The following is a 72089-nucleotide window of genomic DNA, read 5'->3' as shown; positions in this document are numbered from 1 at the left end:
TAAACCATTCAAGTTTACTCCATATCTCAACATCTAGAAATGGGTGAGGCAACAACGAGGTCACCATGGTGAAGACACAGCAGTGGGAGCACTGGGTTGATTCCGCTAGTGGATATGAACCAACCTCATTGCCACATTGCAGCTCCACCTCCCAGTAAACAGCATCATGACTGACTAGAGCAGTGCCAGATTTACGTATAAGCTAAATCAGCTATAGCTTAGGGCCCCACTCTCTTGGGGCCCCCCAAAATAATTAAAGTAAAAAAAACCTGGATGTACATTTCCAAAATATATGATAAACAAACAAATAAAATAAAACCAGTGTGATAAAATACATATTTTGTTATCTGCAAATGGCTTTAGATACCTATTAGGTCTATAAATTACCATATAGTATATATTCAACAAAGACAGGAGTGCCTGGCGTGCTCTGGTCCATGGGGTCACGAAGAGTCGGACACGACTAAATGACTAAACAACAACAACAACAATATATTCAACACAAAAAACAGCAGCAATTTGTTGTTGACAATGGACAGCTGGACATATAAAGGGCCCCATTATCTTCAGTACCTCAGGGCCTCATCAAACCTAAATCCGGCCCTGGACTAGAGTAGTGGTGGCCCACCGTGTCATCTGCTACTGGCTGTTTTGCTGTTAGTGTGCTGCCAAAGTTTTCTGTTGCTGTTATGGGGAGCTGATTTGCATATTTTTAATGAATTGCATGTGATTACATGTGAATGCATCTATTATAATCCATTTTTGTTTGTGTTTTTAAATATGCAGTAAGGCACTTGCATAACTTTTTTTGTGAAACAAGCAACTAAAAATTTGTATCATCAACATCACACAGACCTTCCCACTCCGTGCTAGCTGGTCAAGAGTGGAGTTGGTAGTGACAGGGAAGTTGGAGGAAGGTTTGATGTGTGTTCGCCTGCACCCTCTAGTCACTGTATGTGTTCTTTGAACAGTTGACTAGGTCTTAGGTCTGAACAAAAAAGAATCTGTTTCACACTGATAATTATATGCAGCCTCTCAAACCAAGGACCTCTTTATTTTATTCTGTCATCATACTTCTTTTTGCTGTAAAATATGGCGGCTGTATCCAGTAGTTGAGCTTTTAGTATGATAAATTGCTAGGTTCTTAATAATACCTTTTCTTTCAACACAGAGAAATACAGTATTATTATTATTATCATCATCAGAGTATCTGCACTTCTGTTTGGTTTGGCACACAAGTATCTCTCACAAATGCAGGCGTATGAAAAACAACATTTTCATACAGCTCTAATCCAATTATTTTTCCACCACAGATGTATAACTGGTGAGTTTTATTCTGACAGCTCTTTGAAACGCATGTCAAATATTTCATTTCTCAACCAACACTATATGTGAGATACTATATCATATCCTTTTCAATGTGAGGTTACACAAATAGAATTATGGATGGCATATCTGCATACTTTAGCAATATTGAAAGGGAGAAAACAGGTTTTGTTATATTTGCCAAAAGCAAAGTTTTAAGTTTGGTGGCCATGGCACTGCTGAGTGAACAGGACATTAATCGACAATGGGCATGCAGTTTGCCCAAAATGTAATGGCCACAGAGTCTTATTTTATGCTGGATCACTTCAGATAACTACATTCCATTTGTCGCCACCTCTAAGTGATTGCAAAAACCAAATGCCTGCAGGGATCAAAATGATTGTCTGAGTTCATCCATATTAAAGTTGCTAGAAAAGATGCATCTTTCAGTCAGATAATTGTTGGAATCAGAAGTTAGAGTTCATACTTGATTTCATTGATGAGAACAAGAAGCTTAATTTTTCTAGTCATTGCCTTGACACAATTAGTTCAGCCATTGGGGCAATACTGGGGCAATTCTAAGCAAATTATTCCCCATGTGAAACTGATGTAGTAAAAGTCAAGATGTGTCAATGAGCATAGCCAGGATTTATTTTAGGGAGAGCAGGCTTTATGTTTTTTTTTGGGGGGGGGGGGCAGGCAGAACCGATTTATCTGTGACACAATTGGTCAGTTAGTTCAGTATTTTTATTTATTTACTTGATTGGGGGGAACTTAGAAGTAAGTCTTATTGTGTTCCTTGGTGATTACTCTCATGTAAGAATGAATGAATGTAAGAAAAGGATGGTTTTCTAGACACATGCTAATTAGCTGAGCAGGGCAGGGATGTTTGTCTTATCACCTACACCAGTGGTTCTCAAACTTTTTCCTGTGGGTCACACTTTCAGTTTGAAAAGTTTGCTTCTGTCACGATTTTTTAATTGATAAGTAATGCATTGGAAAACAAAAAGAAAGAACTTCTAGCCATGCTTGATTTATAACATATAACACAACTACTTTATTATATGATCATGGGACACCCAGTAAGTATAAAACAATTATTTTGATACTATACTACACTGAAATGTTTCTTTCTTTCATTATCCTTGAATCTTCCTGCCACACCTGCCATCCTGCTACACCCATGGAGAACCACTGACCTACACGTTCTTTGTGAATGTCCACTGTTAAACAACTCATCGTCACTGTCTGTACTTTCTGAATATTCTTTCCCTCTGACCTGTTTACAATCTCCCCACCCCTTTGCACGTGTGAAGAAGTGGACTCTAGTCCACGAAAGCTTATTGTTGTTGCTAATCTTTAAGGTGCCACAGTACTTTTTGTTGCTTTAGCTGCAACACAGGCTGACACAGCTATCCCTGACCTTCTCGGGAACTGGAAAAACAGTGCTACAGAAAGAGGCATAGTGTGGGCCCCTCCCATGTGATCCTGGGCCTGTAACATTACTATACATTACTATACAAGCCTATTGCAGAAGCTGCAATGCTGTTGAGGCAAGGAACCTGTGCCCCCCCCCCCAGCTCTTGTTGGATTACACCTACAACCTCCATCATTCCTGGCCATTGCTCATGCCAACAGGCTGATGGGAGATGGAGTCCAACAGCCACAAGTTCCCCAGCCCTTACTTGCATGAACTATACAAGCTTTGTTCAAGTACGTCCTGGATCAATGCCTCAATGTCACCCATTCTTTACTTAAGTCACAGAGTTAATGGTGGGGTAGATCCAGGCTTGTCCAGACAATAGTCATGCTTACAGCAGACTCATTGTTTATACTGGCTCTATTTTAAACCTGACTAAGTCTGGATCCAACCTATATTGCAAGGTGAGTGGTCTGTGGCCCTCCAGTTGTTGCTGGACTCCAGCTCCCATCAGCACAGTCACCATGGCTAATGGCTGGGGATGGAGGGATGGCTTCCTCATCTGTGTATTAAGGGAATGCACAGCCTCCTATTACCTGCTTTCAGTTGTGAGCTGTTAATTGAAGACCCCCACCAGACCTACTTTAGACTCCCCCCCTCTTTAAACTGTCTTTTGCTTCCCTTTATACTACCTATGTTGTTGAGCCCAGTTCTGTAAAGGGGAATATGGATTATCAGTTCCCTCCTTTATCAAGTCCCCTCCATTTCTCTTATCTTAAGGATAACTGCTTCTTATTCTAAATGCCTTGACATGAAAATGTGCTGCTATTTCATGATAGCTTTCCATATTATAGGCTCCCAAGGTGTATAAATATCTCGGGGCGAGTAGGGAAGTACGTAATATAGACATTAATTAAATCAGTACAGACAGCAGAAACAATCTCTCTGTTATCATGCTGTAGTTGTGTGTGTGTGCGCGCGTGTGTGTGCTCGTGTGCGCGATATATATATATATATATATAGGCACCAGCCTGAAGATGATATATATATATATATATAGGCACCAGCCTGAAGATGACGAGTGAGACCTCGTCGAAACGTCGCCTAGACACCCCAACTTTTACACGGGAAGACACCCGAGGACACCAAAACCTGCATTCCTGTACCCGTGAAAATCTACGAAAGCAAATATATATATATATATATATATATAATCACATCACACAACACTGCACCTTCCATCTCCAGGCTAAAAGTTGCATTTCTCTGTAATGACAGGTTGAAAAGTACTCAGCTATTCTTTGAATCATTTGTAGAAACCAGCAGGATAAGACATTAACAAGCTTAAAAGGTGTTACCTGTCTAGCCCTACCAGGAGGTTTATGCTGACTGTAGGGGTTTCACATATCTCTTGTGCTTTCATGAGGGAATTAGTTAAAATTGCCATAGTGGAAAGTATTTGATTTAGATTAATCTCGCTTTCCCAAGCAGTGGAGACTCATTACTCTGATTGGCTGTTCTACCCAATACTGTCCTTAATGCTCCAACTATACACTCAAGGAAAAAGCCTTCAGTTCAAAGCTCTCACTGGATAAGTAAAATGGATCATCATTACCTTTGCAAGAAAGCCCCTTAAAAGCCTAGACAAATAAACTGAAGATAGATGGATAGATAGATGATAAATAGATGATAGATAGATAGATAGATAGATAGATAGATAGATAGATAGATAGATAGATAGAGATAGATGATAGATAGATAGATAGATAGATAGATAGATAGATAGATAGATAGATAGATAGATAGATAGATGATAGATAGAGATAGATAGATAGATAGATAGATGATAGATAGATGATAGATAGATAGATAGATAGATAGATGATAGATAGATGATAGATAGATTAGATAGATAGATAGATAGATAGATAGATAGATGATAGATAGATAGACAGTTAGATGATAGATAGATGATAGATATAGATAGATTAGATAGATGATAGATGATAGATAGATAGATAGATGATAGATAGATGATAGATAGATAGATGATAGATGATAGATGATAGATAGATAGATGATAGATAGATGATAGATAATATGGAACATTCAGAATTAAGTCAAAGCTCACTCCTTTCTCATCACGCATTTGTCCAGCGGGACAGTTGTTAATTGACCTTTTCTAATCTAAAAAGCGGGATGCGGGTGGCGCTGTGGGTAAAAGCCTCAGCGCCTAGGGCTTGCCGATCGAAAGGTCGGCGGTTCGAATCCCCGCGGCGGGGTGCGCTCCCGTTGCTCGGTCCCAGCGCCTGCCAACCTAGCAGTTCGAAAGCACCCCCGGGTGCAAGTAGATAAATAGGGACCGCTTACTAGCGGGAAGGTAAACGGCGTTTCCGTGTGCAGCTCTGGCTCACCAGAGCAGCAATGTCACGCTGGCCACGTGACCCGGAAGTGTCTCCGGACAGCGCTGGCCCCTGGCCTCTTGAGTGAGATGGGCGCACAACCCCAGAGTCGGACACGACTGGCCTGTACGAGCAGGGGTACCTTTACCTTTATCTTAATCTAAAAAGCAGCTTGTCCAACAGTCATTATCATGTGGAGTGCTTGTTTGGTATCACTGTTTGTACTGGGCAAACGGGAGAGGCGTGACCAGCAAATACTGGGGGTTTTAAGACAGCGATCTGTTTATGTATTTTTCTGCCTCAAAACATTCATATTTAGTACCACCAGATCAGGGCAGAACTACCCCAAATCAGCAGACCTCTCTGTAATGTATGCATTACTAATTAAACAGCTGGCACGTGGCCCCTCAAAGAGAAACAGCTATGACCCAGGAGGCCAGCTCCTGGAGAACAGCTGACTCAGAGGTGTGGCCTGCTGTTAGTTTCCATTCAGTGCAGACTCCCAAGCCTCCTCAAGAGTAAAGCTTAATTCACCTCAGCTCATAATGTGTTCATACATAAACAGCAGAAGAGAAGACACCCTCCACAGAGATTGGACCACTTAACCGTAATGTCATCACATGATGCTTTCATACCCTCCAAGTGCCACAATTTGGCTGGGACAATCACGGAAAAACATGAGCTATCACGGATTTGTCTCTAATGTTCTGAATTGTGTTTGACTCTACACTTTTCTAACTCCATGGTCACTTTTCGATCTCCATGAGCTTCATAGACCATAGAGACAAGTGAAACCGGCCTAGCATCTGTGGGGAGAATGGAGTCCCTGGCGCCTTCTCCCCAGTACCTCCTCCCTGTCTCAGGATACCTGCGCTTTGAGCCTAGTGGCTGCAAAACAACCCTCTTCCACCTCCAGCTGCTCAACAGCAAAGCACGCTCCATGTCCTTCCTTGCCTTGGGGAGTTCCTCTCCAAAAGCCACTGCAGCAGCAGCTGCTTACAGGTTGTGTTGGTGGCTTGGATGAATTGAGGGAAGTCCCCCCCCCCCACTGCTCTCTCCATCTACCATGTGTGGGGTACCTAGAAACAAACTCCTTCCCAACGGACAAAACCCTGCTTTCAATTGTCACAGAGCACAAAGCTCTGGGACAAGCCGCTGTTATGGACTGTTTACCTTCTTTGTCCATTTATTTGCACTCAATTTCAATTAGCTGCTCACGTGAGCGCCTGGTTTCCCTGCCGCCCACTTGCTACAGCTCGGCTTCCCTGTGCACCCACAGGCTTAGGAGGGAGCAGCAGTAGGGCTTACTCAGGGCTTCTGCACTCAGGGCTTCTGTGGGGGGCAAGCAGTGTCATTATGATGGTGATTGTGTATGTGTGTGGGGGGGGGGGACCTGGCAAGAAATGTCCCCATTTCTTCTTGGGAAATGTTGGAGAGTACGGTATGTGCTTTTCCTTGCTTCTTGTATCAGATGGTTGCTACTGATGGGAGCAGAAAAAGCACAATTCGAACCACCCTGAGACCTGTGGATATGGGGCGGTATATAAATATAATAATAATAATAATAATAATAATAATAATAATACTTGGTAATGGTGTCCTAACATTGATATGTGGGCCTAGCCATTAAAGGAAAAGAGGGAGATTGGAAGACACAAGAACTACCCACCCGGGAAGAATGGCAGATGAAGGTGATGGACTATATGGAACTGGCGGAAATGACTGGCAGAATCCGAGACCAGGGAGAAGAGTCAGTAGAAGAAGATTGGAAGAAATTTAAAGACAGTCTACAGAAACACTGTAAAATTAAGGAATGCTAAAAGGATGTTGGAATGATGTAATGTGGCTTTTGCAGTAATGCTATATAGGGTTAAGGAAGAATGGATTGTTAACAGGTTAGAATGTAAAGTTACAATATATTAAGATAAATTAGTAAGATAAAAACAAGAATGGAAGGGATTTGCTGAAATAATCAACTGAACTAGAATACAAAAAAGGGAGGGGTGAGGAGGTCAAGGAAACAAGTAAATGAAAGACAAGACATGGAAAGATGGGTTTCTTTTTAATTGTTTTTATTTTTTCTGTATTTTGTATTTTCTGATTTTCTTTTTTTCTTTTTGTAATTCTTTTGAAACTTTAATAAATATTATTTTTTAAAAAAAGGAAAAGAGGGAGAGAACTTGCTGCCTTTTTTGTGGCAATTCTGTTTTGATGAGAACATCTTGTTCTTCCAGCACTCAGGTGTCCCAAGGCAATGTCCCAGGCTTGCTTGAAAGTCCAACATACACAACAGGTTATCATGCTGGTTTTAATAAACCCCAACCCATGCATCCCTCCCCCCTTTTTGCAGGCATAGCATTTTCCTAGGATGGGACAGTCAGGCACTAACTCTTGCTATCCCACTTAATCTTGCTATCAGAGCAAATCAGTTCTTAAGACATCAGCACAATGTGATGATGATGATGATGATGATGATTGACTTTAGGCTGATGTCTACATGTACAGTACTATTGGAACATAAGAAGCTTCTTATGAGTCAGACGATATAGCCTGACAAAGCAGTAAAAATATTTGGGAATAAGGAGTATCCTCAGGTCCATGTCCATTGCCTTATATCAGCCATGTTCAAAGAAGAAGGAGCAATATGTAATCTCAGATACAGAAATTTCCTACATGCATAATGGCAAAATTATGCAGTAAACAAATTAATTTCAGCTGCTAAATGTACAAGAATTGGTGCTAAATTTAAACATGCTTGTGGCTTACAAATATTAATTATTTAATTAATCCCTACACTGGGAGCACATGGCTAATTCAAGAGAGAAAATTACATTTTCAATGCTGCTATATATGGAGTCTTGACGGCAATCAATTAGCACTCCGCTTGCAGGTTACACAGGGCATATTATTCAGCAGGTATGGATTTCCTAAACTGGATTGACTGATTGATTAATTAATTAATTGATATTTATTAAGTGTCAGCTGCAACTTTGCTCTTTACATAAAAGTAGTAGGTAAAAAATGTCTCCCACTTGTGCCAGGATAAACCAAAGGCCTTGATGAGAGGTACTACTTTCACCAGGGGTGACACAACCCCTTTTGCCAATTGTGGTGTAACAGGAAGTGTCACATTGTCCTGCTGATACAACCTCCTCTGTCAGCACCATATACTCTGCCCCATCAGCCACTGATGAGTAGCACCACCATCGGTGCCGATTTTGGCCAAGGTTACGCCAAGTTTGGGTGGCATCTTACCCAAAATCACGTTGAGATCAAAATCACTTGATTTTGGATGAGAACTTTCCCAAAATGGCTGCCATCTTGCCCAGAATGGGCACTGATGGCATGTCGCTGGCGTAGAAGGCCAAGGCCATGCTGCCACCTGAAGCGGTGTCCTCACTTACATCATAGCTGGTCTGGCTTAGACTCTCACTTATAACTCAGTGTAGCCCAGATTATGCACATTGTTTGGTAAGTTTTGTGCATTGTCTTTGCACTTTGGTGTAATTTTAGCTCATTGGCACAGCCTGTCTTGAGTTATTTGCCCTGTAAATAAGTGGCATTCTATGCTGTGCTTCTTCTCTGTGTTACACCATGTTTTAGGGTGATTCAGAACCCCCCAAGTGAAATTTATGCAGTCTCATCTTTTTTTCAACGGACCTTGGAATTACGTTTCACCCCAGAAGGAACTTCTGAACAAATGTAGTGTATTCATTTTGCTTTTCGTATTTGTACTCTACCCTACTCTCTAACACCAGTTTACAAAATCTGAAAGTCAAAATACAATATTTAAAAAATGCACTGAAAGCAATTCAACAGCAGTAAAAAAAAAAACAGATTAAAAACAGTTGGCGATTTAAGAACAAACTAAGCCAGCTAAATTAGCCACTTAAAAATGGATCAGCTGTCACATCTGAGAAGAGATGGTGTGGCCGAGGGAGAGTAAGAAGGGCAGGGCAGAGAGGCCCAGAGGCCTGTCCTCACCTCTACCTTTCAGCAACTGTGCAAAGTAACTCAGTAATATTCGTATGTTATATATATGGAGCAGTGGCGTAGCATGGGGGGGGCAGGGGGGGCCAGCCGCACCGGGCACAACATCTGGGGGTTAGGGTTAGGAGGCGCAAATCCATGGGTTAGGGGGCGCAAATCCACAGGTTAGGGGGTGCAAATTACTTGCCTTGCCCCGGGTGCTGACAACCCACGCTACGCCACTGATATGGAGAAGCAAGGGCTCCCTCTCCTAGGGGCCAAGCCCTTTTGTGCTCCCTGAATATTTATTGGGAGGAGGCCACCCCCCAGTGTCCAAAAGTGGTAGAGGAAGCCAAGCAAGGAGCAGAGTACAGCCTCAGGCTGTCTCCATCTCTCCCCCCCCCCCCCACAGAGGGGAAGGAGGCAGGATGCAGCCCCAGACTGGTGGTGGCAGCAGCAGCAGCAGCAGCGGGAGAAAGCGCTGCCCCCCCAGCTCCTCCAACGTCCTGACACCACATGTACAACATTCGGACGTCTCGTGCCGTCAGCCCCCCATTCTTCTTCGGAAGCTGGTGCCTCTGTGGGAAGTGAGGCAAAGAGAGCGTGGATTGCCTAAGGCCACCTAGTGATTTCACGACAGAAGATATGCATTACGTGGGATGGTTTCTGTGTAGTTAGTAAGTGGCAAGTTTTGCCTTGGACAGGGTGCTGGACTAGGGGACCAGCTGATCAACTTTGATCTACCTGTCTGGAAAACACAAGTCACACGCACCATGCAACAACTACTAGTGGATGAATTGCCATTGATGCTTTAAAATTTAAGCCAAAGAAACTGCTGTGGATGCTTTTGAAATCATGTGCAACAAATTAGACCATATTCAGTTGTTTACACACACATAATTAGCAGTTTAATTTCCTCAGTGACTAAAGTAGCCCTATGCTTTTAAGCAGGCGTTCAGAGGGAGCTGTTTGGTTTGAGCGTCAGTTTTAGCTCTGCACTGCCCTCTGCTGTTATGGGAAGCGTTTAGTTGGTCCAGTTCAACATCAAAGCACCAACATTGCAAACGGGGAAGTAGCTGATGGATGGCTGACCAGAGTAGTGTGTGTGTGTGTGTGTGCGCACGCACGCGCAAACCCAACAGCATTAATTCATTCAATACCATATTTAAGAAGATTCCAATTCACCTGTCCTCAAAGCCAGCAAACAATTGAATATGCACCTCATGATACCAGCCTTTTCCCCTTCTCTCCTTCAACTACCAGCTATGTGTCATTAGCATATCACCCTTGGAACATGTTTCCCTTTCACACCATTTAGTGCAATTATAGATTATGTTGTGTGCCTGTATATGAACCGTGGAGCTGAGGGAAATAATGTTGCACAAAGCAGCATCTATCACGCCTGAAGCAATATGATTACTCATGGCGTGCCTCACTCTTGTGAAATCCAATTTCAGCTTTTTATCATATGTTACCCTTAAAAACATCCTTTAGCTGCGGGGAACAAGGCTGTCAGCTGCAAGTGAGTCGCACCTCTTCCGAGGACACCACACACTAATAATCAAATCTCAAGGTTTTGTCCAGAAGATTCTCGCTAATTAACCGAGAAGGTGACTGACCTCTTTAACAGGCTCCTTATCCTGCATCTCTCACTGCTGTCATTTGTGAAATGCCCTTTGTATTGTATGTTGATCAGGAAGCATCTTTCCACTAGTATAGTAAAGGGTCATGAGAAGAGATTTTTGCCTCAGAATTACTCATAAGAGATGGAGACCTGTCTGGCTTAGACTGAGATGCATCCGTTGCTGTGAGGGAAAACAGCAAAAACATTGTTGAGCAAGGACTGGGAAGATTTTTTTAAAAATTCAACTGAAAATGCATAGGGAGGGATTTTAAATGGTCAGAAAAGAGATTAATTGCAATATCAACCTCCTGTGCAGCACTTAATATCCTATCACTCATTCGAGGCCAAGCTAGACATGGCATTTGCCCTGGCTAGCGTGCAAGATTTTTCTTTTAAAAAATATTGATGCTAATAGGGAGCTTTTCTCTCATTGCAAATAGCAGAGTGCAGGGACAATTATGATCAGGATCATAATACCTCTCCTCCCCACACCAGCTAATTCTTAAATGATAAATACATACCAGACATCATGTCTAGTTTAGTTCTTGGCCATGTTGTAATGTGGGTTGATACGATGCAATGGTATTAAGGATCAGTCTCTGCTGCTTGATCTCTTGGTGGCCATCTCATACTTTCAAGTTATCATTTGATGCTGAAGTTATGCAAAACATTTCTCAATTTGTTCTGAGCCCTTATACCTGGCACTAGAACATTCTGTAAGCATACATGTAAAGCACAAAACTCAAAGATCTAAATTCCTCTGTGACTGGAAACATATGGCTAGATGCTGCTTCTTATTAGTGCACACTATAAATCATGCCTCATAAATGTGGGTGCACATGCGCCCACAGAGGTCTTCCCTGGTGCTCCCTGGGTCTCCTCCCCCCACCTCAATGATACATTCTATGGTACCCAATAGAATAGCTTGTGATAGGTACATGGTGCGCACACCATTTATTTCCTGGTTTACAGATGTGTCCATGAACCCCAAACAGGTTGCTAACACCTGGTACAGGTGCCATGCTAAGACAAAGCAGCAGATACCACAGGACAAAAGCCCTGCAGATCAGGCATTGATTTCCCTACCACCTCATACCCTCCAAGTGTCCCTATTTTCCAGTGACAATCCCAGAATTATGAAAGCCATCGCAGATTCTTATTTCATTCTGGAATGTCCCTATTCCCCGCCAGTGTTGCTGCCACTGAGCTCAGGGAGGAGGCACTTGTTCTGAGCAACCGCGGAAGCAGTGGTGGCTGCGAAGAAACATCCCGCTGCCTCTCCCTGGCCTCTCCACGGCTGTCCTTACTGACTTCGTTCCTTGTAGCAGCTGCTGGAGAGCAGGCAAGGAGCGCCACCCGCCACCCACAGCGCCACCCGCGTCCCTTCTTGTTGAATAAGACGTCCCTATTTTCATTGGAGAAATGTTGGAGAGTATGCATTCTCTGCCATCACTGTGTCCACAAGAGCTTCGCTCTGACACCTGCAGCAGCCTGCTCTATCAGATTAGTGATGCACTTTAGCGCCAATCAGCTGATCTGCTCCTATAGCAAGCCCTGTGGTTGCACTACGGTGTACCTGATTAGGAACAGCAAAATGCAGCCAATCTGAGCAGGGCTTGCCGTCAGCAGGCTGGTGCTCACAGCTAGCCTTGCCTGGACATGGTTTGTGGAAAACCTCCTCCCAGGCCAAATGAGGTCTGCTGCTGAGCTCAGTTTGACCAACAGACCATTTTTATTTTTATTTGACAAAATTTGTATTCTGGTTAACTATAATAAAACCTCCAAGCAGTTTACAAAGAATATAGAATATACATTTTGAAAGCCGTGTCAAAATGTCAGCTACACTGCTCAGGTGACATTAGGAGTCAGCCTGCTGCATTTTGGACCCACCGTCTATTACACCACGGTCTGTGGACCTCACTGCCTTGACTACATTCAAACTTATTTCATACAGGCATCAATGCTGGAGGTCTGAAGGACTTATTTTACCTTTTTGTTTTCAGATTTGTGTACTGAGGGTTACTTTATCTTCAGTATGAGCTGACAATGACAATGACAATGACAATGACGATGATGATCACTCATCTTTCTTCTTCAATTTTCTTTTATCTTTTTTATTTATTTCATCTTTTTGCTTATTTCAAATAAATAATAATTATTTTTAAAATGTGCCAACCCTCAGAAGGTGCACTGATGCTCATGGCATTTGTTAGCATGGCACGATGCTGTTGGGAGAATTTGATTGCAAAACTTAGGTACAATTTGTACCTTGAGCAGAAGCACGGTTCTCTAATTTGTGAGAGTTTTTGGTAAAGCAGGGGGTTCTGAGTTTTTGAGAGCATGCCTCCAGTTAAAGCCAACAGGAGACGCACATATGAAACCTGGATAAAATGCCACTTTGAAGGCTGTTAAGGGAAATTAGCACAGCAGCTATTTCTCTTTACTGTAATCATGGTTATATCTGAATATTGCGCCTAGTATGCACTTGTGTTTCAATTTAGGGAGCAATACCCTGACATTTGGCAGCAGGACAAGTAGAATGATCAAATCAAAATGGAATGCAAAACAGGTAAATGGAAAAAGTTGGTTTTATTATGCCTAAGCTAGCTACTTATCTACTATCTTTATTCACTCGTCCTGTTTTATTGTTTAAATGTGTAGGTAATTCTAGAGAAAGTAAGGCACGTATCATGAATCTTGCAGTCTTACAGGTTAACTTCAGATGGTCCCTCCTAGGCTCCAGCCTACCTGAAAAACTGTGTTAAATGAATTCAGAAGAGCTGCATGAAAGGCTGGTCTTTCAAAACTGAAAGCAACGTCACACATCACTTTCACCTGGTAAAAATCAGTTGTAATGATTCCTGTAAATTAAAAAAAAACAAAAAGTATTGTGGTGCAAACAAATCTGTTATGGACTCATCTTTCATGGTCTGCAGTCCACTTAATCAGATTCATGATATGTTATCCTGAATAACAGGTATATATCGGGATGTGGGTGGCACTGTGGGTTAAACCACAGAGCCTAGGACTTGCCGATCAGAAGGTCGGCGGTTCGAATCCCCATGACGGGGTGAGCTCCTGTTGCTCGGTCCCTGCTCTTGCCATCCTGGCAGTTTGGAAGCACGTCAAAGTGCAAGTAGATAAATAGGTACCGCTCCAGCGGGAAGGTAAACGGCGTTTCCGTGCGCTGCTCTGGTTCGCCAGAAGTGACTTAGTCATGCTGGCCACATGACCCGGAAGCTGTACGCCGGCTCCCTCAGCCAATAAAGCGAGATGAGCGCCACAACCCCAGAGTCGGTCACGACTGGACCTAATGGTTAGGGGTGCCTTTACCTTTTTTATTCAACAACAACAACAATTTTATTATTTATACCCTGTCCATCTGACTGGGTTGCTCCAGCCACTCTGGGTGGCTTCCAACATATATAAAAATATAATAAAAAATTAAACATTAAAAAAAAAACCTTCTGTATACAGGGCTACCTTCAGTTGTCTTCTAAAGCTTGGCTTGGGAGTTGTATAACTCCATAGCCTCCAACATTTCTCTGATGAAAATAGGGACGTTGTAAGGAAAAGCGGGACATTCCAGGATCAAATCAGAAACCAGTATAGCTTCTGTAAATTCAGGACTGTCCCTGGAAAATAGGGACACTTGGAGAGTCTGGAGAATGTACACTTTCTTTGCTGCTGTCACTGCCAAATGGGTGGGTGAAATAATGTACCCTCATCTATGTTCATCAGGTTCAGACAAATATTTATGTCGTCGGCAATCTAGAGTTTTAAGGCAACTTAAGCAATAGCAAGGGCACTCAGGAGCCATCATGTAGGTGATTCTGTACAGCTCAACACTGAGTCTTTGTCCAACTAGCACACCAGTAAAATCAACAGAAGATGCTTCATGCCATGGAGGCGGTGAGCACCCCCAGACTGGCCTTGGTCAAAGTTTATCCAGTCCAAGTTCTGCTATAGAATAAGGGCATGTCCAGATGGCAGGATTCAAAAGTCTTGACTGAGGTCAATTATTCACATTACACCACACAGAAATGGTACTGATTTCCATGGAAGATGAGGGAATTGCATGGTTCCGTATGAATGATTGAGCAGTCTGCATGAAATAAACCTTCTCTCCTTTTTTGCATGTATTATTTCTTCAACATTTGGGTTAGTGAAAAAGAGCTTAAGCCACTTCAAGACTGTTTTAAGAGTGCAATTTAGGGAGATGAGTGTGCTCCCATGAACCGCTACTCTGTCAGGAAATATCATGTCAGAATGTTTTATACAAAGTAACTAACCTGGATAAAATTGTATGCAATTAGAGGAGCTGAAATATGAAGTCATCATTTTACTAGATCATATTGTATACTGCAACCCTTCCCACCCCTTTTCCTTCATGAGCACTGAAAGAAATAATGGTTTCTTAGCTAGCCCCATGCATAAGAACTTTTCTGGATCAGAGAAAAGTTCCATCTAGCCCAGCCTCTGGTTCTCAAAGTGGCCAGCCAGATGCTTATGAGAAGCCCAAAAGCAGCTTCCTAAATCCTCTCATTTCTGGATCCCTCTCGCTTCTTATTATTCCTTCTTCTACTAGCCATCTTTGACTTGCCGTGATTGTTTCTAATCTAGTTTGCTGGCATGCTGTGCGTTGGTTTCTCAGAGCCCTATGCTATTGAGTAGGAATGTAAATGGGCCCCAACATTAATCTTATATCCATGTTATTTTAAATTTTTTGAGCTATTTCTGAATTGCTCTGTGATTTCTGCACTCCAAATTGTGTTCCACGTTTTGTATAAAAGAAGACCTGTATTTCTGGGTAATCTAAAAATGGCCATAACATTTCTCCTTTTGGCCAAAGTGGATGAAATGGACAGGCACGGGACCCTGCAGAGTGCATCAAGCCTACCAGTTGTGAGCATCCAGGGTCTGCAGGGCACCATTAATGTTCGATTCACGTTTTCTGCAGTGGTGGAGAGCGGGCAAAGTCCTCTTGTGTGAGTGGACTCCATTCCCTGTGCACATATCCCACTTAGCACTCCCTTGAATTCCACACACAATACTTATGAAATCTCAGCTATGATTCTATGAAATACATAGAAATATAGATATACTGTTTCTTTATTTAATAAAATTTAGACACCGCTTGATTGTTAAAAAACTGAAAACTGTTTACAAAAAGATAGAACAAGAAAATCAAGAAAAATTCACAACCATACTTTAAAAAATACAAAAGTTAAAATACTAAAACATATTAAAATTACCTCGACTTTCTACACATCTGGGTAGACTTGTCAAAACAAAAATGTTTTTAGCAGGTGCCGAAAAGGGTACAGTCAAGGCACCTCCTTGATCTCAATAGGCAGTGAATTCCAAAGTGCAGGTGCTGCCACACTAAATTATGGAGTTCTTACAAATGCAGAACAGGTATTATGTGGCACCAGTAATAGTGCTGATTCAGCCGATCAATGCGGTCAAGTGGGCCCATGTGGGGTAAAGTGATCTTATAGGTAAAATGGTCCTATAATGTAGTTGCCAGGGGGCTGAAAGGCACTTTCCCACTGCTATGCTCTGGACTTGGTCCTGAACGTAGGACAGGGGACAGTGCCCCCAAGTCCCATATTCCAGAGCTGTTCCAGGAGGATACCATGCTCAATGGTATCAAATGCCAATGAGATACCAACAAGCAGAAGCAGGGTCACACTTTCCCTGTCCCGCTCTCTGCAGAGGTCATCTATCAAGGTAACCAATGGTGACTCAGTTTCATGGCCAGGCCTGAACCCAGATTGGAATGGGACTAAATAATCTGTGTTCTCCAAGAATGCCTACAGCTGCCCCACCATGGCCCTCTTCTTCCCAAAGGGTGTATTGACATCTAGCCAATAGCTGTTCTAATCCAAAAGGTCCAGAGCTGGTTTCTGTAGGAATGGTCACACCACTACCACTTTCAATGCAAGAAGAACCATCTCTTCACACAGCAAAGCCTTAACCACACTCTGGACCAACCAGCCAGCCCTCCTCTCATAGAATCATAGGTTCACAGAGTTGGATGGGACCCTGAGGATCATCTAATCCAACCCCCTGAAATGCAGGAACATGCAGCTGTCCCTGACTACTGCAATGCGCTCTACATGGGGCTACCTTTGAAGGTGACTTGGAATCCAGATTGCAGCAGCTAGACTGGTGACTGGGAGGGGCTGCCAGGACCATATAACACCAGTCCTAAAGGATCTTCACTGGCTCCCAGTACGTTTCCAAGCACAATTCAAAGTGTTGGTGCTGACCTTGAAAGCTCTAAAAGGTCTTGGCCCAGTATACCCGAAAGAGCGTCTCCACCCCCATCGCTCAGTTTGGACGTTGAGGTCCTCCTCCAATGGTCTTCTGCTAGTTCCCTCACTGCGAGATGTGGAGTTACAGGGAAGCAGATGTCAAGGAGATAAAGAACACCTTGAACTTTTAGAAGACATCTGAAGGCAGCCCTGTATCGGGAATTTTTTAATGTTTGATGTTTTAATATGTTTTTATATATGCTGTAAGCCGTCCAGAATGGCTGGGGAAACCCAGCCAAATGGGCTGGGTATAAATAAAATAATAATAATAATAATAATAATAATAATAATTACTAGTATTAAACCTGTGACCTTGGTGTTGCCACCAGCACACTGTCCACATCAGCTGATTGCATAAGGTGATTTAAAATCATTTGTATATTATTTTTATTCATCAAATACCATCAAATACTATTTTTTATTCATCACAACAATCAAAATACAGTAATCATAGCAAACTGTAGGCACTGGAATACTGGTGTTAGTACATTTGGGCCAAAAGGTAAGTCTTGAATTGATTGTGAAAGCATGCAACTATTAGTCCCTGCCTAATCTCTAAAAGGAGGCTGTTCCATAGGGTAGGCCTTTATCATGAAGAAGGCCAGTTGATGCCAAGCCATTAGACTATAATGTAGTCCTTGAAGAAGAAACTTTGCTTTCAAAGATTTTAGAAGAAATTGCCCACTTGTGATGCAGCAACTCTTGGGTTTTACCAGCCTGTGAAAGCTAACAGACAAATTTACAATCGCTGAGTACCAGTTACGTAAAATCAGCAGGACTATATTAGCCAGCAAGATCCTGATTAGGTCTCATGTACTGTTTTGGGTGATTTATGATCAGATCAGTTAGAACTGTCAGAGGAGATTTGAAAACGACCTTCAGTGGTGAGGGAGGAAGAAGGTGAGATTTCCATAAAGCAACCTCTATGGCCTCACTAGGCAAGACGGCAAGGAGCAGGGAGGAAAGAAGCCTACATCTGCCCAAAGTCTCTCTATGATACATACACATGGTATGCACACATTCATGAGCAGGGGTCAGAGTTCATCTTGCAATGAGTGGTTTTGCTATACCAGGATTTCTAGCCAGCCACCACTGGATTAGCTTGACAATCAGATATCCCTTTTTAAAAGGAGCACCATTTATGCTCACGAGGGCTGAAAGACTGTGAGAGCACTGCAAAGTGGAGGCCTCTATTTATCCAAAGGTCAAGGATGATTGTAAGCAGGTGGTCCAATTACGCTATCTCTCGCCATATAGATGCAGGGGGAAGAGAATGGAGGGAAACAGACATTTTTCTCAGAGGCTGCTAAAAGTAGAATTTCAGCCTTTCTTTCTGAAGGGAGCAGGAGAACCATTTTGAATCACATAGTGAGGAGCATTTCTGAAGCAAGGTTTTTGCAGCTTCACCCAATGCAAAGTGCTATCTTCAAAGCGACTGGTGAATGTGGGTGTGTCTGCTCAACCACATTTCCCTTTCCAACCACACTGCAAGTTAAAATCCATTTTCAATTGATAATTACAATCTTCCAAAGATTTGTAGCTTTTTGAGAGTGCTGATCATTATTTATTAGAAATCCCAATCTTCTTCACAGAAGTCTGGAGGACACTGATTGATTTAATCAGAAAGAAACAAAGGCCACATTCATATTTATTTTGATTTTTTAAAATATTAATTAAAATAATTCTTAATTAACCTATTTCTAATTATAAAAATAATTCTTTCGTATTTCTTGTCTGCAGTTATTTTTGTTCAGATTTATTCTGCTTTTATCTATCTATCTATCTATCTATCTATCTATCTATCTATCTATCATCTATCATCTATCTTTGTATTTCATTGCATCTTGAAATTTGGAAGAAGCTGATACAATGTGTCAAAAGTTTGGTAGGAAGTGGAAGACACTCAAGGCCAAATTGCACATCATGTTCATAGATAATTTGCCTTTGAGGCCCAAATCTAGATTGAGACCCAGCTGCAAGGGGTGGGAGGGCATTAAGTTTGTTCTTTCCAGTATTAAAGACAAACCTTACATCTGAAGGTATCTGAAGAAGTGTGCATGAAGAAGTGTGCATGAAGTGTATCTGAAGAAGTGTGCATGAAGAAGTGTGCATGAAGTGTATCTGAAGAAGTGTGCATGCACACGAAAGCTCATACCAAGAACTGACTTAGTTGGTCTTTAAGGTGCTACTGGAAGGAATTTTTTTTGTTTAAACCTTACACTAATCCAGCATGTATCTGTCTCAATCTCCGCATTGCTTTAAATGCAACTTGTCTTAATCACACATTAAATAATCAAACATTAAATAATAATAACTCCCCCTCCAACATTTTTATTTGTTTTTAGCATTTTATAATCTACATGTTTCAAAACTGGAATTAATAAATGTTTTTGTTGTTCAAAAGGTAACCACTAGATTTAAAAAAAAACCATAAAAAACGTATGATCTAGTTGAGATTCCAACTCTACAATTCTGTTTCCATGAGGTTATGATTCAAGCCACTTGTGACTATAGCCATATTCTCTGTACACAAGTTAAATTTTACAGCATCTTTTCTATTTCTAAAAATTAACTGTTTCATGGCAGTTTGAAACCATTTGCATCCATGTTTCATTCAAACAGTGAAATAACTGACAGTATTTAGAGATTATTGACCACTATAACTTTTAACCTATAAAAGCTGGTATTGTCTGCATTTCCCAGATTTTGAATACTTGTGGATTGATGCTGTGTGTGTTCTTTTGTCTGCCGTTGGCACGTTATCAGTAAAATTCTTGTACGTGACATTTTCTGCCCTGCTCAGTGAAAAGTTGGAAAGAGTACAGCTGTATAAAGCAATGGCTAGCAGATTTTTTTATGGGCAAAATTTATGGAGTAATGTATCTACTTTTAGCATGACTATTGTTAAACCTGGAGATCAAGCAAAGTGACACCGAGTATATTGCTTTATCAATTGGATTCGTTCAAGTGAAAAATGCTGATTATGCCATGTCTATCCCCTGGGCGCAGAAACACTGCTTTGCTACTTGAACGGTCGATACATAAAAGTCAAATTCATTATAATTTGTAGCTTTTTTTTCTTGAAGAAGAACACAGTTCTCGGTACATCAATATCAACTCTTAAATCCACATAGGATAGAGAAGGTACAGCACCGTAATTCAATCTCTTTACACTTAATACGGTCAGGAAGGAAGAATGAAAACAGTCTCTTGTAAAATGATGGGGAAACCAGGATGCAATCATTCTGATGGAGCTGTGCAAAGGAGTCATTTTACACCATTTGTTACCAGGGCAACAAATATAGTGAGTCCCATACATCTAACAGGTGACATTTTAGCTTAGAAATTGCTTCTTTGGTACTCCCCCCCCCCCCGCCCCGTCTATGAAAAACAATATTACCAGCATTTTCACTTGTCATATGCTATAGGGCAACACATTCCTGCTGACAGGCCTATAATGGAAAAATAGAGTAGTTAAACAGTATTGCAGTCTAACTTTTAAGATACATGCTAATCTGGTTTTTAAAGAAAGTCTTCAGACGTTTTCAAACACCTTGGAGACTCAAGTGACTGGGAATTCTTAGGTGGGTGTGTTTGGATGAGCCGACAGATGCATTTAGTTACAACTTAACCTTCTCTGTTCTCTTTGATTTAGCTCCAGCCTTCTAGATTCCTTTGTAGATAAACACGTCACAGTACCCATGTTCCACTGATTGACACATGCAAATAGACAGGTACTAGGAAAGTTAGGCACACATCTTGGTTCAATTGATAAAGGTCAAATAAATGTCTGCTCTCTATGCAATAATTTTGTCCATGCTTTGTCTGTTGATAGAGGTGACTCATTTCATTGATACATTTCCTATAAATTTTGTAGAAAAACCTAAAATAATCTGTCTGTGGGAGAGATGTGCTTGGTCTGAATGGGTAAGCTCCATACCTGTATAAGATATAGCTATAGCTTTAAGCACTGTTGCTTTTCCTACTTCACCCTTCTGGTTTGATGGATTTCAGATTTCATACTGAATTCCACAGGTGTAAGATGAGCACTTTAGTATGAACAGGGGTGCAGCTAGCTGCTCTGGCACCTGGAGTGGCAGGGGTGTCGCATGGGGGTGTCGCGGCAATCCACCCAGGGGGCGGCATGGCAAGTTGCTCACAGAGTCCGCCTGGTGGTTTCGGGCAGCACAGGGCCCCGAGCCACCGTGTCACTCTCAGGCCCTGCAGTAAGTGCCGCCCCCCGCAATGTGCCATTTTGTCACCACCCTCAAGGATGACATCCGGGGTGGGCTGCACCCCCCACCCCTTCCTGTGCCCCTGAGTATGAACAACCCAGTCTTCCTAAATGGACTGTCTTGCCTGTAGGAAAAAATAAAGGAATTCTGCCCTAAGCATCAGTGTACTGAATGTTATGTGCTTCAGACATGCCTCTGAATGTTTTTGATTACAAGCATGTGGGGCAGGGATATACATAAAATGATTTCACTGATGTTCAAAGATCACAGATAGATGACACTTGATGTGGTCCTATACACACACAGTTTAAGATGATGGATGGGGAGGCAGGTAGATACAACTACAAGAACATCTTTTGCCTCTGTGCCAAAACATGCTCAAAAATCCATGATTGAATTTGTGGTATGTTTGGTGTTTTGTTTTTACTTTAAAACAACCATGGGATAACTCCATTTTTGACCAGGTCAATACTATAGGTGGCTGTTTAGTCTTTTCACCCCATAGCATTTCCCCATGTCAAATCACCTGCTAAGCTGCTATTAGGTCAAACTTTATAATGGGATGGTGGCGACAGGACCATGTAGCATAATTGCACTGGGAAAACCTCACCTTCAGTTCTGCTATCAAAATTCAAGTATCCCACCCACAGCAACAAAAAACACATAATTCACCAAAGGGTTTTGAAGACCATGCATGAGAAGTGCACTATAAAATGTTGCATGGGAGATGACCAAATGTTCCATGCATTCAGCATGGAAAATTACCACCAGGTCTTTGGCAGCTTTTACTGTTGCCCTTAAATGCCTCCTTATGCTAAAACAGGCATGAGGACATTGTGGCCCACCTGCCCTCTTCTTTAGGTCTCCATACTCTCTTGAAGCCACACCCCTCCCTGGAATAGCTCAATTTTCATCCTTATGCACCAGTCAGGGAAGTTTACCCTCCATAACCAGCACATCTTGATGGGGATGAAAACTCCCCTCAGCTGATCAGCCATGGAGTGGGGAAGGCCTATCCTTCACACCTATTGTGCCATGTTGGGGATTAAAACTCCCACAACTCTTCAGCTGATCTGCCCCAACCAGATAAGGGATGCAGCCTTCATTCCTGCTGTAGCATTCAGGGTGGGTTTGTCCCCCTCCCCAGGTCCCCTCCCCTCATGCCACATTGGAGCTGAAAACTGGTTAGTATTAATGATATCCACTGGAGTATATAGGCTGAGTTGCCTGCTTGCCCTATTCCTAGTGGAGCTGACTGTGAAAAGGCAACTAGTAAATCAGATAGAGTGTCCAGGCTAACAGCAGGCAAACATCATGGCTTCCAGGCACCAGTTTAGGAGAAAGTAAAGACCAGGAAGGGGCTCACTGCAGCTCCAATAGCTTGAGGGAGCTTGAGGCAGCTACCTCTTACTACCCAATGATAGGGTCTGTAAGAGAGAGAGAGAGAGAGAGAGAGAGAGAGAGAGAGAGAGAGAGGATTACAAAGGAGGAAAAAATCTACAGAGGGTAGTTCTGAAAGTAAATTGCATGATAGGCAGGAAATCAAAGAATGTTTTGCTACAACTATAGGAACAAAAGAAACAGCACATATAACAGACCCTCCAAGTGTGCCTATTTTCCAGGGGTGCCCCTGATTTAGTGACGTTGTCCTGGTTTCTGATTTGATCCTAGTATGTCACACTTTTTCTTAGGATGTCCCTATTTTCATTGGAGAAATGTTGAAGGGTATGGAGTAATCTGAGTCCCCGAGACATCTGAAGGCAATCCTGCATAGGGAAGTTTTCTAAATTGTTAATCTTTTATTATGTTTTTATGCTGTATATGTTGGAAGCTGCCCAGAGTGGCGGGGGCAACCCAGTAAGATGTTTGGGGTATAAATAGTAAAATTATCATTGTGGAATGGAATGTCCCTATTTTCATTGGAAAAATGTTGGAGGGTATGCATATAATATGCATATGATTAGAGTCTTCTGCCTTTAGGCAATATTGAAAGCCATCAGTATTAGTTACTGAACATGATGTGTCTGGCAATGCCATGGTCATGATATGGAGTATTAGAGAAAGGATGGCACAATACATTTCAGAGACAAAAGGAGCTACCTATTTCAGTGGCAAAGTAAACAGGTAGAATTAATCTGAAGTACAAAAAGGAACAAGGTTCAAGGTGAAATTAGTACACAGACTGAAGATGAAGGTGCTAAGTGACACATCAGAGACCACCAATTGTGAATAATGGATGGCATTTGAAGTGTGCTTTGGTGGAGCTCCATCCAGTGTGCGCTCTCTCTTTTTGAAGTGGAATCATATCGAAAGAAATTATTTGTTTGAAATTACACCTATCCTCAGTTTTAACAGATTATTCAGTGGTCGCTCCCCCTCCCCCCTTCAGAGTTTTCTTAAGGCAATTAGTGAGAACTAAAGGTGTATTGGAGCAGGGATGGGCAGAGATGAAGAGCCACTGCTTATTTCACAGCAGACACGATGATGTTAGAGTCACCACTGAAGGGGACAACAACAAAGGGGCTTATCCCTTTGGGGGTGGCACTTTGGGGTGAAATGAGGGTGTGGGCCAACCCCCTTGTGGGAAAAGTATTGCTTTAATGTGGAGGGTGTTTTTGTATTTGAAAAACGTGCCTGGAAGAAGGGGAGCCGAGGAGAATAGAGGGGCCCCAATTGCAGTTGTTCAGGGCAGGGAGAGGTTTGATGTGGGAGGTAGGGCGGGCTCAGTAAGGAGCACACGACATAAGCAGTTGGTGACTGTGCTGTGTGCCAGCCCTTCCTCTGGAATTGTGGTTGTCCTATCAGCCAGACCTTGGGTTTGTGGGTGCTGTTGCTAAATGCCAGATCAGCTGTGAATAAGGATCCTCTCATCCATGACCTGATGGTGGATGAGGATGCCTGCATCACTGAGACCTGAGTGTTGGTCTCACCCAGCTGTGCCCACCTGGGTACCTGGTGCAGCATCACACCATACTTGAGGGTTGGGGAGGCGGAGTTGCTGTGGTCTATAGAGATATTCTCTCTCTCTCCAGGCTCTCTGTCCAGTTTTTTGGGGGATCTGGAGTGTGTCATCTCCTGGAGTCTGTTTCAGATTTGGGATTCTGCTGATTTACCACCTGCCTCACTGCCCAGCAGTCTCCATGCCTGAGCTGACTGAACTGGTCTCAGAGGCGGCGTTGGAGACTCCCAGACTATTGCGACTGGCTGTGGGGTGGCTCAGGACTTCATGGTTGCCATGACAACCATGGGGCTGTCCCAACATGTCAACAGCCCAACACATGTGGCAGGTCACACCCACACTCTGGACCTTGTTTTCTTGACTGGGCAGGAAGAGGGCGACCTGAAAGTGGGGGATATTGACATAAATCCATTGCCATGGTCAGATTACTTCCTGTTGAGATTTAGGCTTTCAGCATCTTTTCCCCATTAGGATGGCCCACCCTCAGAGACTGATGGAGCCAATGGCTTCCAGACAGCTCTGGGAGATTTCTCGGCTGATTTGACCAGTGTTCCTGTCAAAGCCCTGGTCGACCTCTGGAACCTCCGCCTCGATAATGGACTGGATGAGAGCCAACAAACTGAAGTTCAATCCAGATAAGACTGAGACACTGTAAGTGAGTAGTTCCCTAGACCAGATGGGTGGGATTTTGCCTGCTCTTGATGGGGTTACACTCCCTCTGAAGGAGCAGGTACGTAGCATGGGAGTACTCCTGGATACTCTGGGGGTACTCTGCTGTCGCTTGAGGCTCAGGTGGCCTCAATGGCTCAGACTGCCTTCTAACAGCTTTGACTAGTGGTCTACCTATCTGGACAGGCATAGCCTAACTTCTGTTGTCTATGCCCTGGTAACCTCTAGGTTGGATTACTGCAATGTGTTATGTGTAGGACTGCCTCTGAAGATGGTTCAGAAGCTTCAGCTGGTGCAGAATTCAGTGGCCTGGTTGCTCACAAGATGGTTTGAGCATATTACTCTGATCCTGGCTTGACTGCACTGGCTGCCAATTAGTTTCCGGGCCCCATTCAAAGTGCTGATTTTGACCTATAAAGCCTTAAATGGTTCAGGACTGCAACACCTGAAGTACCGCCTCTCCCTTTATAAACTATCCTGGACTCTGCGTTCATCATCTGAGGCTCTTCTTTGTGTGCCTCCTCCACATGAGGTCTGGATGGTGGTAGCACAAGAAAGGACCTTCTTTGTAGTGGCTCCCTGTTTGTTGAATGCTCTTCCCAGGTAGGTTTGCCTGGCATTCCTCTTCAACAAAGCCTTGGGCTGATTAATATTCTACAGCCTTTTAAATGTGTGTGTGGAAGGGGGGGGTCTATTGTTTTGCTGTTTGGTTTTACTTATTTACTTGTTTTTATCCTGTATTTTATTCTGTGAATCATCCTGGGATCTTATGATGGTGGTATAGAAGTCTAATAAATAAAATAATCACAACAATAAATTTGATAACAGACAACTTAAACAAAAACAAAAACCACAGGAGCAACCAGAAAACAAACCACAAGAACAGGATAATTATGTTCCAATTTAAGCACACATTCTTAATTGGTTTTCCTTGCAATATTCCAATTTTCACAGGCCTGTTGTGTTCTACTGTAGTCACACCTAACTCTTCTCTTTCCTAGCAATCTAGCTCCCAGAAGAAAAGTCATTCCCTCCCCACCACTGTCCTCAGCATAATAGAATATGATTCAACAGTATTTTAGGAAGAATGATAAATCCTACAAGCCAAACCTCTTGCATTCTCTCTGAGAGTCTATTATTCTGGATTGTCTGTGAGTTACAGTAGAGTCTCTAATGGTTGCCCTATTTGCCTACACAGGGACCACACTATTATTACTTAACTCTGCATGTTGAAAAGTGGCTCAGGATACATCACCAACAGTACAAAGGATGCTAGATAAAACTATAATCTATTGTACAATGGAAGGACTTGCACAATAAGGCACTTTTCTTAGGAATTACACTTTTTATCTCCAGATGCACAATAACCAAGGCTGGCGTTACAATAATATGATTTCAATTGCATTCACACTGAACCCAAAGAAAGACTTTCACCATTTTGTCCTGCATCTGCTGATGTACAAATGCTGAAGGAGAAAAAGTAGTTATAATGGACAATTTAAAAGGAGTAAGTTATTACTCTGAGCAGGAAGATCCAATGTTATTCAAACCTTTGTTTCACACAAATGAAGAAACTGATTCACCTTCATGTGCGTTTACTGAAATGAATGAAAACCATAAATCAGCATTGAGGTGCACTAGCCCTGAAGTCAGCTTTTTCTATTCATCCCATATTGCTTGTTTGAGGAGGGTTCAACAAGATCTTTCACTGTTATGAAGGAGTGGTTTACAAGGCACATGGTAGCTCTTCCTAGTGAGATATGGGCATTTGCTAGAAGAGGCAGTGCATCTATGGTTCTAGTTGTTTTGTATACCTCCAATTAGACCAAGAAACGGAAGGGGCATTTCACCCTCACATTAATCACTGAGAGGGATTCTATGCACCATTCAAATTGTGTTGGGAGCAGGGATGGGTGAATTTGTTAGGTTTGGTTTCCCTCCATTTCTCATTTTTCCACTCCAGTTCTCCACATTTCTGCCATGATTTGCAATATATATATATTTTTAATCCTCTTGAAAATTCACCAGTATTTTAGTGAGAATTTCACACAAATGATTTTGTTAGCAGTTTTTACTAATATACTCCACACGTTTCTGCAAGCAGGTTTCCATAATATAACACGTTTTTATGTTATTTTCAAGAATGCACACATTTTTATGCACACATTTTTATGCACACTTTCCCCCAATATATGGATTTTTGTACACATTGGTCCCTTGAAGAACCACATCACAAAATTCAGAGATTTGTGAATTCCAAAGGACAGCAATGTTTCAGTTCAAATATTGGTTCAAAATAAGTGAATTGGGTAGTTTCCCCCTGAATGCAACCAAAATGCACAGGAGAGAGAAGAGCCCCATTGAGTTAGTGTGGGCTTGCACTAGTGGAACTAGTTACTTGAACTAGAGGACCTTAACCAAGGATTCCTAAGAAGTGGGGTTTATTGAAGAAGTACCGATGAGATAATTCTGTGCCCCATTTCCATTGGGAAGAAGGGTCTTGTGCATCTGAATCATCCTAAATTCTGCTATCTTAGTGAGAGATCTTAATCAAAGAGAGAAATGGCACTAAGCAATATTTATTTTCTGACGAAAGGTTTTTGGTCATTTTTTATTATTATACCCTGAAATTCACCAATGGCCTCTCATTTTCTTTTCTTAACAGAGTCAGCAATTATGCCTCATTTGAGCTCCAATTCTGAGAGAACTTCTGTGTATGGATTTGGGAGGATAAGATATAGCAAGTTTATAAGTATTGTTTAGAAAGAATAGTGTGAAGCTACTATTCACATGAGAGAAAATGTATTGATCCTCTTCCCCTGAATAACGCTTTGTCTTATTTATACTCTGATGTGCACTGTCAGTTCCACTAGTTTAGGCAATTATTTGGGTCTTTGATTCTGAGCAAACAGCTGTGTGTGTGCATGAACTATGAATTAGAAGTTACAGAACAGTTTCTCAAGCAGAAGAAATAATGACCATTGTGTGGAGACCTCCTGACATAAAGACACTGTCCAGATTTGGTCCAATGTTTGTGGAATTAAGCAGAATCTTTTGACAGACATCTTTGATAGAGCACCATCCACTAAGAAGTGTATGATTCTGAATACTTTTAAGTAACTTGAATGCAAGGGTGACCAACATGATGACTGTGGGTGCAACAATTCCCTTGAGGTCTTCACTTGGCACCCTCAAGGCCTCTGACCCTTCTCCTCACCTCATTGGTCATTAGGTGGTGATGATGGTTACCTTGTTCTCCCTTGAAAAGCTGAAGGAGCAAGTTGGAAAAGTGACACCCACCCACCCACTTCTTTTAGCTCTATGTTTTTCAAGGCTCAAATTATTTCTATTGGATCTGACTTCTACCCAGGGTCCCCTAAAAACTGAAGTACATGTATGATCACTTTTTCTCTTCTTCAGAGCTTTTTCCCTAAAAAAAATGTTTAGAGGTACTCTCATTTTCCTACTCATATTGAAATAGGTAAAGGTAAAGGGACCCCTGACCATTAGGTCCAGTCGCGAACGACTCTGGGGTTGCGGCGCTCATCTCGCTTTATTGGCCAATGCATCTGGCAAACAGCTTCCGGGTCATGTGGCCAGCATGACTAAGCCGCTTCTGGCAAACCAGAGCAGCGCACAGAAACGTCGTTTACCTTCCCGCCAGAGCAGTACCTATTTATCTACTTGCCCTTTGATGTGCTTTCGAACTGCTAGGTTGGCAGGAGCAGGGCATATTGAAATACTGCCCCTCAATGAGGCCAAACTTGTCACAAAATGTTTACGAGTATGCGTACCCCTGCACCCCCCCCCCCCAGAAAAAAGCACTGCTCTTCTTATCTCTCTGCAGGGGAGAACCGATCTTAGAGATGGGCTAAAAAGTGAGTAGAGAGGGTGGTGCCACTCAACTCACTCAAAAACCTCACTCAAATGCACCCACAGAAAGCAGAGCTATTCTATTCTGGCCCTGCTTTGCCAAACCAAGGCAGGTTCAACACAGGTCATTTACAACAAATCACAATCACAGACACCATATAAAACTAAAAAAATCTCAGTAGTTTCACCATCATGGCAGATACCTGTCAGTAGTCTGGCTCTCCATAGCCAAACCAGATGGCTCAGAGAGCTCTGGAATTCTTCTGTCTTAAGTATATCTACAATCCTAGGAAACCTAGACTGTACAATCTAGGTATGCTCTTAGACCAGGAATAATGAACCTGTTTTTAATTTACTGTTTTTTATGAATGCTTTACCACCCACAGCTCCCGACTGGGAGGTACCATGACATAAAGTAATAGTGATAATAATGATAATGATGATGAAGATGATAAATTCACACACCAGTGTACCATATTTTAGTTATCCTGTACCACCCCCAGTCCTTGACTGCGAAGTGCAGTGGTATTTATTTATTTATTTATTTTATTTATTTATTTTCATCATCATCATCATCATTATACTGACACACTTGCCTATTGTTTCTGGGATTCAGCCTTAGCAGTGAATACATACCCATACTTTTGACTATCTGCACCCCAGCACTGGAGCCATTCTTCAAAGCGACAGGTGAGCAAATGGTGGGGGCTTCTATTGCCATCTGTCTCTGTTTTATGGGCCTGGCCCATTTTGACGTTGCAGCTCCACAACAGGAGCACACATATTTAATTTTAATGTTCAGAGAGTGACCTGTAGATTCAATCTTACCTGTTTTAGCATTTTCAGAGGAAGAGATAAAGCAGATTTGCCAGTAACGATATTGGAAACACTTTGTGCATCAGTTATTTAAATACTGGTACTACAGTATTTAAAACAATAGAAAAACACCCCCCACGTTCTAATAAAGGACAGCTTTCTCTTACCTTTATTCTTTCTACTTGGATACCACTAAACAATCAGTTCTAGAAAAGAGAAAATATTCTAAAATATAAATGCTTAATGCACAATTTTAGATTTCACTTTCTTGTCACATGCATGCCATGTCCTCACTTGTCTTGACAGGCTATTTTCATCACTAAGCTGCCTTTTTCTGTGTTTGGGGGATAACACCTATTCCAGTCTGGATTATATTATCTGAACCATTTCCTTCCTATAGTTAAGAAGCATATCATAAAGTTGTGAATAAAATAAAATGCTCATTGCACATTCTCAAGGGAAAACCCCACATCTGTACTCTCTCCAAAAAATTGTGGAGAGATTGCATTCCCCACAAATATATAATCAATGCTCCTACAGGCTATGTTACCATATAATATGTTGTATAATAATTTGTATAATTAGTTACAATCCTCCCCCCATTTTTATACTAAGAAGTGGTTTCAGAGCTGCTAACATAGTACGCAAAAGCATAAATGCATATTAAAACAATAAATTCTCTCTCTCTCTCTCTGTATAATTGAATTTTCATTTTTCTACATTTCAAAATAAACATTTTACAAACTTTAAAATATCCGTTCTTCTCCTTCCATGGAGCCATCTCCTTCGATGGTTCATATTACATATCATACTTTCCTGCATATTTTACTATAACCATCCAAATCAATTTTTCACTTTTACATCAATCAAATATTGTTTACTCTGTTGAATTTATCTGAATGCTGTCAGTGTTTTCATCTATGTACAATTGTTTTCCATATATTCAATAAATATTTTACACTCTCCTTTAAATATAGGTTCTTCTTGCTCTCTTATTCTCTGTGTTAAACGTGCAAGTTCTGCATATTCTGACATCTTAAACTGCCAGTCTTCTTTACAAGGGACCTGGCTCACTTTCCATTTTTGGGCTCACAGAACATGGCTGCTGCTGTTGTTACATACATAAATAAACTTTTCTAAAACAACAAATTCTGGACCAGGTTACTTATAACACTACATTCTCCTGTATCAGTAAATTCTATTTGTGTGACTGCACTTTACAAAATGTCATAGGACGGTGACCTGAAAACAGGTACTTGTACTTGAAAAGGGCAGATCTGATAATTTTTGTTTCCCTCAGTTTCTCATTTTTCTACTCGGCTCTGTACATTTCCACATCACTTTGTGATTTTTGATGTTTTGAAGTCCTCATGAAAATTCATCAGCATTTTGGTGCAAGTTTTATCCTAATATACACATTTTTACAAAGCAAGTTCCCATAATATAATGCAATTCTGTATACTGCTTTCAAAACTGCATTTGATGTTCATTTTATCCTTGCATCTGCATTTTTGCCCGCATTAAGTGGCTGAAAAGCTGCATTGCCTCACTGAGAGAACTGAAGTTACAGGGAACCAGATAGAGGGCCTTCTTGGTAGTGGCTCCCTCCCTGTGGAACACCCTCCCATCAAATGTAAAGGAGATAAAGAACTACACAACTTTAAGAAGACATCTGAAGGTAGCCCTGTATTGGGAAGTTTCAAATGTTTGGCATTTTACTATGTTTTTATATCTGTTGTAAGCCACCTAGTGTGGTTGGGGAAACCCAGCCAAATGGGCAGGGTATAAATAATAAAATTGTTGTTGCTGTTGCTGCTGCTGCTGCTGCTGCTGCTGCAAAATTCAGAGAAGTGTGAATATTTTTAATTGATATCTTATTGAATAAATTTCAATTATAAAGCAATAAAGTGATACAAAAAGAAACAAAGAACAAAGCACACAACTGTGTAACGGGGGGCATTATATGAATATATACAAAAATAGACCTAACCCATACATTCTTTTATAAATTTGATATTATTATCCTATTATTATCCTAATACTGATGTAAATATTAATAGCCTACTACATTTTGTATAAATTCATTCCAAATTTATCCAAACAGAATCTATGTCTGTAAGCAATCCTTTTATAGGGTGCAGGTGTTATCATATTATCAATCCATTGATTAAAGGAGAACATGTCTTTATTCTTCCAGTTCATCAATATTAGCCTCTTGGCTACCATTAGAGCACATAAAACCCATTTTTGTTGTCCTATTGTTAACTTCCATATAGTAGGTATATAATTCAGAAGAATATTCTCTGCTGAAAAAGTATGAAGGGACAGAAAGGTAGAGGAGAATCAAATCGTATTATTGTGGGGGAAAGGAAGGCAAGGCCCTCTAATGCTCTCTGCCAGCCTTGCGCATTCTGAAATACTTGAGCAAGGTTAGCAGATGCTGTTCTTTCCTTAGTTTAGATGTTGCCACCAAATGCACAATGTGCTTCTCCATGTGCTGTCATAAGTCAGCTAAAACATGTGTAAACATATGCTGTGTCACTCATTAAGGAGAAGGGTATAATTACACTTTTAAATGTGGCAAAGCATTCTGAAAGTAGCATATAATTTTCTAGAGCAGAAGCCTTTATGAAACATATCTTTCCCTGAGTGTTTATACAGTCTGACATCTTCAGGTTTGTTCAGATCAAGAGCCCCACTGTGAATGAACAGGCTTCAGACAAAGGCGGCAATTTGTTCTTTAGGTGCCTTTTCAGTGCTGTGTGGGGAGGGGAGATAGCAGGAGGAGAGAGGGGGGGAGAGAAGGCCACACCAATATTGTTGCTTGCAATTAAGAAATTTGCCAAATGCAAGGTAATTACAAGGGGAATCAATGTTTAGCAAATCACTTTTTATCAAAATGTCTACAGTCATATTGGAAAATGGCAATGCTACAGTTCAACATTCCCCAGCCTGGTGCTCTCTAGATGTTTTGGACTACAACTTCCTTTAGCCTTAGTCAGCATGTCTAATAGAAAGGAATGATGGGAGTTAGAGTTCAAAACCTCTGTGCTTCCAAAAAGACAATATTTGGCAACATGCTCTTCCCAATTTGATGCTTGTGCAAAGTGATCTTACACTGATGTACCCATCATCAAATTCCTAATTGGAGCACTGATCCACATTTCTGACTGACCAGGAACCAGCTTTTCCTGGAAGAGTCAATTAAATATATTGTAAATTATTGATCTTCAGAGTTTTAAAATCTGCTGGTTGTTTGTACTAGCTGCTATATATTACCAGGACAAATGCAATATTCTTTTATTAATTTACAAGACCCTTAGCAACTTGGGTTCGGAATATCTTAAGAGGTGTCTGATCCCTTAAAATCTTTGTCTTACCACTGAGGTGTATGGAGTGTTAGGGTGAGGTGGTACAGATTGTGGGGGGACAGATTGTGCTCTTTCTGGGGTAGTTTGTCCACCTTTAGTCCTCACCCTGCACTCAGCTCTCACTTGCGGCTCCTAGAAGCTGTCAGCGTGCAACAGTGGCCACACCTTGGGAATTGGCTTTGATTGGCTAGCTAAACCAGGTGAGGGGAGCCAATGGGTCTCAAACCCTTGGTGAGTTAGTGACTAACTCTGCATGTGAAGATAGGCTTCAGCAGATGAGAAGGAAAACTCTGATCCTGCACCCCCACTGCCTTGTGGGACATTTTTGTGAGAAGATGACAAGAAGATTGCCCTCTCAGCTGATGTGGTCCAAAGGAAAGCAGAGCAATACATTGCACACCAGCTTGGCTGCAGGAGTTGCCAGAAGGAAGTGTATAACACACCATATCTTAGGGACTCCACTCTGGATTTGTGTAGGATTTGCTCCTTATCTTTTTCTTCTCCACAAAGCATTGGGTACAAATTTTCCTTGGGGTTAACTCCCAAAGCCTTTCTTTTGAATGGGTACAGTTGCACGGCAGTGGAAGTTTAGACTCAGAGTCTTCCTTCTCTTAGATGGGCTACGTTCCCAGGCTGATGAGCCCCACCTGTCCCTCATTTTCCTCAAGTAGTAACTGCCTACTTGACCATTGGACCTACTCTTGGTCTTGTCTGCTCAGTCTGCTTATTAATGATGTATTGCTTTAGATGTGCGTCATGTTTATTAACAAACTGTTGCTTAAATAAAATAAAAGCAAGGAGTACCAAAAAGTCAATGAAGGAATTGGTAGCTATTAAAGAATATGGAGATGTACTATCTGGTAAAAGATTAAGTATAGATCTCTAACCATATAAAACTTGATAATTGCTTTTTATGGCCTTTTATTATTTCATATGTACCAAAAAAAAACCCACAATGCCATTTGTGTTGCTCAATCTATATTTCACAGGTCAGTTTCTACAGTTTTTTGCTCTAGACTTGATAGAGTTTTATCAGAATGTGTGCTCTGGTATATCGTTTAATGAAGGAAATAGAAGAGCTAAACAATTTCCTACACATAAGGGAAGGTAGGGAGGGAATAGCTAGAGTTACGTCATTCAAGAGCACAAGAAAACTGAAGTGGGAAAACATCACTTCATTGTGCTAGTTCTGTTGAAGAAATGATTTCTGTAACAATAGAAACCCCTAAAACAGAGTCAAGCGACCTGTGGCCCTCCATGTGCTATTCAACTACAATTCTCATCATTGCTGACCATTAACTCTGGTGGCTAGGGCTGATGGGAGTTGTAGTCCAACAACACCTGGAGAGTCACAGGTTCTCCATCCGTGCCCTAGAAACTAGGGACACAGCCCACCAATTCACCCTCAGAGCCCATTGAAACTGTATGGTGGGTGCCATTCACAGAAATTACTTAAAAGTATACAAAATGCCTAATATGATGAGCAGCGATAAAAATTTACTTCTGCATTATCCTGTGTTAACACCAGCGAGGTCATTATCTTAGGAATAATAGATTTGGATCATCACCTCCCTTTTTAGTCTTCCCCATAGATCACAGTTCAGTAGGCGAAGAATAATCATATATAAGCAGGAGTTTATAACTGACATTGCAATATCTATTAAATGTCTACTATGTTGGCACTGTCATTTGTATTGTGTTTATTAATCTTATTAAAAAAATAAATATTATAGAGTGTAATATGGCAGGCTTTCTTTGGCAAAATAGTGTTTTGAAAGCTGTCTGAAATGTCAAGCTGTATGCATTTTATATTAGTTCTATATACATTTTTATTGAATTCAAACTTTTAAATAAATCTTCCAATATCTAATGCATCTTATCAAAGCACAAAAACCATTATATGATTATATGAAGAACCTCAGAAGTCACTGTCTTCAAAATTTAATGGACTCCTGATGCTCCCCCCCCCCCACTCTACTAGACTGTTTTTAAGACATCTTGCAGTATTCTATACATTATAAATGGATTTCATTCTTGGCTTAGTAATTCACCTAATGGGCAACGGATACAAAAAAGCTGTAACTCCAGGGACATTAAATTGGTTCTAAACTCTGAAAATTACAGCTTCTACAAAAAGAAGAAAATACTAAAAACATGCCTAATGTAACATTGCATCTAATTTTCCACTACCTTCAGATTATGTCTAAAAGCTTCTAAACTTCTTAATGCTACAATATGTTAAAATTGCATTCCTTTATATTTAGATGTCTAAAACACCTTTTCCTTTTTACCAGCACTGAAGTGGCCCACTGACAGGGAGCAGCGGGGCAGCGGGTGGGGGCAGGGATTGCTCCAGGAAATCCCACAGTATCAAAATGGAAGACATGCTGTGCCAAATTCATCTACTCAAGCAACTTCTGTCTCCAGTTGTGGCCAAGGGGTGGTGCGAATAAAAGCTGTCAAAATGGCAGGTACTTAGTAAGCTGCTTTATACGGAATCACATCACCCATCTAGCTTAGTGTTGCCTACACTGATTGGCAGTTGCTCACCATGGTTTCAGGAGGAGACTTTCCCAGCTCCAACTGTAAAAGGTGGATTGAACCATGGATCTTCTGCATGTAAAGCAGATCCTCTGAGCTAGAGAGCTTTCTGACCTAATCAAGTTACCCCCACGGATCAGGATAGAATTGTTCACCCTGACACTGGTAGAGCACAACACTGCTATGCCAGAGATGCTGTACCACTACTGATGCTGCCACATAGGCACTTGTTTCTACAAGTATTGCGTGGACAGGCAGAGACCTCCCAACCCTGGGCGACACCCAAGTGGAATAATAGCTCAAGACAACGTGTTATGGGATTAAAATTGGCCACAACATTATTAAAGCTTCAGATCATAGCTGTCAACTGTCCCTAATTTGGTAGGAAACTCCCTTATCCCAGCGCCGTTTCCCACTGCTGTCCCTTATTGATGATGTCCCTTAAATTTCCCGGGTTTCAAAAGAAGCAGCTCCTCTCCCTCCCTCCCTGCCAGGGAGGCTCCAACTGTGTTGCTTGGCTGCATTGCTCACCCAATAAGGAGTCTAAGAACGACTGGGGGGTGGAGCTTGCATGCCTTGTGCCGATCAAATCGGCCGCGTTGCCTGGGGACTCGCCTTTGCTCAGCGCTTCCCAGCAGAGAGGTGACGGTGGTTTCCCTTGCTGCATCCCCTTTGCCAGGTTGCTGCACTCAGGGAACTACTGCTTGAGGCTTCATTTGGCTGCTGGCTGGGCTTTCTGCCTTTGGTTCAGAGGGGCTCAGAAGTTGAACATACCTGTGCTTGGAATCGGATGGATACGTCATCGACGGCCAACTCACCCTTGCCGGGGAAAAGGTCTGTCTGGAGCGGGGGCAGATGGTGGGGGAAAAGGAAAGGAGCTGGTTGAGTACAATGGCGGGCAGCGATCTCGTGGGCGGGGGCTTTTGGATTTGTTTTGGAAGCTTCTTCGATTGACTGTTATGGGGGAAAGGAAAGGAGCTGGTTGACTAAAATCCCTTATTTTGGCTGCTGATCCCTTATTTTCGAGGCTGCTCGTCCCTTATTTTCAAATCTGTAAGTTGACAGCTATGCTTCAGATGTAGGGAGACCTTGGCTTAGGCAATGAGCGTTTATCCCTCTCAGTCCCTGGCTGGGCATCTGAGGAACATCAAGGTTATCCAGAATGTGTAGGGATTGGGCTGGCTCTGGAGAACGTCTGTTCAAGTGGAGAGCCCGCCCCCCATTTCGCCACTGTTGCAGGGGAGAACAATGACAACCAATTGGCATATGGCCAATGTCTCCCCTCAAAACAACCCCTGGTATCGTCGTCACAAATAGGAGGGGGCGTGGGTCACCACTTCACCCCCCCCCCATTTAGGGAAGATAGACTAAAGGATTCCGCCCAAGGCCTGAAACCGCCACAGTTGTGACATTTTGCTACGGGGAAGGCAAAACCTGCCAATGTAGGAAAATTCCTTTCCGGTCCTTCAACAGTGACCATAACGTAACAGCGCCCACGTACCCGTGGAGAAGAGGTTAACCTGTGAAAGAAGTCTTAACTGAGGAAGGGCAGGGTGAGAGAAATTCTGAAGCCGACTGAGAACTCCCAGTTAAGTTCCTCCCACTGTTGTGTGGGCAGGTCGATCCCTCCGCTTACCTGGTCAACTCTCTCCTGGCAACGCCTCTCCAGCTGGCAGAGGTAGGTGGCCACCTCCAGGTGTTTATCCTGGGGGGGGGTGAATCCAGGCTGTACTGCTGGGAGCCACATAGGATCATGGGGGCTGTGCATGACCACGCAAAAGGCGCCCCCCATTTGATGTGTGGAGCGGTCATTATTGTGCTTCTGACTTTGCTGATGGTTAGCTCTACCAGCTGCCTGGTGGGCAACATGATTGTCATATTCTACTTGTATTAGGGATGTATGAAGCACCAAGCATCCATCTCTTGTCTAGAGCCATGGACCACCTTGAATTAATCTGGCTACCCAATTAATATCCACATGTTTATGTCTATCCTACCATTCTTTTTTCCTACGAAGTGGCCAGATGTTTCCATGCATGGATGCTTATATAGACGTCATTCTGGTCTCTGCATCAGAAAAAAGATTATGAAACCCATGATGAAGCATGGCAAAGTATATCTGCATGAAAACAAACAGAGCAGGAACAATGGGCTATGATGGTAATGCACATGTGGGTACCACTCACACAGTAACACTGCAGCTTGAGGGGTTTATGGTCTACTGTAGTTTACAGATGAAATGATGCAGTGAAATTATGAGTGGTGTGTGCTTGTGCAGAGCTTTCTAATATTCAAGGTAAGAGAATGGTTGCATAGTTGAAGCAGGTTCAATCTGTAGAAGCAATGTGAACCACATAATTAATATGCCCACAATTTCAGATATATTTTCTGCTTTATCAGAATCATAGGTTTATTTCTCCTAAAAGAACATAAACTGTCAGTCAATGAAAGTCAACATTGTTCTGAAGTTATAAATGGGCAAAACTATCTAGTCCACAACCAGACATCAGACCAAGCTGAGCATAGATCTGATGTTAGGTTGAGCACACAGCATTATTCACACGGAGACTATTCCTATGTACCACAGGAGACATGTAGCAAGCTGCCCCGAGCAATTTAGGTACACTGGCTTTCCAAGATCCAGCATGTTGCCTGTTGAAATGAGCTATAGAAATTAGAATACAGTGCTACCTCTGGTTACGAACACTTCTGGTTACGAACGCTTCTGGTAACGAGCTCCGCTAACCCGGAAGTAGCTGCTCCTGGCTGCGAACTTTGCCCCAGGATGCAAACAGATATTACACACCAGAGGTGCACGCGCAGCAGGAGGCCTCATTGGTGAAAGTGCGCCTCAGGATAAGAACAGTCTAAAATAGTCTGTTGCATTTCAGCTAGGTTAAAGGCTGTGCCTTGTATTTCATGTTCTTTCTTCCTAAAATCTTCAGATTTTAATAAACACTAATTTATTTTCCAGAATGAAACTGTGTAACTCCAGACACTTCATTTGGCCACAGAGTCACAACCTGAGTCCAAAATGATCTAGAATCTATAGAATTTTTCCTGTGGCCTGGCAGATTTCTTGACATCCAAGGCTTATTTGTTGGGTTCAGGAGGAGATGCTGCCTGGCCCTCCATGACACACCTTCAGATGTGTGGCCAAGAAAGTGAGGAACACTATAATGAGACCTTGAATGAGATGAGGTCATCTAAACAAGGAAGAGAAAAAGAAACAGAAACTTTCCCTAACCACCAAGTAACTCTTACCGGGAACTGAGGAAGTGCATAAATAGATCTGCTACTGTGCAAAATTTTGAGCTGGTTTAATACAATGGTAGTGGGACTTGAGCGCAAAGAGATTATTCTCCCTAAAAGGGCCTGTTTGCCGATTGTCCTATAATTCTACAAACTTCTTTACTAAGCAAATCTCCTAGTAAAGATATCCCAGTGTTAAGGTCATCCACTACTGCAGTAGTGACAGGCCCAGCCTTCATTACTGACCTGGCTTCCCAATGCCACGTAGGCAGCGGGTCACCGAGAGGGGAAGGGCAAGGCAATGGGGTGCTTGGTGCAGGTGCAGTGGCGAGAGTGGTGGATTGGCTTCGTTGCTGTACCAACACCATGCCAGTCTCCCTGCCTTGACCCTCCCCTCCTCTCTCTCAGCAACTAGCAGTGACATTCAGTTTTGGGGAGCAACGTCAGCCCTGCTCACTACTGCACTACTCTCATATAACCACATAAGAAGGGTTGTGCTTCATATGCCTTCATAGTTCCAACAGCTTGCTCCTCATACTAGACAACCAGATGCATATGGGAAGCACACAACCAGGACACAAGTGTGATGGCTCTCTCCCAGTGGCATTCTGCCTCTACCAGGGGCAAAGAAAATTATATGCTTGCACTTAAGAGCTGGCTTTAACCTGAGGTAGAATGAAGGGGCCATCTTGTGCATCTTGGTGTTATTGAAGGGCAGAAGATTGGTGGTTTTATTATTATTATTATTATTATTATTATTACTACTACTATTATTATTATTAAACCCTATGAGATACCACATAGATTTTCCGGCCCAGGTACCAAAGTACCTCAGGCTGCCATCTCTGCAGAAGAAATATAATTCATCTTCTCCAGAACCACAGAGAACCACAAGTATTTCCTTTTAAAATAATGCCAGCTAGATGCAGGAACCTCCTCGTGATATTCAAATCACTAAGCACTTTTGTTCAAATGGTGTCAAGGAACCCAGGTTGCTAATTAATTCAAATCATATTCCAGAATGTAGGTCCAAAGCAAAAATATTTCCATGCTCTCAGACTGATTTGAATCGCTCACTTGAACAAGAAATTATATACTCAATAGCTTCACCTTAAACGGCTCTTCCCAAAAATGATATGCAATGCACTTTACTTTTTTCACTAGCTAGACTTCAAACACATAGATGTTATTTAGGAAAAAAGATGCTGCAACATTAATGAATGGTCTGATTGCAGAGAGGTATGGATGACAAAATGCTATTAAACTAGAACTGAGTTATGGCATTAACTAAAATGAACCTATAATTCCAAAAACAAGTGCACCCCCCCCTAAATCTGTGGTCCCCAGCATTCTCCTCCCCCACCTCAATTTTTTTGCTTGTTCTCTCAGTGTATACAGAGGACTTACTTACATTGTTCCTTCTACTTGGAAGCTATTATGAGTCTCAGTGGTATCCCTTAGTTTAAGCACAGAGAACATCTTTATAACCAATAGAGTATTTCAAAATGGAAGAGACTTTTAAAGTGCAACCCCTGCAGATTGCATTTTTTATGGTCTTAGTGAGTGAAGAAAATCAAACAATTTCCCTCTATCCAGTTCTCTCTATGGCTCAGACAAAATGTGTCAGATTTGTAGAAGATGCTGTGTTAAACTGATGGAGAGTAATTTGGGAAGCTACAAACGTCGGAAGATAAACTCATCCTCACTCAGCAGTTCACTTGTTGGCAGATTGTTGTTTAGTGACTGATTTATATTTTATGTTGCAGGATTTCCCCCCTCAAAAAATGTAATAATCTATATATTTGCAAATGTCATTACTTACTTTAAGCCCTGCAAAGGAAACACTGTAGGTGTGGTGTACAGGTGTTGGAAGCAAATAATAATTGTGCCATTCATGCTAATCCTTCTCTTCTAGTCTATGTGAACTATCAGCAATCAGCTTGGGGATTGCAACTCACAGTCATCATGCATATGATTGTGAGTGAATTAGTGTGTCGATCACTCATATTCCTGATCCTGTTATTTATTTGTATGTACATACTGATTCTTTTAAACAACAAGAGCTGCACTATGGCATTAGGTGCAACAATATGAAGAAAAGAGAGCAAAACAATAACTTTACATCCCATTATGATTAATGTCCAAGGCCATAGCTTTTCTGACATGCCATTCCAAGGCCCAATTCGCCATGATGCTTGACAGGCTACAAATGCTTACTTGTGCAGCAGCCCACACATTTAAATGAGGGATAGAAATTCATCTAGAAATACATCTCATGATAAGACTGTGACCAGGTGAGCTGCCTACTCATTCTGCTCTGCAGGTGCTACTGATGGTCACCCTCAAGGCCCCTGCTCTCCCTTCTTATGCTACTTTATCTTTAGCCTGGACTTACACCACATAGCACTTCCAATAGAGGCCACTGTAAGATATGCTTGTGTAGTTTCTACCTACTGACCCACAAGGCAAAAGTGTTTCTTTAGAAAAGTTGGAACAGAGCATGCTTGAGGCCTTTGCATTTGCGAGTGCTTCTCAAACTGCTGCCAGACTTAGCACTGCATAGTGAAACCTAGAAAGAATACCAGTTATTGCTTCATCTTGATTGGGTAGCCTACACATATTTTGGCCACCTTCAAAAATAAGACTGTCCTCTGGCAGCCATGTAAATAGAGGATCGTCCCTGTAAAGTAGGATACCTTATTGTGGTCCCAGTGGTTGCCAAACTGGAATACCAATGTTACAAAGCATTAGATCTGATATAAATATAAAGCTTGCCATGTGGAATACTGCACAGGTAATCAACTTAGGTCAGTATCACATCTAAATTAGGCTTAGGGTTCAGGTCAAAGACTGTTCTCTTCAATTTTTATATATATATAAAAAAAAACTATTTGGACTATTATCTAGGAAGAATGGGCCATAGTTCAGTTGTAAAATACATACAATATAAGCCAGTTCCCAACAACTCCAGCTGGCAGATCTCATCTAAAAGAGTTAGGAAAGATCAGCAAATTCTGGGTTGATTATAGTAGAGGATCCTGGGCTAGATCAACGCACAAACCAACTTGGCATAAGGCAGCTTCATATGCAGACAGTACAAGGGTCCCTATTCTCCAGGGACACCCCTGATTTAGAGAAGCTGTCCCAGTTTCTGATTTGATCCTGGAATGCCCCGCTTTTCCTTAGGATGTCTCTGTTTTCACTGGAGAAATGTTGGAGGGTATGGAATTATCCAACCCCTGAGCTGTCTGAAGGCAATCCTGTATAGGGCAGTTTTTTATGTTTAATGTTTTATTATGTTTTTGTGTATGTTGGAAGCTCCCAGAGTGCTGAGGCAAGCCAATAAGATGTGTGGGTATAAATAGTAAAATTATCATTATGGAGTGGAACGTCCCTATTTTCATCAGAAAAATGTTGGAGGGTATGCATAATTCGGCACTGAACACAACTTCTCTCCTTCATGGGTATTAAGGCACAAAAGGCAACATTACCCTCACCTGATGGGCTCTGGTCTGAAAGCTTCCTGTTTCCAGTTTGCACAGTCTTGCCAAGGTTCATTAGTTCAGACTGTAGAGAGGGTGGCAGCTGTCAGATAAATACGGTGTGAAGCCCATATTTGCATGCAATAACCCAGCGAAGGTATGCATTAACAGCAATTTTAAGTAGCCCTTTCTACAAGCAAAGTGATCTGCCTTTGGAAGCGTGTGTACACATTTTCAAATAAAGCTGCAGAATTCAAATCCAGCCACTAAATCGGGCTTCCGAATAATAGAAGCCCCTCTCACATCTCAGTGAATTAGTGTTTGTGAAGCACTATCAAATGAAAGGTAGTTATTGAAAAGCAAAGCACTTTTATTAACGCTATAATTTTTATAAGCTTAAGGAAAATTTCAGTATGCAATTTAAAAAGCAGCCAACAGGCTTCTAAATGCCATAGAACATCCTTAGGGATGTGAAATCTGTCTGTAACTGAGAAGCATTTAAGTAATGGGGGACAAAATGCATATCAGTAAATTGAAATAAAACATGCCACATAGCCTGTATAAGAAAAACACTAATAAGAGTCATTCAGATTAGGGAGATGTTTACTTTAAAAGGGAGGCTCCAACAAGCTGACAATCAGTAGCCTGTAGCATCTAGCAGCAAGTCTGTTGTAAGAGAACTCATTTATTTAACATCAACTTCATGCATATATTTCCAGTGCTTTTTTTTCTTTAAAAAATGTTTAGGGATACTCTCATTTGACTCAAGAAAATCACTATTTTATAGTTCAAATCAGGAAAAATAAATACAGTAAATAGAGAAAAGTACAAAGATTCACAAAATGTTTAGGGGTATGTATATCCCTGTACCCCCCCCACCCCACTGGGGGGGAAAGCACTGTACATTTCTATCTTTGTTTAGTCTTTTAAAGAATCACATTACTGAAGTTAGGAAAAGACACTCTACTCCACTCATGTGTTTTCCACAGGTGGGTTTTCTTGTTCTTGGTTTTTTAAAAAGAACCTACCCCAAAGGTTTTAGATTCTAATCCTGGTTTAGATTCTAATTTTAGAACATCAGAGTCAGAGAGAGAGAGAGACCGGTAATTCACCATGTTCTTCTTCCACAGATTTTCCATTGTATGAGAATCCACTGAGCTTCATTCTCCCTCTTACTGACTTTTGAAGCCAGCATAAGTTCCCTTTTTTGGGTGGGGTGTGTGCCAGGACATTTGCCGCACAAAGTCAAAGGGGCCTGGTAAAGAGAAATCACAAGTGTGATGGTAGCAGCAATTGGAACAATAGTAGCAGGATTTCAGTAGACACAATAAATTCCATTGTGTTTTATGCAAGGTGCATAAGCCCACCAAAGGTATACAAAGAGCCTTCATTTAAAAGGTTAGGAAACCTAGTGTGTAAAGCAATCTTTCTCCTTTCTAGTCAATGAAATGATCAATGCTAGATGGTACAAAATCAGTCAATTGGATTTTAGGCTGGGTTTTGGCACAGAAACTGCTTTGGTCACCCTGTATGATGACCTCTACTGGGAGAGAGACAAGGGATGTCTCTTCCTGTTAATTCTCCTCAACCTCTCAGTGCCTTTTGATACCATCAACCATTGTACCCTTCTGAAGCAACTGTCCGAGTTGGAGGTCGGTGGCACTGCTTTGCAGTGGTTCAGATCCTACTTGGATAGTTGTTTACAGAGGGTGATGCTTAAGGAGTGCTCTGCAACACCATGGAGCCTTCAATGTAAGGGCACAGTCTACACACACACACACACCTTGCAGATTGTATTTATTGATTTGTGGTTTTCTTTTCCCACCAGGCTTCCCTAAATGCAATATATATATATATATATATTTTTTAAAAAAATGTGCTTAAAATACTGCAGTTTTGTGTATTTCTTCTAATAACTTTTGTACTTGACCAGGAGGAAATGCTCAAGCAGTGATACAGATGTAGAATAGACTGTCCCTATTTTCATCTGAAGAATGTTGGAGAGCATGTGAGAGGCTGGATTCAGTGAGCTGCCATCGCACAGTGATGATAGGGCAGCAAAAGGCTTTCAGCCAATATTTGAGTTCCTCCAATCCTAGGCCCAAAGGAGGTACAGGGAACTATAGAAAGAATTGTAGTAGCAGTGGGAAAGATGAAAGCAGAGACTCAATAAGAAGCAGGGGGTCTTGGAAAGCAGTGGGTGGGGAAGAGACTAGTGGAAACTGTCTGAGGGGAAAGATGTAGGTGAGATCAGATGTGCACTGCAGAGGGACAGGGAGGCCAAAATTCATACGCAGATTTGAATGTGGAATGTTAAACAAAATAACACCCATCCTGACCAGAGAATGCAATCTGCTTGTAGGACTTGCAGGTGTTTCAGTGGGATTGTGCAGGTGATATTCCTAGTGGATTGTTTCCTTTGTATGTGAACCTCAAAAAGAAAATAAGTTTTGCTTTATAAAGTATATATAAATACAGAAGTATAGACTAGACTTCAACCACAATGCAAAAAAATCTCAAGAGAGACCATGCAACATTAAGAGATAGAGATAGAGATAGAGAGAGAGAGAGAGAGAGAGAGAGAGAGAGAGAGAGAGAGAGATTTCAAGTAGTAATAGACACAAATAGAGTTTAATATTTGTCTTGCAAGATCTTCAGGCTCACGGGGGAGAAGACAAGACGGATAACAGCAAAAAATAGTCATGATGTATTTGGTGTTTTTAAAAATTGAACAACAATCTGACAAACAAAGGAAACAAAAAGAAGTAACAGTATTTATTTATTTATTTATTTATTTATTTATTTATTTATTTATTTATTTAAAATCTTCTCTTTTTTAAAAAAAAAATCTCAGCTATCTATTGTGCACCCTCAGAGACCTCTTTTTTCACCCTTATCTAGTCATCTGGAATTTATGACATAGAGTTAACATACGCACAACAGATCGAGATTCAGTCAGGTACAGCTATTCACCAGTATGGAAAAACTACCCAGAGACATCATGAAAATAATGAAACAGTATGCCTTAGAGTATTAAACATCTTCACAAACCGATGCCTGAGAGTGACATGCATTCCAGTTCTGAACAAAGGGAGGATGTGAAAGCAGACTTATCATGCTATTCAATGTGCCAAAAATCAGAAGACAAATTCTGTGGGGCAAAATCCTTTGACCCTCCTGTGCACGTGCTGCAAAGCTGCAGCACCTGAATAATATGATGATGGGCTTTCTTGCTTCACAAAAAAGAGGGAGAGAGGGAGGGAAAATATAGCTGAGCCATGAGCAATGCAGCCAGAGACACCAAGATGATGGAAAGGGTTGAAAGCTAATGAGAGCACATGATTTAGGGATGCTTGAGGAATTCATTCTGTATGAATGAATACCTGTATATGAAATATGAAATGACCTGATCCATACCTCCGGAAACAATATGCGAATCAGAACTTGTTTTCCATTGGCTTCCCCACTTTTTGAATACCAACCGTGTTCTCAGCTTTAAAACATCAATGGAAATACATTTTAAAATTGTACTTGAGTAAGAATATGTTTGGGACATGGATGGCGCTGTGGGTTAAACCACAGAGCCTAGGACTTGCCGATCAGAAGGTCAGCGGTTCGAACCCCCGTGACAGGGACCCATTGCTCGGTCCCTGCTCCTGCCAACCTAGCAGTTTGAAAGCACATCAGAGTGCAAATAGGTACCGCTCCAGCGGGAAGGTAAACGGTGTTTCTGTGTGCTGCTCTGGTTCACCAGAAGGTCATGCTGTTCAAGCTGGCCACATGACCCGGAAGCTGTACACTGGCTCCCTCGGCCAATAAAGCGAGATGAGCGCCACAACCCCAGAGTTGTCTGCGACTGGACCTAATGGTCAGGGGTCCCTTTACCTTAAGAATATGTTTAGAGGTACAATATAAATGAATATTATGAATTTTCATAGAGTTTTTTTAAAAGATGGAAACCATCAGATTAACGCAGAAACAGGACCAAACAGACATGGATGAACACACACATATATAACATGGGCCAGAAATTCAGCCATGCCTGGCCTGTATTTTGTCTTGTTCTTTACTAGAAAACTGAATGACTAGTTTGGCTAACCACCTCTAGCAGAGTCCAGGTAGCATGCCAACCTTTCCCTCATTCGACTAATGAACAGACAGTTCACACAGCTATGGTGGCCAGGCTCTTTTGGAAGGGCCTTCACATGCCCAAATGTTTGTTGTAAAGGTTTGCCCAGCCACAACCTTATGTGCGAAATTAGCATTGCATAACTGCTCTTTTGGTATGTACATGTATGAGTGGATGAGATGGAGAAATAGATAAGAACCATGATGAACTTCTATGGCAAAGATTACCGTAATTGCCAAATTATTGGCCTGAGCCAGTTTTGCTTAATCTGTTGATGTTGGCATGGAAGGAGTGTGTGTTCCAGCATAGTCACGTCATAGCTGAAGGAAGAATTGCACCCACAGAAGTCTTATTGTAAATACAACTTTCCTCCTGTAAATGGAATGACTTCATTAGCTACTGCCTATTATATTTTAATGACAGGAATGGGGTTTGGTTTTATTAGTTTTTCTGCTGCAATTTGCTGCACAGCAGCAGAAAAATATGCCAAATTCAAAAATTTCCAACTTTTGACTGCAAAGGAAAAATTGGGAATGCATTTGGAGTGCACTGCCAGTTTCTCCTTCATATTCATGGCTTTGAATTCCTGAATTTGGAAATCCATTAAATCATCTTTCCTGGAATGACTTCAAATCAAGCTGCACCTGCAAAGATTGAAAGACAGGTGTCAGGTGGTTGACGCGTGGGAAACTCCACTCACCTGTCAAAGTGGCCTATTAGAGAGTCCAGAATCTGCCCTCCAGGTGGATCCCATTCTCTGTGCCTACCATATACAGCAGACTAAATAGATTTTAAACAAAATAGCAGCAAATGAAAAGTTGCCTATTGCTATTGCATCTGCATTGCTGGCAGACATTTGCATAAAGAAATGCAAGCAGCAATATACACACCCAAATATAGTTTTAAAGTAAACTATGTAATAGGGTCTTAATGAACCTGCATATAGGAGATATTTGTAGAGAGAATTTTACTGTGCAATAGATAATGTTTTTATTCCACTATCTCACGTCAACAACAACAAAAATGACAGGAGCAGGAAATGGAATACGAACGAAGCTCTCCAGTCGAGATATTCTGTTTCTACACTACTTAAAGTATGCTCCTAGCTCTTGTAATGTCAGCCTTAATGCATTCTGGTTCCTTTCAGCCTGCCTCAGTATATTGGGAAGAACTTTATTCCAGCTTTACACAATAATGAGAGCTGTCTTTGCTCCCTCTTTCTAGTATTTATAGTTATACACACAGAAACCTCCGGTCATTGTGGATAACTTCAAGGTTAGCTCTGCTTCCTCCCTCCCTCTTCTTTAAAAGAAAAAAGGGGGGGGGGGACCTGACATGCATCATTCAGCATACAGCAGATATGAAAGGAGTTCAACAGTCTTGATAAGTGACAGCTGGACAATGTGCCACATCAGACAGTGGAGGTTTAAAAATAGAAGCATTTCAAAGGGGGAAGCAATAAAGTAACTAGCTGGAAAGTAAAGGAAGAAAAGGTGGGGGGCGGGAATGCCAAGAGAATTACAGAGATGGATTAAACCAACCTCCTTTAACCCAAACCTACCATTGAAAAAGTGAATGTCTGAATCTTGTGAGAGATGGTCATTGGACTGGGATGGGGAGGAATTGATATCAGCAAAGATGGAAGAAATCAAGCATTGGTATTCACTTCCTCAGAGGAAGTGACTGATCTCCTGTGACTTGGTGACACTGGAAACCTGTAGAAACTCTCTACCCTAACTTCTGCTTTAATAGTGAGGTAAACTGATTATTTTGATTATTTTGAGGACAACTTAAATAGGGCAGGGGATTTGATTTGACATGCCACTCTCCAGTGAGGCAATGGCATTCCTTTTGAGGGCTGGTCCAAATATTATGGACCCTCCATGGAAATAAACTAAAGTTGCATTCAGGTTGTGGTGACTTCGTAATAGGATTGAAAAATGTTTTGATGTAGATTGGCTACAATGCTATCACTGAATGAGGCCCGTGCCTGCACTAGCTTTTCCCCTCCATGTTGGGATGCAGGATAGCATTGTGTCTCACCATGGTGACAGCACAGATCCTGTTCTTATGTTCTTTTCACTTCACATACAACATGGGGGTAGGGATGTCAGAGAATTCCAACAAAGGGGGAATCAGGAGCAGAAATTGCCAGTGTCTAGAATGGAAATCAATCCAGTGAATATGATTGGTATTCACTGTTGTTACTTTCCAGTCCTGAAATAATATATATTTGATTAGGTCCTCCCCACCCTCATTTGCATTGCATTTCCTTTGCATTGAAATGAAGTAAAATAACATAATTACCTAATTTACTTAATTAATTACATAAATGGCCTAAATTATGTAATTTCACCATAGTGGACAGAAAGATGAATGACATCATTTCTTGAAGAAGATGAATTACAGCAGAATGGAAGCAGTGTGATGACAACAGGGCAGAATGGAAAACTATGTCTTCCTACATCCTATTGTAGGGAGCATATAAAAGTATCTGTGAGTTACACACAGTCACACACTGAGTAGCATCTGAAGTTGTAAATAAATGTAGGATTGCTTCATAACACAAAAAGTGATATTGCCAAGAGCTCTTCTGGCCTAGACTGCAGCTCCCTGGAGCGTGAATCCAGTCCCAGTGGAACTCCTAAAGGCAGCCTGACCACTCTAGGGATCTTGTGTTTAGCCCAGATTCCATCTCTTGATCATCAGGTGTATTTCTGTTAAACATGTGTTCTACATTCTGAGGAAGTGTCACTCTTCTCCCCTGTGGCTCATTACATTCAAGCAAACAATTAAGCCTCAAGGCCTTGTGTCAAACGAGACCAATAACTTTACATAACCTAAATCCCGCAGAGGGTTAAGGTCAGACAGTCAGTAGAATTGACTCTTCACTGTAGAAACCCCAAAGGGGTTTTACTGCATGTTGTGCTGGCACGAACAATGTGAGCTTTGAACGCACAGGTTGCCGTTAAGGAGACGGCTGAATCTCAGCACAGCTATTGCTTGGTGTATTGGTAGCTTTACGGAAGCTCTCTGAAAGGCCTTGGGAGACCAAATCAAATAATAAAAGCAATTGTTGCAGCTCAGAAATATAAAAGGGGAGTCTATGTTTTCCTTCAGTGTTGGCTATGCTTCTATCTGACATCAAATGCTCCCAAGGCCTTTCTAATGGCGAGCAGAAGTGGATGAACCTTTTGCCTGTGGGCCTAATTAGATCTGTCAGGCCTCTGAATTTGGACCACAAGGCCATTTTGGATAAACTATGCACACCTGTCAGTCGGCTGATGTCTCTAATCTATGGTGTGTAAGCACTAGGGCTGGAGATAAGAGATCTCATATCCAATCTTAGCACTGTGGTGCTTAGCACTATGATTGAAGATAAGCCTTTGCCTTCTCTTTGAAAGCAAACTATTCTATTTTTTAAAGGCAGCATTTGTCCAGTCTTAGTGATGCTGGACTACATGTTAGATCATTCTACAAATATCCACTTTCATACCTAATATTAACAGAACAATCCTACACTTTAAAAAAAAATGTCATTGCATTTTGGAGACAGAAAATGGACGTCTGATAAAACAAATTTGTTGATAAAAAGAAGGAAAAAACAACCCCCTCTAAACAATTGAAGTATCTAATTGATGTGGTATACTGACAAAACCATCATACAAGAATTATTAACTGAAAGGTATTAAATAATGTTCATTTTTTCATAAAGTAATATTTGATTTTATGATAGACCCAAAATACACAGAACAACAGTAGTATATATAAACAGATATTAAGGTGTAAGATTGGCCTACGTGAAGGAAACAGATATCTGATTGACTCTTATCTCAGTAATAATAATAATAATAATAATAATAATAATAATAATAATAATAATTTTATTAGGTATACCCCACCCATCTGGCTGGGTTTCTCCAGCCACTCTAGGTGGCTTCCAGCAAAATGTAAAAAATAATAAAATGTCAAATATTAAAAACTTCCCAAGGCTGCCTTCAGGTGTCTTCTAAAAGTTGTGTAGTTCTTTATCTCCTTGACACCTGATGGGAGGGTGTTCCACAGGGAGTGCACCACTACTGAGAAGGCCCTCTGCCTGGTTCCCTGTAGCTTTACTTCCCACAGTGAGGGAATTGCCAGAAGACCTTTGGAAGTGCACATCAAAATGCTCCTTCAGGTATACCTGGGCCAAGGCTATTTAGTGCTTTAAAGGTCAGTACCAATACTTTGAATTGTGCTCAGAAATGTACTAGGAGCCAGTGAATATCCTTTAGGATTAGTGTTATATGGTCTCAGCGGCCACTCCCAGTCACTAGTCTAGCTGCCACATTTTGGATTAGTTGTAGTTTCCAAGTCACCTTCAAAGGTAGCGCCACATAGAACACATTGCAGTAGTCTAAGCAGGAGATAGCCAGAGCATGCACCACTCTGGCAAGACAGTCCATGGGCAGGTAGGGTCACAGCCGTCGTACCAGATGGAGCTGATAAACAGCTGCCCTGGACACAGAATTAACCTGTGCCTCCATGGACAGCTGTGAGTCCAAAATGACTCCCAGGCTGCACACCTGGTCCTTCAGGGGCACAGTTACCCCATTCAGGACCAGGGAGCCCTCTACACCTGCCCACCCCCTGTACCCCCAAAACAGTACTTCTGTCTTGTCAGGATTCAACCTCAGTCTGTTAGTTCCCATCCATCCTCCAACTGTCTCCAGACACTCACACTACTAATTTTTATTAGAGAAGATGAGACTATTAAGAGACCCAGTACATCTTTTTAAATGTCTGTAGCATGGAGATGCAAAACTAATCTAGAGATAATGCCTTTTATATCAAAGTTTTAAGATTATTTTTTAAAAATGATGTTATAAATGGAAACTTTCTATCCACTCAGATAAAACTAGCAACAGGAGCCATTCTGTAAAGAAAAGGGCACACTCAAAGTGATAATGAAATCTGTGTTATCTATTAGGACTTTACTGGATTTGGCAGCATAAGCTTCTGAACCAGCTTTCAGGTAAAGCTTGAAATCCAATGCTATTGACTGCTGACACTGCCCTTCACCTAATCTCACTGCAGTCTATCAACAAACTTGCCATATTTGAATATGGTGGCACAAACTGGGAGGGAGAAATCAGTTTGGGTCCATGTCACTTTTACATGTTATATCCATAATTTCCTTCCATTCTCCTTTCATGTCAATCTTCATTTTAAAAAACAAAACACAAATATGTATTCATTTAATTTATATACTTATTTCAGTATCTATTCTGATGCACTATTTTCTCTCAAAATGCGCTATTTCTCTCAAAAAGTGTATTTTGGTATGTTTCCAGCTGCCAATAGCTGTGTCATATTATTCTGAGAAGTGAGAAATTAGGTGAATAGCTAAGTCTCAATTTCACCAAGAGGTGCAAACCAGTTCATTTTGTATAGTAATTTCCAAATATTGCATTTCTCAAGCATCCCCAGACATAACCTTAATTGCAGATTCTTCATATGTTTGGAGGAATGTTGTTGTTGTTGTTTAGTCGTTTAGTTGTGTCCAACTCTTCATGACCCCATGGACCAGAGCCTCCCGCAGTTTGGTCAAACCCATGTTGGTAGCTGCAAGAACACTGTCCCACCATCTCGTCCTCTGTCGTCCCCTTCTCCTTGTGCCCTCCATCTTTCCCAACATCAGGGTATTTTCCAGGGAGTCTTCTCATCTCATGAGGTGGCCAAAGTGTTGGAGCCTCAGCTTCAGGATCTGTCCTTCCAGTGAGCACTCAGGGCTGATTTCCTTCAGAATGGATAGGTTTGATCTTCTTGCAGTCCATGGGACACTCAAGAGTCTCCTCCAGCACCATAATTCAAAAGCATCAATTCTTCGTGACCAACTCTTCAAATCCCAAATACATTTTAATAGAATACTGCTACCCAATTTCCCTGACTTTTCTCTGAAAAATTCTAAACTTGTACCATGCACTTTTGAAATATAATATTCACCTATTGATACCAGATATGAATGTTAAAGAGAATATTTTCTCTTTCTAGAAGGTTCCCCCCCCCCCAAATGTCACAGAATTAAAACTGTTTTGATTGTGTTGTGTTGTATCCCATGAATTCTTCTAAGAAAATCATGGAAGGTGGATGTTGCATAAAGTGGAAATGAATTGAAGCTGCTTCCCCATTCATCCCTATTGTTTTAAAACAAAACAGAGCAGAATCACTCAAATATTCTTGTAAGAAATAATGCAACAAGATTTTGACAATGTAATTCAAATACAGACAGCAAATACAGGCAGCAGCCCCAAATGTACCTAATGGAAGAAAGTATGCCCAAAAGCATACACCATGTTGCTTAACAACAACACAACTTTTTTTTTAAGTGGGGTGATATCAGGGTGAAAGGCTTCTTTAACAACAACCAAACATTTATTCAGTCTCCAATTATTCGTCTTGGGACTTGATTATATGCATAAGAAAAGCATACGAAAAGCACTATTCTGTATGCTACTCCTTTCAGCTTCTATTAAAATTGTAATAGCTTGCTTCCATTATACATTTTTCCCTGTGTATTTCACTCAAAATGTCACTTTGCTGCTGCTCTAGAAGTGCACTTAATATTTTCATTAAAATCAATAAAGCCAAGAAATGACAAGGGTGCAGGTGGATGCAAGCAATTAAATTCCTCCTATATGTATTGTTAACTAGTGGTTGGTGGAGCAGGGTTGGGAAGAGAAGCTCCATTCAACACCTGTCCCTTTCCTTTTGAATGGCAGCTAACAGAAATCCACTTAGCCGGCTTTTGTCTGCTTATGTCCCTGACAGATAATGTGAGCAAGTCGGCAGTTATAGGGCCAGTAATTCAGAATTAATTTTTCCTTCAGAAAAGTGATGTGGACAACTGAGTGCAGTAATGGTACCTGATCAGAATTCAGAGGGATAAACAAGGCAATTTGAGATAATGACATAGAAATAAAGGCTCTTTAAAAAGGTCTGTTCTTGTGTGACTCAGGGTGGTATTATCACCGATATTTTTCATCTGTCTCAAATGAAAGTCAAAAGAGTTCATCATTAAAGCATTAGCCTGATGTACTTTGTGCGTGCATGTCTGTGTGCATGTGCATAAGTGTGTATTGTGTGTGTTTTGGAGCTGAAAGGAGGTTCTACATCTCATCCTTCTTCTCTTCATATTAAAAATAAGACAATATAAACATATAGGGCCTGTAAAAGACATCAGCTTGTAAGCCACCAATCAATTGTTTATTAAGGCTCTGCTTTAGAAATACTCCCCTACCAAGGAAACAATTGCATTTTATGTAACGAACAGAGTACAGCGGTACCTCGGTTCTCGAACGTAATCCTTTCTGGAAGACCGTTCGACTTCCAAAATGTTCAAAAACTGAGGCGCAAAGGGCTAGCTTCAAGTTCAGTTGAGAAAATGGAAAAACACGCAGCGGAAGCCATTTGACTTCCAAGGCGCATTTGAAAACAGAAGCATTTACTTCCGGGTTTTCGGCATTCAAAAACCGAAAGACACTTGAAAACCAAGGTACCACTATATTTGAATGTGTTCTCACCTGTCCAGTTCTGTCAGCAGCAGATTCTAGGCCCAATGCAGAGACCCAAATAGTCGTCAGTTTGTTATGCAACACCTTTTTTTTTAGTCTGCTGAGGAATTATATTTGTTTGTTTAAATATTTATACCACACCTTTAGGCAGCTTCCTACCATTTTTGATACAATAAAACACCATATACTAAACTATCTATATTGATATTTATCCATTTATATCTCAGTACATGCAAATATACGTCTCTTAAGGTGCACATTTGCGCTAACAACTGAAAAACCAACTGGGATATAACCTGCCCAGCAGCCAAATGGATGCCAACTGAAACAACCTTAAACAGCCAGCTATGCCAACTTGGCACTTGTGGTGTATAGTGCAGTTTGCCATGTAGACTCTCCCCATTATGTTTCATCTTTCCAAGCCACCCCCCAGCTATACATGGGAATCTGGTAGTTTCTAATGTATATTTGCATATATTTTTCTTAGAATTTTTCTTAGAATGGGGATATAGAGTGTTCATGGAAGTCTGGTTATAGACACTTCAGATGTTTTTCTCATTGCGAGAACACATCTTCATAACACAGCCTTGTTTGTGGCTTTACATTTTATTTCACATTGTTGTGTTTTTAGTACTGATAAAAATGTTGTCCCTTAAATATTCTCACTTTTTTAATTGTGTTTTGTATATAGCTCCTGTCAAAGGAGTTTTCTCTGAAAATTGTTGAGCTGAACAAATATTTGATTATCAGAAGCACCAGAGCTCAACTTCTTTTAGTTTATCTTTCCTGTCATTGCCTGTTGATTAAACACTGGCTCACCCCATGATAGGGTAACCTTCTGAAGGCTATGTGCCACTGGTAAGCAGGGCCCAGGGGCAAAAAGTGGGCAGAGTAATGAGTGGACATTTTACCAGCGAGGAGTATGGCCTGAAGGGGATTCCGAGGGCCAGAGAGAGCAGCTTGGAGGACCTCAACTAGCCTCTGGGAATGAGGTTCTCTCCCCCCCCCCCGCTTTACATGTTACAACTTATATGTTGAAAGTTATCACTCAGTGACTGATGTAGCAGACAATTACATGAAGGCAGCCCCAGAAATGCCCTTTCAAAAGGTTTAGAGAAATTCTTAGAAGATAGGTCTATCCATGACTATTAGCTAAGCATGGAAGCTTTCTAAGCATGCAGAGGCCCTGTCCTGATGAAATAGACACATAATCCCCACCATGTTCTGTGTATAAGCTTCCCAGAGTCTTCAGCTAGCCACCACTGGAAGCTTCCAATATGCTTCTACTTTATAAGCAAAGACGCATGCTGTTATTGCACAAGGAGCATTGAGTTGAAAGAGGCATACCTGAAAATATCCCGGTTCCTTCCCTACCTTATTCAGAGCTCTGTAATGTCCTGCAAAGGTGGTAGCAGAGAAGATCTACCTATACAAGAATATATCACCTGACAGGGTCAGAAAGCTTCAGGCCAGGATTGAACTGTGAAGCATGGTAGTTTGGAGTAGGTTAATAAGGCAATGATACAACCATTGTGCTATTGGCATCATTATTAATGAGATCAACTTCTATTCTTCATTACATGTTTCTCCTCTTCAGGGTTAGTAGTTTTTAATAAGTTAGATTCATTTGGGGAAATAAAAAGACAAGCAATATGAAGCATTGGAGATGATTAAATTTTGGGTTCAGAGCATAAGGAATTGTGTCAGAGTTCAAAAAAAGCAGTTTCAAAAATTTTCACCAGCATAAATTACAGCAGAATCTGGCCCCACTGTATGTGTGAAAATCATGTGATGAGGTTGCTATGGCAACGGCTTATTCTTGTTGAAATCTAGGGTAACTACAGCTGCTAAATCCTGCATCTTCTGACAGCAATTTATTTAACCTTGCTCCTTTCATGTTCTCTTATTGACTTGTTGAACTTAAAAAAGCACAAAAATGCTTATTCTGTAAAATAGACTTAATTTATTAAGCTGGAGCTCTGTGTAGCATTTGCTGTTCCTAATTTAATAGATGTGAGCACTTAAAATGTTTTATAGTTACATTAATTTAATGCCTGTATATCAGAACCTGTACAATTATCCACCTTCCTTTTCCCAAGGCCACCCAAAGTTCTTCCCAGCATTTCCCAGTATCAGAATGTTTCTCCACCATTACATTTTAAGGTGCTGCCCAAGAGAGAATTACAAGATTAGAGTCTCAGACAGGGGCCTTTCTCCTTTAAAATGGTTAAATGGAAGTAATTGATGAATATCAGGATGAAATCTGACACCAGACCTTTATTCTACTGTGAAAGGGAGAGACAGAGAAAAGGAGAATAAAAGCAATTCAGTAGAATTTTTGATCAAACAACAAACCCTGCCAAAATGTATTTTGGTCACCTGAGTGCTGCCTATAACAAGACATTCATATTTGTAATCTGATTAACTTCCTCCATTAGAGTTGCTATACTGTATCTAGATAAGTACAGTGCACTCAAAACCTTCAGTACACATGACTACAAGTCACTTAAAATGTTAAAACAGCTGTTCTCACTAATTTTTTTTTAATTGAAATTGACCAATATCCCTCTATTTTCAGGCAATCTTTTTTCCAACAGTGCTTATACTGAAAGAAAATGGAGGTCTTGTTTTAAAGTCCCATCAGTAAAAAAAGAAAAAGGGGGAAAAAGTAATATCATTTTCATCTGAAAACCACACTATCAAATTCATGATAAATTGGGGGTGGGGTGGGATTCAAGATAGCTGAGGTGTGTGAACATTTGAGGGCACTGTGAGAAGTCGTTCGTGGAAACAAACAGACAAAGGACTTCAATATAAGGTTAACCCTTTTATTAGTCGCGTTTGCAAAGGCGGACCCTCCGTACCCGTAGATACGAAGAGCCTCGATCAGGCATAAGCGCAGCAGTTTTATCCCTACAGCTGCCGCCCCTCTTTCAGAGGCTTGGCTTACAATCTACTTATCAGAGTTCAACACATTTCTAATACATTGTCCACTCTACACTAACCACTTCATCTATTATCAGATATGGGCCTACGCCCCTTGGATTTCTTTATCCTGTGTACGCAGCTCATGGGGACTTTCCAGACTGAGTTTGAGGCACACCCTTGCTTGTAATTTTTCCTTTATTTCTTAATCTCACAGCACTGAGCCTAAGGCTTGCTGATTCGAAGGTCAGAGGTTTGAATCCCCGCAATGAGGTGCGCTCCCGTTGCCTGGTCCCAGCTCCTGCCAACCTAGCAATTCAAAAGCACATCAAAGTGCTAGTAGATAAATAGGTACTGCTCCGGCAGGAAGGTAAATGACGTTTCCCTGCGCTGCTCTCGTTCACCAGAAGCGGCTTAGTCATGCTGGCCACATGACCCAGAAGCTGTACACCGGCTCCCTTGGCCAATAAAGCGAGATGAGCGCCGCAACCCCAGAGTTGTTCACGACTGGACTTAACTGTCAGGGGTCCTTTGCCTTTTATACTATCTTGATTTATCATCATTTTGATCAGCACCTCCCAAAGGTTCATTGCCCAGTTATCATTTCATATCTCAACCACGTTTGTTGATAATCAAATATGTCAGATATCCTGGAGGAATCCAGGGTCAAAACAAATATCATCTCCTCTTCTTTCTCTCCCAGAAAAACAATAAACTTGAAAACCCACTCACATGGGAAACATCATACCTACTCATTTTATTGGAATTTATATGTTGTGTTCACAATAAATCAAGAATCTTCACTCAACAGCAAGTTGTCTGTTGCATCTACCTTCTACTGGTCAGGCATTATGCCTGGGAATTCCAATTGCAGGTAGGGGACACGGGTGGTCCAACCTGTCTTGACCAGAAAGATCTGGAAGGGAATTGTGTGTCCCTTCAGTCAAATGCATTTGCAATCTGAGATCAGAGCTTCCAGCTCAACATGGACAATTGGTGTGGGGGGGGGGATGTGTGCACAGCCCACTTCAAAAAATAAATAAAAAATTGCAGAAAACACCTGAAGAAGACTAGATAATCAATCCATCCTACATGCTAAGGGAAATGTTGGAAGGTATTAAAACATATTTTTCTGGTAAAGTGCTTCCAAGCACTATATTAGAGGCTCTCAGCGCGTAAATATATGGGGGTGGGGGGTGGGAGCAAGTATATTTTCTTACAATACCAAAAGGGACAGCAGAGTGTTGAACATTTTAGAGTGCTGAAAAAAGCCAATTGCCCTCCCTCGGCAATCTTCGTGGAGCTCTGGCCCAATGGTTGTCGGTGGCTTGATTTGAATTAATTTTATAATGAATGGTTTTAGAGTGTTGCTTGTGCTGTACTTTTGTACTGTTTTATTGTTGTTATCCGCCATGAGCCCGGCTTCGGCTGGGGAGGGCGGGATATAAATAAAATTATTATTATTATTATTATTATTATTATTATTATTATTATTATTTTCATTATTATTATACTGTAAACCCTATTTTGTGAGAGTTCAGAGACATAATAAAGGTGAGATTCAGAACCAGCTTCTTCCATACATTTTACTTAATATCTGAGCTGATTCAAATGCCAGAACAGAATTAAGTTTGGTATGGCCTTCTTGGGGTAGGCAGCAACGTTGTAGGAACCCCTTCACAGAGGTGTCTGCAAGATCTAACTTTGGATATAACCCAGTGCATTTGTGATGTTTCTTTTTTAATGTTTAATCTTGCAGATTGCTTTCAGTTACTGATATTTTGAGTTATTGAGAAAGCAGTCCAGCAAATATTAAAATAAATAAACAGAAAGCATTCATGTTTTATTGCTGCATTTAGGGGTAATCAAATGGAACTGGATCTACACATCAAGACAAAACAGAAGTCAGACATTTTTCACTAGTGGCATGGGAACCATAACTGAGAATTTTAATAAAAACAAACTCCTGGACGTTTATAATGTACCCAAAGATCAGTGATCTTTCCCACCCAAGTCTCTTGAATGGCTAGCCTGCATAGACTTGTCTCCTGAGATTTCCAGACAACTGTAGAAAACAACCTGGACATGAAACATATTTGATATTTTATGGCAACATTCCATCCTCTTGCCCTTCCGCCTGCTTATTTGCTTTTTTCTACAGTATTAAAAGTATGCACTATACATTTCTAAATCTTCGCTGCCTTAACCTACCAAGTCTCCTTTTAACTTTTTCTCCCTTTAGAACCATCTATTACTACTTTACCATTTAAGAATCCTCTTTTTGCAGTGTTAGAAATTTGCTCCATCACTGATCTGAGCATGGTAACAGATTACTGCTAATCTGACTGCTGGAATTTACTCTACCAAAGAAGACACGCTGTAATGCAGATAAAGGATATAATCAGGATATAATTCTCAAGCAGTGTGAAAAATCATATTAAGCACAATGAACTGTTTGGATCATCGCTGATACTGCTGTGCCAATTATGGAAACAGTGAGAACACTGGGCACAATCCAGCAAGAACGTCCCCCTGCATGTGGCTTATTGAAACAAACAAATTATATAAGAACCATGATCTTGTGCACTGGGATTGCATGGATTCTGCCTTTCATGTCTAATTTGTCTCAGAGGAAGTACAAACAAAAGCTTCAGCAGCTTCAGTTATCTATGGGCTGACCCACCTTCCCCAGGCCGATGTGTCTCCATGAGTGCAGTGAATGGTTTCTCTGACTTATTTACCATGAACCAAAGCTCTTGTGTTGCACATCATCACTTAATCCATATTGAGCCATTTTGTGCTAAAACCTCTAGAGAGCATCCCATTCATAGTGTGAACTTACATACTTTGTCAGATATCTGAAGAGAAAAATAATAAATGCATTAACATTTGTAAACTCATATTAAGACCGCCAGCTACCCACAGCTCACATGGGGGCAATCTGCTAAGACACCTAACCAATATAATCAATCCTCAACTATTATACAAACTAGCTTAATATTTGAATATATCATTTACATTACATATGCATAGGATGTTTCTTGTTGGGGGGGCATATATGGGGATTATTTGTTATATGCATTTTCTGAAACAGAAAAATAAAGTTAAGGAGAATAGAAAAAGGGGGGAGTCATTGCTTCAGTATGTAGGGAGTTCTTTTGGCAGAAGTGGGGGATGTTAAGGAAGGTGGTCGTTCTGTTATTGTCTGCTATCAGGACTTCTTCTGTCTTCACATCTTTCCTGAAACAGATGTCATAGGTGCCTCCATTTTCCCAGAGTGAAATCACAGAGGGCATCTCTGTCTTTAGGAGGGATGGAAGGACCTGTCAATTTCAGTGCTCTCGGTTTCTCATTTTTCCAATTTGAAATTTAGTTCTCCACATTGTGCAACAATTTGTAAGTAAAAAAAGTAAGTAAAAAAAATCCTCATGAATATTAATCAGCGTTTGAGTGCACCTTTCTCCTAATAAACACATTTTGTATGCAGATTTGACTACTGTACACATTTTGTATGTTATTTTTTACCCCAATGTTTTTGTATGTTATTTTTCTTGATATATCCATTTTTATGCACACTTTCCCCAATATCTGATTTTTTTTCACTAAAGATTGTTTACTTTGAGAGATGCATCACAAAATTCAGATATATGCATATTTTGAAAGATAGATGTGTTTTGGTTTGCAGAGTTTCAGAAAGTGCAAATTTGTTAGATTAAGTATTAAATGTATACGAAATAGAATTTCTCCATCTCTAAGTTACCAGTACTGCCTGCAACAGGGACAATATTCTTCAGCTCTTCTGTAGTGCCAAAATGTGGATCTAGATCTAGATCACAAGATCTACAAGATGTGACTGGAAAGTTTGGTGAATGGTCACAGAAATCGGACAGAGAGAAATATCCAAACATACAATTGGCATTGGAAACCCACAAAATGCTCACAGTTGTGTATGGAGATGAAGCTGTAACTCGAAAGACAATGTATGAGTGGTTTAAGTGTTTGCATGAAGGGTGGCAAACCATCGAAGATGACCCTAGGTCTGGCAGACAGTTGACGAGCAGAACGGTGGCAAATGTTGACAGAGTTCGTGAGTTATTGACGCTGGATCGGCGTTTGTCCATCCAAATGATGGCGGAAGAATTGCATATTCCGCGTGAAATTGTTGCTGAGGTTACTTGAGTTGTGCCACCCTCCATATTCTCCTGATCTGCCCCCACTTAAATTGAGGTGAGGAATCCTGCCAACTATTTTGACCACATAGGACAGATACTTTCAATCTTTTTTGGTCCACGGCTCCCTTGACCAACTACATTCTTTCTGCAGCACCCCTGGGGGGCTCAGGAACCCAGTTATGTCACCCCTTGCCTGCAGAGCTGGCAGCCTCTCACCCTTTTTGAGCACCCTCTCTTGTGGAGTATTCCCTGTCTCCTCTCTTCTCCTTGGGCATCCTCTGGGCTGCCACAGCTGCCGTCCCTGGTCTCTGAGCTGCCCCCCTCCTCCAGTGAGGGGTGCCTCCTCACCCTGCCCCACAGGGGCCTGGGAAGCACCCCCTGGCCAGTCCCAGGGGCATCATTTGCCGGTAGAGCTTGTAGCCAGGGTTGCTGCAATAAACAGCTGTGCAAGCTTTTGGGAGGCAGAGACATGAGAGGACATCAAAGGAGGGAGGGAAAGAAAGATGGACAGAGGCCAGTGTTGCCTGCAGCACCCCAGACTATTATTCAAGTCACCTCAGGGTACCACGGCACACTGGTTGAAATCACTGGCATAGGAGATTTATTTCTTGCAGATTTAGCATGTGGTGGCATTCTGTCAGAATTTTGGGGCAACCCTTGCAGGAAGAGGGTCTACCAGAAGTAAAATCCTCCAGTCATCCCAGGCTGTTTGGGGGGTATTTACCTTAGAGGGCTTTTCCCCCTGAAGGGATTTTTTAAATATATATTTCTGCAAACCTTCTGGTTCTTCCAACTAAATAACTTCCTCCTATGAAGGACGGTGCTGCTCTGGTTCTTACAGCCTGAACATCAGAAATAAAGGGATTTATAAACCCTGACACCTACATACTTGCCTCCAAGGTAAGGTCTTTTTACACACAGTCTCTCTCTCTCTCCCCCCCCCCCATATATAATGTATGTGTCTGTGTGTCTCTGTGTGTCTGTCAACTCTTTCCAGCTAACAAATCCAAACTTCTTATGCTGCCTAGTTAAATTAGCAAGACACTTATTTGCTCTTACCTTTTGCTGAGCTACAAATAAATACATTGCATTTTCCAGGAAAATGCCTTTCTGGGTCTGCTTAATTCCATTAGACAGTGTGAAACCATGCATTCCAGCTGTATACAATGGTAAACAGAATAGGAAGTGCTTTTGAGCATGCTGCAGATGGGGTAAGAAAATCAATAGTATGTGAGAGAAAGCTTCCAGTAATATAGATTGTTTGAACTACTTACCATTATGTCAAATTCACTTTAGCATCAGCAAACAGACACACTGTAAGATGACTATTGAGAGAAACACTCTCTGCTGTTTGCATTTAAAAGCTGAAAGTTACATAGATTTTGATAATCAAGTAAGTCTTTATTAGTCAATAGCTGTGCTTTTATTATTTTAACCCTTAAGTAGAAGATCATTGGATACCTTCTCCCAATGTAATTCACTCAATTAGAAGCTCAATAGAATGTAGAACTACCCATTTTGCCCTTTATTAGGCCCTAAGAATACTGGTCACAAACTGCAAAAGCATTGTGAGCATCTCGATAATTTCAACAAAAGCTGGGTTTTTCCACCACCCCCAGATTTTGGCTTATCACAAAGCTGATGGAAACTCTTCACTTGCAGAAGCTGCTTTTGACCAACCAGTCTACATAAGCTGGCTCAGAAGAGAATTAATTTCCACTTGAGAACTTCAATTAAGCAAACCGTTTAAGCTCATCCTTAAAGTATTTTATTGAATGATGGTGGATTTGAGCACATGCCTAATTAGCTTTGCTGAATCAGAACCAAGGAGCAGTGAAAGCAAAATCCCAAGGCTAAAATCTATTCAGTGAGTAGCAATTCAGACTTCTCAAGTCCTTCAAGATAGTTTCTTCTAACTGACATCATTTATGGCTACCAGTTCCTTGCTGAGGATCCTCAGCTTCAGCCCTAGAAAGGTTCTGCATTTGTCTTCCATCTTCTACATATTGAATGTCATTCCACACACATACACGGTACACTTTGTCTCATGTCTTATTCTCCAGTGATATAAGGTTGCAATTTCCCAAAAGTATTCCTAAATACTGTGCAGCAAGGGTCTAGGACCTCATGTCTAGGAACCAAATGTGGCCTTTCAAGTTTCTCTGTCTTCCCAGACCACAGCCTTCATCAGTGCCACTCCACCCCCCCCCCCCCAAGTGGTTTTGTCTGGCTGGAATGTGTCTTTGAACATTGATCATTCTTCTTCCTTATATGAATGGAGGAGAGAGAGGTGTGTGCAGAAACTAGAACATTGTACAAAGTGAACATTCACTGCTCTTCTTCCTTTTGCCTCTGGCTCTGCCAACCACTGGAATGTGCCCAGTGGAAGGTTGCCCCTAAGAAAATGTGGCCTCCAGGCTGGAGACTGTTCCCTGACCCTGCTGTACAATCTTGGAATATAGAAGCAACAAAAGCATTCAGAAAAACAATCACCTATTTGGATAAATGAATTTTCATATATGCAGTTTTGATAATGCTGCTAAATATGGGAGAATGGGAGGGAATGAGTAGCATCATACCATCAACTCTTGTAAGCCAAGAATCAGTTGATTAAAACAAGCTTGGAACAGTCAAGCATATGAACAGGGTTGCATTCTACAGCATAATAAATAAAAGGAAGATTCTTTTCCAGGATCAGATATGGTTGTCAGACGTCTTCATAGCTCTTTTCCTCTGCAGAATAGAAATGTTCTGACCTCAGGCTGCTGCTCAGTATAAAGTCATTAATTGATCACTCCCACTGACAGAAATGTATCAGACAAGTATCAGCTTTTAATTTCAAAGTATCTACAACATCGGTGTGGTGCTTTTTCCCAAATCAAGGAAGTGAAAAAATAACTTGCTATTCTTAGAAAGGGACATGCAAAGACTAAATGAATATAGGTAATGAAATGAACAGATCTGACCATTTTAGTTTTCTGTTTTCATTTTTCCAATCAACATTTCCCCATCAGTTTGCATTTAAATAAAAATCCTTATGAAAAATCATTATGAAAATTCATCAGCATTTTAGTGTCCCCAGATATAAACATTTCTTTCAGAGCAATTTTCTGTAATATTTTTGTGTGTTGTTTTCATTAATCCATGCATTTTTGTGCATATTACTTGGCTGAGAAACTGCATCCAAAATTCAGAGAAGGGCAAATTTCAAAGGATGGCTGTGTTTTGGTTCTCTTATTGTTTTGGAAAGTGCAAATCAGTTAGGCTCACCTTCCAATGTGAACTGAATCAAATTTCTCTTTAAAAAAATAAAAATAAATATTACTTTTAAAACTTACAAAAAAGAAAGAGAAGGAAAAAAAACTAAAAGAAAAAAAACAAGAAAGGGAAAAAAACAAAACAATACAATATATAAACAATACAAAACACAACATTGACACATTGACCTAAACAAACCAAAACAAAAACAATTTAAAAACATACATCATACCATTTCAGTACTCTATCTTTCATACCCTTGTTTCATCGACCTCCTCTCACCTCCCTTTTTGTATTCCACTTCTATTAATTGTTTCAGCAATTCCTTTCCATTTTCTGTCATATAAATATCTTAACTTATTTTTACCCTTATTTTCCATTAATACTATAATGCTTATTTATGCTTAACTCCTTATAACATTTCTACTAAAGCCATAAGATTTCATTCCAACATTTTTCTAACACTCAATAATTTTACAATATTTCTATTTCTAAAAATAAACTTTAAACTTTTTCCAATCTTCTTCCACCATCTCTTCTCCCTGGTCTCGGATACTGCCAGTCATTCGTCAATTCCATATAGTCCATCAACCTGGTGATCTTCTGTCCGAGGCTCTTAACTCTTTTCCAAGTCCCTTCTGCAGGTCTTCTTCATATTTATACATGCACTTTACTTTGTCTTCTACTGATCTTGTTCTTATTTTCCTTCCTTTGATGCTGAAGAGCAGATCTCGGGAAAGCTCCAACCTAGCAATGCTTTTATTCCTTCTCGACAGGTCAGCCAAATCTCCATGGTTAAATCTAAAATCCATAAGGTATTTCAGGACATGTTTCAAAATTCCTCCAAATCTAAAGGCCCCCACAGCTCCAATCTCCTCACGACCCAAGTCCAAATCCCAAAGGTCAGTAAATCCCTGCATGAAGGGATCTATCCAACTTTCCTTCTCCAGTCCAGGCAGGGCTCCGATCCTCAAAATCTGACTTTTTCTAAATTCAATCATAAAAGGCCTCAATTTATAGTCCTCAATTTGCCTCTGTAAGGCTGGGGCTCCCACTTGTATTACTTTAGGTTCAACAACAACAACTTTCTCCTTCGCCTTCTCGACAATTTGCCCTGTCAAAGTAGATTCCTGTATCAGATCCTGAATAATTTCTGTATTGATGTTCACTTTTGGTCCCAAATTAGTCACTTTTTGTCCCAAGTTATCAATTTTAGTAATCATAACATCTGTCTTCTTGTGGAGTTGTTCCAACGAGTGACTTATCTTGCATAATGCAATCACTAAAGCTTCTTCTGTCGACATTCTCAAATAGTCCAAGGTCAATCCCTGATTCTCACAGTCTCTTATCTTGCAGCTGGTTCCCCCAGCTCAGCTCTTATAACAGTTTCAAAGGCTCCCTCTAGAGGGAAACAGTTTCTATTTGTGTCAATCCTTTTAAGCACAGTTCAAACAGTAAATATAGTTTCAATTTTAAGTTACTTTTCCGCCTTTTTAAACGCAGAAGAGGACAATGGAAATAATATATTTCTCTTATTTAGCTAACTGTCAAGATACGTTCTATTCACAGCCAATGAACTTCAAAACGTCAATCCTACCTGCAGCCCCTTTCCAGGTTCAGAGCGGTGGTGATTTAATTTTCATCACTCTCTCCTGCAGGCTTGCACGATCCAAAATCCCCCCCCCCTTCTCCTGCTTCCAAGGGGGGTTTAATAGTTTTAATCGATGGAAGTTTAATCCTTTGCGGAAGACTTTCCAAGACCTTAGCTTGCAGCGTCTTTGCTTCAATCTATTTACAAAAGGGGAAGGCGGACTTCCTGTTTGAAACCTTCCCGTTTTGGTGCCAAATTAAGACATTTATAGATCCAATTTTCCGTTCTACTCACGGGTAGTTGTTTAAAATTGAATTCTCCACAGGAAAAAGTCAGCGCTCTCCAGCAACAGCAATGCGGCTTCACTCCGTGAAAGAAGCAATCAATTCGAAGCACCGCGCCGCTCACCCCACGTCGCTCCGGATCCCCGAAACCAGGTCTCCCCGCAAGTAGGGGAGGCGCAAAAGGTGCCAGCCGAATCCCAGGTTCACAGGCTTCTCCCGCCTGTGATTTTTAGTGGGTCTCCGCCTTCGCCGTGGCGGCCAGACCCTGTTTCCATGGAGTAAATTCCTCCCGATCAGAGGAATTCCGCCATTGCCAGAGGCGCTAACCCGGAAGTCCCCGAATCAAATTTCTCTCCCATTCCTGCCTAGCTGGTCAGCACTTCCATACAAGATGAAAGCAAATGAGACATTCCTACAGTGCTTCCGTGCTGGTTACTGAGGGGGAGGGGAGCAGAGGAAGTTGCGTCCTCTTGGGGATGGTGCGATGTGCAGGGCCACCATCTTGTCTTGCCCCGTCTACATCTCAATAAGCACAGCACTGCTGCCCACAGGACATCACTTGCAGACAAAAAGCAAGGTATTCATAGAAGCAATGTTTTGGGGAAACAAGGAGGACTACCTCTGTAGCCTCTTACACTATGATTTACTTACTTGTATCCTGCTGTTTCTCCAAGGAACTCAAAGTAGCATACATGGTTCTCCTCTAACTTTATGCTCATTAAGATCCTGTGGAGATGCTTAGACTTAGTGAGTGGCCCATGTCACTAAATGATCTTCATGGCTGGGTGAGGATGGGGTGTGGGACCTGTGGCCCTCCAGAGATTTTTGGATTCCAGTTCCCATCATTCCTGACCATTGAACATGATGGGATTTGGAGTTCAACAACATCCGGAGGGGACAGAGACTCCCCATCACTGACATATTCCAGCACTCTCTAACAGTTACACCATACTGGGTTCCCATGAATCACCCTAAGATTCACTGCATGCAACTTCCATCTCCAAATCCAATATTAATGAATCAAAACTTTTACACCTCACTCTTCAGCCAAAAAGGCTCTCAGGACAAACTACATAAAATCAATAAAGCATGATGGTCTTTGCCCATCTGAGTAGGAATGAGAATAGGGAGAAGTTTGTTTCCCCTCTGGGAAAAGGTGGAACCATATAGAGCTGCCACCAAAACCAGCATTCTTTAGGCTCTTCCTCTTTCTTTCCTTTAAAGATCTCTAGTAACAATACATAATATTTATATTTTATTGAAGTGATTTCAATTGAAAGAAATAAAGTGATACAGAATAATGAAGTAAAAGATACATATAAAAAGCATGTATATGTATATGTATATGTATATGTATATGTATGCAAACATGCAATATACGATATTCCCATACATTATATAAATTGGTATAATGTTCGTATCCTAATACTTATGTAAATGTTAATAGCCTTCTATATTTATCCAAGCAAAGTCTGCACCTGTAAGCAGTCCGTTCAAAAGTTGTGAGTGATGTCATATCGACAATCCATTGATTAAAGTGTATCATATCTTTATTTTTCCAGTTTATCAATATCAGTCTCTTGGCCACCATTAGGGCACGCAAAATCCATTTTTGTTGTCCCTTTGATAATTTCCATACTGCAGGTATATAGTTCAATCGAATATTCTCCGCTGAAAGATTTAACTTTTTCTGCACAGTCATAGTTAGTAAATATAGAACACTGTTTCATAGAGGCATTGTCCTTGCCACACATTGAACAATGAGCTATCTTAGCTAACCTTTTTTATTTAATACTACCGTAAAGGAGTCCAATAAACTCTAAATATTGTAGGTCTTAATTTTAAATCCAATGACACCTTGGGTATTGAGACTAAAACATTTTCACACTGTCTGGGTAGTACTGAAAGTTCTAATTCTTTATTGCAATTATTTCTTACAATTTGTATATTGAATTTATATATGGTTAATAAATATCAATAAAAAATAATTGGTGGCTTTTTGTTTTTAAATGAGTTTGGCTCATTTAAAGAGCTGATGGCTCAAACACGCTTGTTAGGAGATGTTGTAACTGGTGATGTTGCCATTGGGCTGCATCTGATAAGTTATATTTTTGTCTTAGAAGAGCAAAAGTGTAAAATTCATCTTCCTCATCTATCAGTTGGTCCAACGTCAATACATCTGCTTCCATCCAGTTTTTCTATATTACCAATTTTTTTGCAATTCCTAGTGTGGGGTTTCCCCACAAAGTAAGTTTAGCATGTGAAAATCGATCATTTTCTTTTTATTTGCCAAAATATTCCATTTCCTTCTAAGAGATTTAATTGTACCCAGAGTCACCTAAGATTTCAAATATGTCAATCCTAGTATTGTCCAACCAACAAAAGGTGCAAGGTGCATACATTCTAGGGTTGCCCAACTCAGAAAATTAGGACCAACAATGGATTTCCAATATTTAATACTCGACAGTAAATAAGCATAGCAATAAAGTTCCAAATTTGGAATTCCGAAATCTCCTTCTTTAATTTGTAGTTGTATTCTCTGTAAGGATATTCTTGGTGTAGTTGAGCCCCAAAGGCATTTCCTAAACAATTTTATCTTTTAAAGATATGATCCAGATATAAAAACTGGAAGCTCAGGATATAAATAAATCTGAGAAGAATATTCATTTTGAGAACATTCACCCTTCCCCAAAGGTTAAGGTTCAATTACTCCCTCCTATCAATATCTGAAGAAACCTCTTTTATTAATTTATTTGGTAACAATACATAACATGACATCATCTGGCTCTAAGTTTCTCCATGTCTCACCCCAGCTGCCACCTGTGAGGAAAAAGAACTTTCAGCAATGATGACATCACACTGTGCACTTCTACTTAAAAAGGTAAAAGTAAAGGTACCCCTGCCCGTACGGGCCAGTCGTGTCCGACTCTAGGGTTGCGTACTCATCTCGCTCTAGAAGCCGTGAGCCGGCGCCATCCGAAGACACTTCCGGGTCACGTGGCCAGCGTGACAAAGCTGCAGCTGGCGAGCCAGCACCAGCGCCGCACACGGAAACACCGTTTACCTTCCCGCTATAAAGCGGTCCCTATTTATCTACTTGCACTTTGACGTGCTTTCGAACTGCTAGGTGGGCAGGAGCTGGGACCGAACGAGGGGAGCTCACCCCGCCGCGGGGATTCGAACCGCCGACCATACGATCAGCAAGTCCTAGGCACTGAGGTTTTACCCACAGCGCCACTTCTATTTACTGAGTGTTAATGTGGGTGAGGAAGAAGACGAGATGTGGGACTACTGTTTTCCACTGTAGCTGGACAATCTAGTAATATTTAAGGTCTATATGGGTGTTCTGATCATATGTGAACCCTGAGCATGAACAGGGTGAACACAGTTCTAGATTCAGGTAGGTAGCCGTCAGTATTCTGTGTTCTGACCCCATGCCATTATCTCAGGACCAGTGCAAGACATTTTGGCATCTGAGGCAAGCCCCCAAATGATGCCCCCTTCCTGCCAGGAAAAAAAGGGGTGAGTGAAGATCAGGAACAAGTGGGGAAGAAAGACAAAGATTGGAATCTGCTGCCCCTGTGTAGCCTGCCACCTGAGGGGGTCGCCTCAACTGGCCTCATGGGTGGGCCAGCCCTGCATTACCTCCATTGCCATCATACTTGTGGAAGCAACCTGGTGAAGTGGGGAATCTTCTCTATCCATGGAGTGGAAGAATTAGGTGCGTGATTTAGAACCAGCCATGATGGCTATGAGCTGCCTCCACCATCAGAGGCAGTCTCCTTCTGAATACCAGTTGCTAGAAACTACAAGAGGGGAGACAGCTCTTGTGATTGGGTCCTGCTAGTGGGTTTCCAGAGGCAGATTTAGGGCAGTGCGACTGGGCACCAAGTCGAGGGGCTGCCACAGGGTGTTGCAACCATGACATAGTGAATGGAGCACAATGGAAAGTGAGAGGCGGGAGGCACCAAATTTTGGCCTTGCACAGGGAGCCACTGAAATGTGAATGACCAAAGTCTGCCCCCGGGGTTTCCCCCAGGCATCTGGTTAGCCACTGTGAGAACAGGATGCAGGACTAGATGGGCCCCTGGCCTGATCCAGAAGACTCTTCTTATGTTAACCCCAATTATGCAAGAATTGGAAGATAACAGTAATGACGAAGACGCAGCGGTGGAGCTCAGCACCCTCAACCCTGCCTGCCTCACTTGTGTGTGGAGTTCACACTCGAACAGGAGACTTAAACAGGGCTTTTGTTCTGTCTGAAATCATTCAAAGCTCCTTAGGAAGGTCACTTTCCATCACTCCAGAGTCAGGCCTCAAGAGCAATTCCCTTCCTCAAGTCCAGTGATAATGCATCTGCCAACACAGCCTTGGATATGGTCCAACTGGCTATGTTGAATTCTCACTCTAGCCAAAGTATTTTCAGAAATTTTCACCATGCCATAGCAAACAAGTGGGATTTCAAGTGTAAATATCTGGAGTATAGACGCTGTACCCTGAGCCTGTGAAAAGCTGCAGATGCCAGGAGTGCAATGAGAGCTGATTAACATTCATATCACCCCAACCCTCATTATCTCTCCCAGATGTTTCTGTGACTGTCCCTTTAAAGAATGCCTGTCTAAATTTTATTTACATTTGTTCAGCAATATTGATGCTCAATGAATAAATGCAGTACGCCGCTGTCAGTGCTGGAGACTAATTAAATCTATGTGTGAGCCTGATGCCCTGATTGAAAAATCTGCTGCAACTAAACTGGGTTTAAATAAACACTTTACTGTAGTGCTTTAATTACACTTTAGATTGTAATGTAATTTTTGGCTGTTTAAACTATGATTTAGGCTGAGCTAATTACAAATGATTTTCTACTGTGTAATTAATAATAACAAAATTGCAATTAGACAGCTGCTCTGGATCAGGGTGACAGTTTGTGTTAGGTGACTCATGATCAGTCTGGCAGAAATACAAGAGCAGATACAGACAGACTTGCGGACCAGGATATGCTGTGGCTTTTTTCCAGCTCATTTCCAAGAAACATTGTCATTGTTCTTCAGAGCATCTCAGAGCAACCATTGGTGGTTTTTTTAAAAAAAGAAATAAGGCTTGTTTCTCTCTTGCTGTAGTATTCTCCTTCCCATCCCCATTCTAACCACCTGTATAATGAGATGCTGTACCATAAAAGTTTTATGTCCATTCATGGCTCATACACATGGGACCAACCAAGACACTCCGATGTCTTCTTTTAAATCCCATTTATTTGTGTCTATGACTATCCAGTTATCTCTTGAACTAGAACACATTATGAACGATGATAAACCTAAAATCTGCTAAAATGTGCCTTGTCTGCTAGGCACATGTTTTAGGCATCTGTAAAGTAGTTGTATCTTTTTGAGCGAAGTATCATAACCCTGAAATACCTATTCTGAATGTCAATATAATGTATCTTCTTCATATATGAGAATCAGGAGGTAGTTTCAGGACTTCTTTTATTTTATCATGGTCCCATTCCTTGCTAGCAGCCCGTTACAGTCGGTTCATGGCTGAGGCTACAGTGCCCTACATAAACCCCCAAGAGAGCTTCCTTCCATAACATAACACACGTGTTCCAATGATATCACCAACCAAGAGCTGACAACCAAGAGCATCAAGCTATAAGTGAGTTCAGAGAAGAAAAACCCCCAATCAGCCCATTGCTCTTGAACCTGGATGGATGGGTCTTTAAGAAGAGGCCTGTGGTACAATGCACTGCGCCCTTCAGGTGACTGAGGACAGCTGGGTTCGGCTTTTTACTTAATGATCTTGAAACAAAAAAATTTCTTCCAGTAGCACCTTAAAGACCAACTAAATTAGTTCTTGGTATGAGCTTTCGTGTGCATGCACACTTCTTCAGATAGGTATCTGAAGAAGTGTGCATGCACACGAAAGCTCATACCAAGAACTAA

At 41.2% G+C, this 72089-nt stretch overlaps 1 long non-coding RNA gene across 1 annotated transcript; it reads right to left on the bottom strand.

The window, feature by feature from the left end:
• Positions 1-13390: 13390 nt before the first annotated feature.
• LOC310826875 lies at positions 13391-43469 on the bottom strand. Its single transcript, XR_014556056.1, has 3 exons — positions 43351-43469; positions 42254-42323; positions 13391-13468 (listed from the first exon to the last, which is right to left on the bottom strand). It is a non-coding gene; the product is annotated as an uncharacterized lncRNA (long non-coding RNA).
• Between the last annotated feature and the right edge of the window lie 28620 nt (positions 43470-72089).

The sequence above is a fragment of the Podarcis gaigeae genome, assembly GCF_964106915.1.
Source record: "Podarcis gaigeae genome assembly, chromosome: 11".
NCBI lineage: Eukaryota > Metazoa > Chordata > Lepidosauria > Squamata > Lacertidae > Podarcis > Podarcis gaigeae.
The sequence above is the reverse complement of the archived record's forward strand: the minus strand, read 5'-3'. Positions and strand labels throughout refer to the sequence as shown.